The 68904-nt window shown below is 42.7% G+C and overlaps 2 protein-coding genes across 3 annotated transcripts; one reads left to right on the top strand and one right to left on the bottom strand.

Annotated features, from left to right (window-relative positions):
* Positions 1 to 18034: 18034 nt before the first annotated feature.
* Positions 18035 to 42884, top strand: aars2 (alanyl-tRNA synthetase 2, mitochondrial (putative)). 2 transcript variants are annotated; one of them, XM_023807708.2, is made up of 22 exons: positions 18036 to 18311; positions 20662 to 20850; positions 21061 to 21206; positions 24017 to 24208; positions 24576 to 24720; positions 25054 to 25199; positions 25319 to 25427; positions 25893 to 25931; positions 26024 to 26135; positions 26204 to 26331; positions 27485 to 27629; positions 29499 to 29668; positions 33928 to 34041; positions 34547 to 34687; positions 34777 to 34914; positions 35101 to 35204; positions 36979 to 37087; positions 38021 to 38143; positions 39283 to 39393; positions 40429 to 40512; positions 40595 to 40705; positions 42186 to 42884. In XM_023807708.2, exons 1-22 carry the CDS (start codon positions 18075 to 18077, stop codon positions 42351 to 42353), a joined length of 2961 nt encoding a protein of 986 aa, XP_023663476.1. In that variant the 5' UTR covers positions 18036 to 18074; the 3' UTR covers positions 42354 to 42884. The 2 variants fall into 2 exon arrangements, 1 of the variants encoding a protein (XP_023663476.1); XR_011984311.1 differs by lacking the exons at positions 36979 to 37087; positions 40595 to 40705; positions 42186 to 42884 and having other exon boundaries at positions 18035 to 18311; positions 40429 to 40457.
* On the bottom strand, positions 42736 to 63646 carry LOC111841738 (calpain-2 catalytic subunit-like). The gene is made up of 20 exons (XM_023807711.1): positions 63301 to 63646; positions 62576 to 62645; positions 61012 to 61130; positions 60291 to 60424; positions 59876 to 60044; positions 58603 to 58686; positions 58438 to 58523; positions 58015 to 58089; positions 57470 to 57630; positions 56941 to 57110; positions 56182 to 56193; positions 52241 to 52452; positions 51895 to 51931; positions 51173 to 51238; positions 50922 to 50979; positions 50612 to 50676; positions 50112 to 50180; positions 49751 to 49829; positions 43371 to 43487; positions 42736 to 43228 (listed from the first exon to the last, which is right to left on the bottom strand). The coding sequence occupies exons 1-20, from the start codon at positions 63541 to 63543 to the stop codon at positions 43143 to 43145; spliced, it is 2112 nt and encodes a 703-aa protein (XP_023663479.1). The 5' UTR covers positions 63544 to 63646; the 3' UTR covers positions 42736 to 43142.
* Positions 63647 to 68904: the final 5258 nt, after the last annotated feature.

Genomic DNA, 68904 nt, shown 5'->3' with positions numbered 1-68904 from the left:
TCATTGAATTTTGTTGTGAGAGGCACATATTGAGGTGTCCCCCTTTTGTTTTTCTGTTTTTTTTTTACATTTTCTCTTTCTCCTCCACAACTGGCACAGAGTGACATCCGTTCTTTGTACCGAAGAAACCTTCAGGTTAAAAATGACTCCTAGGTATTGATGAAATGGAGAGTGGAAGCACAAATTGAAGTGGATAATTAAAAAAAAACAGAAATTATCACTTGAGATTCAGTTACTTCAAAGGAACTTTACAGTAAGTAATGTGACTTTCACACAGAGTACCCTACTATTGTTGACCTTGTATAACTCTCTCTCTCTCTCTCTTATTGCAGGCAAAATATGAAAGATGTGCTTAATTTCATATAAAACACAAGAAAATAACCATATTTGTGTAGTGTTGTTCTTTTATTCTGTTAATAATTATGTGAAATGGTATTCCACAATTCTGTCCCGTGCAGCTTTGCCACTAGGTTGATCCAAGTGCACTGGCTGGAGGTCATCATCAGGATGCACCTCCACCACAGGGGTCCTCTCCTTTCTGATGGTGGCAATGTTGTGTAAGACAGAACATGCAACAGTAATGTCACAGGCCCTGTCAGGTGCAACCCTCAGACTTTTCAGACACTGAAATCTTCCCTTCAGTTGCCCAAAGGTCATTTCAATGCGTGCCCTTGTCCTAGTTAGAGCTGCATTGTATCGGGCTTGTGGACCTGGGTCTGGGTCTGGGAATGGAGTCATGAAATACTGCCTGCAGGCATAACCCCTGTCTTCAATAAGAACCCCATCGTAATCACCTGTTTTATGGGAAAAGTCAATTATGTTAGGCCCAGCTTACTGTAAGTGTAAGTAAAACATTGAGCTTCACATTTTCTATTTCCCTTACCACGTTCAAATCTTTGGAACAAATGTGACTCTGAAAATTCATGCAAAAGTCATGCACTGAACCAGGCCATTTGGCTTCCACATTCGTAATGTGGCACAAAGAATCACACACCATCTTAGAAATCAGTCAAATGCATATGGAGTCAGTCAAATGCATACTTTTTCATTTCATTACGTTAAAATAGTTCTTATATTAACTTACCTGCACATTAACACTGTGAACACCCTTTCGATTCACAAAATCCCCTTCACTGGGGCCTGATGGGGCCTTCATAGGAATGTGGGTGCAGTCTATGGCACCAATCACATTAGGGAAGCCTGGGGACACACTTCATACTTATTGGAATGATCATAATTGCATTATTTTCATCAACAATATCTATTTTTTTTTTTTTTAATATTCCCTCCTCCACCCCCCTCTGTGGGGGACTACTTTATCTGTATCTATTTATTTATTTATTAATTTATTTTATTTTTATTATTATTATTATTATTTTATTTTATTTTTTTTAATTATTATTTATTAATTTATTTTTTAATTTATTTTATATTTTTATTTACTTCCTCAAAAGAAGGAGAGGGAGGGGGGGGACAAAGGAGAAGGAGGGAAGAGAGAGAGAGGGAGAGAGAGGAATGGAAAGAAAACAGAAAAAAACAAAAGAGAAAAAAAAAAAAAAAAACAAGAAAAAAACAAAACAGATAATCTGCTTCCATGTCTGCTGAAAAGAGAAAGACAACATACGACATCTGTACTAATCACAACGACCATCAAACGTTAAATGTTGTTGAACAGCACACACAACCAGCCTTACAACCCATGCCCAGAAACAACAGCCGATCAAGACAGTGTGTGTCCGTGAGCACCTGTGTGTGTCAGCGCGCTGGTGTTCCTAAGGTTTCTCCATGTAATTGTCTAGTAGTGTGTGTGGGGAGCCACAGCCCCGCCTACCCAGGACATGAAGTAGACACAGAGGAGACCTGGGCCCCAGATATCCAGAGGTCCCCCAGGGCACGGGAACCCCAGGAGAACCACTGCAGGGACAATTGCAGCCCCCACCGAGAAAAGCGGAGCGCTCCGGAGGGGGGCCATCCGGCAGCCACATCGCAGGAGCCCCAGGGGGCCGTGGCAGCGAGCACGCAGGCCCCGCCAGCGGCCGGCCACACCAGGGCAGACCGGACCCCGGGCCCAGAGATCCAAGGGCCCCCCACCCCCCAGCCAGGGCCCCGACAGAGCCGGAAGGGCCAGGCCCCGGCAGGCAACCGCCGAGAGTGAGCCAGCACACACCAACAATATCTATACCATACCTGCAATGGCAAAAAACTTCTGTTTTACAGCCTGGGGTCTTAAGTGGCTTGGAAATAACACAAATACCCTCAAAAACTGTTTGAGTGCCAAGTAAACTTTGCGAATGGCACGGCAGACAACACTTTTACATAAGAACTATACAAATGAGAGGAGGCCATTCGGCCCATCGAGCTCGCTTGGGGAGAACTGAACTAATAGCTCATAGTTGTTAAAATCTTATCTAGCTCTGATTTAAAGGAACCAAAGGATTCAGCTTGCACTACGTTATCAGGAAGACTATTCCATACTCTGACTACACGCTGTGTAAAGAAGTGCTTCCTTAAATCCAGTTTGAAATGTTCTCCCGCTAATTTCCACCTATGGCCATGAGTTCTTGTATTTGAACTAATGCTGAAGTAACTATTTGGTTGAACAGCATCCAAACCTGTTAGAATTTTATAGACCTGGATCATGTCCCCCCTCAGTCTCCTTTGCTTGAGGCTGAACAGATTTAGCTCAACTAACCTTTCCTCATATGACATTCCTCTAAGACCAGGAATCATTCTTGTGGCCCTATGCTGCACCTTTTCTAAGGCCGCAATGTCCTTTTTAAGATATGGTGACCAAACCTGCACACAATATTCTAGGTGAGGTCTCACCAAGGAATTGTATAATCTTAGCATTACCTCCCTTGACTTAAACTCCACACACCTGGAGATATACCCCAACATCCTATTGGCCTTTTTTATTGCTTCCCCGCACTGGCGAGAATGAGACATGGAAGCATCAACATACACACCAAGGTCTTTCTCATAATCAGCTACCTTTATTTCAGTAGGTCCCATAAAATACCTGTACTTTATATTTCTGCTCCCTACATGGAGTACCTTACATTTGTCTATGTTAAATTTCATCTGCCAGGTGTCGGCCCAGTCACTAATTAAATGAAGATCCCGCTGTAGCTGCTGAGCCGCTATTTCAGTATCTGCTACACCACCCACCTTGGCTACACCACCGCCACGTTCTCTGCGTCTCCAACGGTGTAAAGGAAAGTGCCACTTGCAAAGAACCTCAGGGCAATACACACAGTTTGTGCGGTTGTTAACGCTCAACTCCGGTGAGTTGAACATTTCACATGGGGGTTTAACAAAGAAATTATAAAAATGATACCCTCATGAGAAAAGCGGTATCTCTCATTAAGTATATTGTCATGCTGCGGCAAAGGATCCTGTCTATCACGCAATACACAAGGAATTTGAAAAACTCTGCTCATAATCCTCGCACCTTCGGTAACCGGTTGCTCTCTCATAAATGGACAAGACATGGCTGCGACAGATTTGAGAAAATTACCTCCACCTATATAGATGCAATCGGGGGATAGAATGTAACATATTATTAGACACACACGGCGACTAACACACGAATGATGACCACAGCCACACACACATGTATACATATACTGTATGTATGTTTAAATACATCCATCGATATATATATGCAAGTATTCTTTTATATATATGCAACTTTTCTTTTACCACGTGAGTCAGTCCACGTCAGTCGTGCTCTTTAACCAATCAGATGTGACCTCGCCATTTCAACCAATCATAACCCGCCAGGACGCAGCCTAAATCTTGTTTACATGAAATAAACCTGCTCCCGAGCAGTGGCCTGTACTACGAAGCGGGGTTACTGGCTTATCGGGGTAACTTGTCGGATTTAAGGTACCACAGTTTAAATGGACTTCATATGCGTTCACTTACATTTTTGCCCAGACTACCTTAAATCCGACAAGTTACCCCGATAAGCCAGTAACCCCGCTTCGTAGTACAGGCAACAAGTTTAAGCTTGCGGACCTGTTGCTATGACAGCAAGTCCGAGATGCGCATCGAAGAACGAAACAATCCAAGATCAGGGGGGTATTCCAGAAAGCAGGTTATGTGACATACCCGGGTAAGTTTAAGGGTAAGTTAGTGGATAACCTCAACTTTCGGTTCCAAAAACGGAGGTTAACTTTCTGGGTATGTACGTAACCATAGCAGCTTACTCTCTGAAGATAACCTGCTACTGAGCAGGTTATGTTCCAGGGTAAGTTTGTTGCAGAAGGTTACTGAGCATGGCGTGCCCTTTTGATGACGATCCTGTGAACGTGGAGGCATAAATTATACAAGGTTTTTTTCGCCGGGAGAGAGTTATAAGACCGCGTATTGATGTCTTGTCATTTCCTAATGATTATTTGAAAAAGCGTTATCAGTTTTCAAAAGAATCGTTCATTTACTTAACATCTCTTGAAACCGCATATTGCAAATGTCACAAACCCAAACCGCGCGTCTGCGCTTAGAACAGAAAACATTCTGTGCATAGCACTTCGGTGTTTTGCGTCAGGGCATTTTTTGTACAATATGGGCGACGCAGAGCATATAGGAAAGGCAACTGTGTGTAGAGCCGTTCGCACAGTATGTCTGGTACTTAACGCTTCTTACACACGTTTATACAGTTCCCTGTCCATAAAGCTCTGCGTGTTATTAAAGAGGAATTCCACAGAGTGGTAGGTTTGTCCTTTGTAGTAAAATATATGATGCATATTTAATATATAGTCATACTATTTATATCTATAGTCTACATGTATTCATCCTGCACACACACACACTTGATACTTCCCTATATGACTTTCTATTTCAGGGTTTCCAAATGTAATTTGGAATACATGTAACACATGTATAGTGACTAGGGGTGGAGCCGAACCCGAATACGGTATTCGGAAAGGCACAAATAATGTGTTTTTTACGAATACTTATTTCGAACAAATACTTAAAAAAATATTTGTATTCGGGAACAAGAAAAACTTTGTATCAAAAAGCTGCGTTTCCTCTTGAGACCGCAGTGCATGCCCAGATGAGTGAGTGAGTTCAGGAGTCGGGGGGGGGGGGGGGTTGTAAAAGAGGTGACTGACACAGGCTGCTCCACACAGTAACAGAGAAGGCTCGGCTGAGCGAAAAAAGACTTAACTGTATCACTATTTTTGTTGAATAGATTTTTGTACCTTAACTGGGTTCCGGAGGCAGTTTATAACTTTCGGGAAGCAGAGTTTGATCGGGAGATTATTCCATTACGCTGCATTATTGACGTCTGCAATCAGGTGCTCTCATGTTCGCTCTGTTTACGTAGCTCTGTTAGCTCGCTAATTTAGACAATAGGCTGTTGACAGAGTAACGTTAACGTTTGGTTAAAAAGGTTAAAACAATGCTTGTGTAGTTGTGTCGAATTGTATGCACTTGTAGGAGTTATATGGTACGTTTAAGTTACTCTGTCTACTGCATATCCATAATTATTATAATGGATATAATTAAAGAATACTTACACTATAGCGTAAATTAGAAGTGCAACGCAAAAAAACTGGATTTTTACGCCTATTTTGAATTTTACTCGAATACGAATACAAATACAAATACTTTTCCCCCCTCAACAAATACAAATACAGATACAAATACCGGCTGCTTTGCACACCCCTAATAGTGACAATAAAATGCATTCATTCATTCATTCATAATTGGGTGCATTGATGGCACCTACATTCCTATTAAAGCTCCTTCAATAAATGAGGGAGACTATGTTAATAGATAGATAGATAGATAGATAGATAGATAGATAGATAGATAGATAGATAGATAGATGTATGTCTTTATTGTCACTATACAAGTACAGCGAGATAGCGGAGGAAATCTATTCATAGTATCAATGTGCAGGTAACTTGATTTTGTATCCTTAATTTTTTGCCTTGTTAAAATCATCAAACTCATTACTTTTTTCCACTAACTATAGGTAATCATTACAGGACAGTACAATGCTGGTTACCACTGGTTGCCCTCAGATGGGGTGAGGGGAGGTGGTGGTGGGCTCCCGCCAGTTAGACGGGCTTCAGCCTTTTTTCTATTAGCTACATGACAGAAAGAATATACTAAATCGTGTTTAATAAATAGTTAAGTGATCGTGTAATCAATTACCTTTTTGCAGAATGTTTTTGTTTTTCATTTTGACTTGGCTCAAAGTTTTTCTGGCTCCAGAAGGATTACACCTTATTAAATAAGAAACCATATATTCCTAGTCGATACACATTGTTATTTTAACCTAAAGAAATGAATGGCAGGAAAAGTAAATGCTTTCATAGTGATTTAACAGTAAAAAGGATGCGGAAGGGTTATGTGTTTAATTATTTTGCATTATAATAAAAGGGGAGGCGATGTCAAATTTGCAATTTAATACACACGCATTTACTCTGTCCGTTATTTTTTGCCAAGCCAACTCTCTTTCTTTAGCCGATGCAGCCGTATTGCTTTTTTTCATTATTATTGGCTTGAATTCTTCATATGCGTGCATTAAAACTTCCAACTCCGCCTCTGTGAAGTATGCCGCTCTCTTTTTTTCACTTTGATTTTCCATTCTGACTCGTGAAATCGGCGATCAATTGAAAACGTCTTTATGTATGCACGGTGCACCCGCATTAACTCTGGGTAAGCAATAGAAGGTTGATTGAACTTACTCTTCTCAGGTGTTTTGGAACCGACATACTCATGGTATGCGGGTTTGGGGTATATCAACCCAGAGGTTAAGATTTACCAAATGGTAAGTTAACCAAGCTTTCTGGAATACCCCCCTGTTCTTGAGTGTTTCGTTGATTGTGTTTGATGATTGTGATGGTGATCACAATCTTGTGAGGTTAGAGCTGTATACTGCTGTATACCCAGTTTTTGTTATTTGTAGTCTTTGTTTATCCCCTTTTAGTTTTTGATCCCTCGTGGTTTGATCCCTTTGTTTTGTTAGTCCTTTCTTGTGTTTTTTTTAGTTCAGTTAAATAAACCCTGTTTGTTTTCTGGAGCCGCCAGTGGGTTGTCCACCTTTTTATGCCCTGGTCATGCCACGTTCACGCACCCGAGCTGTCCGGACCCATGACACACTGCTCCTCCTGAATCCGAGGTTCGACAATTCGACGGACCCTCCTCTCCAGGACCCCCGAATAGACCTTACCAGGGAGGCTGAGGAGTGTGATCCCCCTATAGTTGGAGCACACCCTCCAGTCCCCCTTCTTAAAGAGGGGGAACACCACCCCGGTCTGCTAGTCCAGAGGCACTGCCCTCAATGTCCACGTGATGCTGCAGATGCGTATCAACCAGGACAGCCCTGCAGCATCCAGAGACTTAAGGAACTCTGGGTGGATCTCATACACCACCCGGGGCCTGGCCACTGAGGATGTTTTTAACCACCTCAGTGACCTCCACCCCAGAGATAAGGGATTCCACTCCCAAGTCCCCAGACTCTGCTTCCTCATTGGAGGCATGTCGGTGGGATTAAGGAGGTCTTCAAAGTATTCCCTCCACTGACCCAAAACGTTAGAGATGGCAATTTCGAATCATCAAAACAATTTCGAAACATTCGAGACAAACAATGTTCCAAAACGGTTCGAAAAGTTTCGAAACACTAGCTGTGCACAGTCTGCTGGCAAAAACCGGAACTGCAGCTATACCAAATACAGCAATACCTATTGCAGCAAGTTTCGAATGTCCCGAAGCTCGAACTGTCAAAAGTGTGCATAATACTACGGTGGCCGAATATAGGGCAAATCAAATTAACATTGCATTAAACAAATTATATCATAAAACAAATCAGCATATCATAAAACAATATTGCAAAAATAAACACAAATTTACAATATGCAAAGCACTTTTACCAGTCCCAAAACCAATTTGCAAAAATGAAAACATATTTACAACACGCGAAACATTTTTACCAATTTACAATCGGAGGATCACAGGGAAAGGGTAGGTACGATACAGAGGAAGTTTGTGCAGTGTCACCCCTGATTTACACTGGATGCGTATCCGCTGCGGTACGTTTCCGACACGGCATCCGCAGGCAATCGCCGCCAATAAAGTCAATGCATCAGTTTACACCAGATCCGCTGCGTTGCGTCTCCGCTACGTCTCTGTTCCGTCACGCGTCCGGCATTCCGTCGAGATGCGCATCAAGTCTATTTTTGACGGATACGGATCAAGAACGCAACACAGAGCGCATGCGCCAATTTTCGATTTGATATCGAAATTACCCGCCTTAGTCGCACAGAAACTGCGATGCATCCTGAACAGGCTGTGCGCGCTCCCGCGGATCGTAATCAGTTTCTAGCAGACAGTCACTTTTTGGCACAACACCTGTTCCGGTGGTAACGTGAGTTAACACACGTTTGGAAGGGTTGGTTTGCTACGGGGAGATAGCGGGGCCGAACCCTTTGTGAACCCAGACCCGACAGGTCGCTGTATGAATTGTACTGAATAAAATTATCTTTGTAATTGTAGTAGAAGTCTTGTGGTGGTCTATTCTTCCCTTACAGCCTCCAACGCTATTGTAGGTTTATTACACTATGCACACTCAATACTCGGATGGTATGTAAATACAGAAATTATGCTTTGACAATACACAACCATGGGAACAAATAATCTCTATAAATTATATGACCCAATTTAGGTTTTGATTGACTGCAATAGTAAAACTATGGTTACTGCATAAAAACCATAAGAAACCATAGTGAATTTTCATAAGGGAAAGGGGTGTGCAACAATCGTTTTGAGCCCAAAATGCTAAACCACCATGTCATTACAGCTGAAAGGACCTATTATAGGCTATCAACACGATTTTGCACAAATCACGAAATGGTTTGAAGCGCAAAAAAATCGGTGTGCATCGTTGTCTGTGTACTGGACATTACAATTCTGTCATTACAAACGCCCCACCTTCCGTTAAAAGTTATTAAAGCCAGAAAATTGAATATCGAATATGAGGCTAAGTTAACCGCAGTGACGTTTCCTACAGGAAACACAAAAGCGAGCCAGTTCGCTGTAATAATTCCCATAAAACGGAGAAAACATCACGTCTCACGCTCCGTTTACTTCACCCGGCGAAACTGTTTGACTGACCCCTGATTTACACTGGATGCGTATCCGCTGCGGTGCGAATGCGCTGCGTTCCCATTCCGTCCGAGGCCGTCCGCCAATTCACACTGGATGCGTTTGTAGTCCGTATCTGATCCGGCGCGCCGCTGGTTTGCGAGATCACATGACCACGGGAGAATAACATTTAACATAACATGTATCTATGTTTCTATGGATAAAATAATGTGTCACTCCCATATAGGTTACTGAACACTTTATTAGGAGTTTACAAGTACTTCACAGTACAGGTTACTTTCATTAAAAATCAAGTATATACATAGTTAATTGGAAGATTCAACTTATCGTCAAATCCCAAAACTTCTGAAGTTTCACTCCACGCCTTCTCCTTTCTACTATTATCCTTGTAAAAAGGATGTCTGGGGTCCTACACAATTCCGTGTTTCTCCACCTCCAAAATTAATTTTTCCTCGTCCATGATGTGAAGTGTAAAAAATTTTAAATCAGACAGAAAGAGCCATTCAGTAAAGAGATATTGAGTGTAATCACTTTTTGGCAATGGGTGAACTACATTATACTGGTCCTATAGAGGTGTTTTAAGTCATAAAAATGGGTTAGATGTTTACTAATCATGTACATACAACCCAGAAGAGTGTAAAGAAATTAAAATTAGGCAGAAAGAGCCATTCAGTAAAGAGATATTGAGTGTAATCACTTTTTGGCAATGGGTGAACTGCATTGTACACTGGTCATATTGAGATGTTTAAAGTGGTAAAAATGGGTTAGTTGTTTACTAATCATGTACATACAACCCAGAAGAGTGTAAAACAATTAAAGTCAGGCAGAAAGAACCATTCAGTAAAAAGGTTTTGACTTTAATCACTTTTTGGCAATGGGTAAACTACATTGTACTGGTTATACTGCTCCTATACAAGTGTTTGAAGTGGTAAAAAGGACTGGATAGCTGATACTGCAGTACAGAGCAGGAAAAATCCACTGACTCTTTAATATGACTGCAAGATGAAGAATTGTCTTTATCTAATAAGTAATCCGCATCGGTTGTGTAGTGAAACTCATTTAGACGTAGGGACATTTATAAACATACATCTACATTAATGTGTCGCATTTGAACTTCCATGGTTTCATGACGTAAGGTTACAGTTTTACAACGCAGTTACGACCGAGGACTGCTTTAGTTTAAAGCGTTTTACATGACAATGGCTTCCTTTGACTCTTATTGCAATTATTTATTTAAAAATTCACCAAACCCTTAAATCTGACAAAGACATACCTGCGCTGTTATCTCGGGGATACATGTACTGTATACCTTTTGCATTTTAAGACGATTTGATATCGAAATTACCCGCCTTAGTCGCACAGAAACTGCGATGCATCCTGAACAGGCTGTGCGCGCTCCCGCGGATCGTAATCAGTTTCTGGCAGACAGTCACTTTTTGGCACAACACCTGTTCTACGCTGGGGCAAGAGGGGGCAACGCCCCCTTAAACAAACGTCCTGCCCCCTTAAATCAAACTTTTAGAAGTTGAGGAAGAAAATAATAGATTACCCACAAACTGAATATAGACAAGATTTACTACAGTAGCTGAAAAAATCCACTGAAAAAGGCACAAACGAGATGATAAGTTTCACTTCTTGTTCGTTCATTCCCTCCGCGTTCTGTTTGTGCGCGGGCTCACACAGCACTCGCCAGAGATCCCCCACTCACCCTCCCCCCAGCTAAACATCCAATCACTGTTAGTATGCAAATGAGCCAGTTTCAGTAGGCAGGGCAGAGCGAAATGAGCTGCGCGATTGCGGGAGGTTTAGAGGAAGCAGCAATCTCTCTCGTCAAAATCATAACGACTGGTGAGATCATGGTTCGAATTACGGGGGGTACTGGGGGGTACAGTACCCCCCGATCAAGACCAAGACCCCCCCAAATAGACAAAAATAGCAGTTTTTTTTGGGGGGGGGGGGTTTCCCCTACAGATCTGGTATTTGGTACAGAAGTAATGCGTAATGTTTTATGCATGTAAACTAATGTAACCCTGGTTTCTTGAGTGGGTAGCGTGTGCCAGTCTCCCTCTCGGGCTGTGGGTAGTAAGCGGGCTACAGTTTCTGTAACGATTGCGTTTAATAATCACCAACACGGCAAAACAGTACCTTCCAACTTCTTTTTCCAGCCGCTCTTCACCGTTCCCCTCTAAACCCGTCCCCCTGTGTACCAGGGCAGATAGGAACTAATAAAACGGTTAACCAAGGGAACATACTGAACCTAAATGTAACACATGTAAATATAACCGAAATAATAAAGTGCTGTAACTGATTATAAATAAAATAAAATAAATTAATATTAAATCTGATCATTCAACATAACATTGTAATGTAAAATAAATATACATTAACCTCAATAAAATTACTGCAAAGCATAATAATAATATAACATAAATCAGTGACATACACTTAATTAAAATAATCCAAAAATAATGTGCACAGTAAATACGGTTACAGTCTTCCCCTGCTGTGGTGGAAATGTCCTCATTTCAACAAATCATGTACGAACCAAAAAAAATGGAAATGAAAACCCTGTATACGGCCAGTAACGACCAACCATCCAGTACCCAACAACTCAACGTATGTACATTTCGTCAACTGTCATTAAAGTTGGTCTTGGTTGTCTTAGCACAACACGACGTGAACCTGGCGTCCATAGCGGGACGTGACCTGCAGGGGCACCTGGGGCAATGAATTGAGCCTACTAACATCCATCGGGGCAACAGATGATGAGGGAAAGGGGAAAGAGGGGCAAGGACTGGGAGGCTGCGAACAGGGGGGGGACATTGTTCTGAGGAGCAGCCCTGGGTGGATTGGACACCGGCTGCATTCCAGCCGTGGCGGAAACATGTGGGGGAACAGGAGGGCGAAAAGGCAGGGCACCCGACAAGGCAGTAATGGTGCGTTCGTTTTTCTCTCGGAACTCGGAAATTCCGAGTTGAGTGACATCACGTCCGACAATCTCCCGTTCGAGCTACCCACATCTCGGAACAAACATGGCTGCCTCCATGAACACGTTGCTGTGTGTTGTTGCTTTATATTTTAGCAGATTTGGAGTTTTCCAAATGAAGAAAATGGAGAAATTTAGATTTTTCCGAGAGACAAACAAGAAACACGAACTAGTCAAACCACATTAAAAGCTTTATAAAATATTTTAGTACATTCATAGCGATATTCTTTTTTCGAACAGTAAATAAACTACAAACAAACCAAGTCGCCATGTTGAAATTACGTCACAAGGGCAACTCGGGCAACAAAATCTTATCCGACTTCAACGTCATAAAAGGGGCGTGTTTCCGACGGGAAGTGATGTTTTTCGTGACGTATCGTGACGTTTTCATCCGAGTTCCGACTTGGAGAGAAATAATCGAACGCACCATAAGAGAAGGGGTTGAGGTCACTGCCCCACCCCCATCAGTTGGCACGGAGGGTGCCTGATTGTTGGCAGGAGGGGTTAGCAAAGTCCCTTTGTAGGTTTTTAGTCGATTATGGTGAACAATTCATGTCCATGAGTGAGCGTTCCTAGGGTTGGTGATCTCATAAGTAACGCCAGGGTGTCCGTCTCTGCTCAACCGATGCTGGACCACAAATGGCCCCTTCCACCTGGGAGCAAGCTTGTTCATCTTTTGTGCTGGGTCATCCAGGAGAACAAGGTCACTCGGTTGGTGAGGGTGAAACACCACTTTCCTGTCATACTGAGCCTTTTGGTGCTGTTTGTTTGCACCACTGTTCAGGGCTGCATCCTTGAAAGCATGTGACAACCGAACAGCAATCAGCTTGGCATATTCTGCTGGTGAACCAGGTGTGGGGGAAGTCACAGTTGGACTACAGTTCAACACAATATCGAGCGGCAAGTTTGGTTCTCTGCCATGAACCAGAAAGAAGGGGGAAAATCCAGTGCTCGTATGAACACTTGAGTTGTAGGCGAGTTCAACTTGTGGCAAGTACTGATCCCACTCACCTCCAAAATGCGATATATACTTTGCAAGCTGATTTTTCAGCGTCCTGTTCAGCCTCTCTACCATACCATCGGACTGCGCATGATATGGAGATGTGCGTGTTTTGGCAATACCCAATAAGGCACAGAGATGCTTAATGAGGTCTGATTCAAACTGCCGTCCTTGGTCTGTGTGAATTGACTGCGGCAAGCCATGTTGTCTTATATAGTCTTCAAAAATGCACTTTGCCACAGTAGTGGCATGCTGATCCTTCAATGGAAAGAGGTTAACATACCGTGTGAAATAGTCCATTACTGCCGGAACATACCTGTTACCTTGTGTGGTGACAGGCAGCTCAGTGATGTCTGCAGCAATCTTTTGGAAAGGTCTCTCTACTTGAACGGGCTGTAGCGGGGCTCTTTCATGTGGAGTGGGAGATCCTCATGTTTGGCATGGCAAGCATTCTGTACAAAACTTGTGAATGTCACGGGACAGTATGGCCAGTAGCAGATGCGTCTGGCCCTCAGCAGTGCCTTGGTGACCACTAAATGGGTTACCATGCAGTGTTGCAAGAGCTGTGGGGATGAGAATTGCGGAAAGAACAACTTGGAAGGAAGCAGGTGCACATGGGCCTGCTTTGATCTTCCTGCACAGGATCCCATGCCGAAGTACCAATCTGGGGAACTCATGCCAAAGTTTCCGCCAAGGTGGAAGAGGAGTGTTTCAAGTGGCCTATCGGTGGTTTGGACGCACTGCCCTCTAGCCATGCGATGACTTCACTGAGACATCCATCCTCCCTCTGCTGGTCCCGCAACTTTACCAAGTCCACTGACAAAGTGTGACGGACTTCAGAGAAAACTGGGGCAGTGTTGTCATTCCTGTCACTGTCAACAGGGGCAATCCTGTCTCTGGAGGTGATAGTAGAGATAACACACTGAACAGCTTTGCTTCGAGTGTCAGTGTTGGGGCGACAGGACATGGCATCTGCATTGGCGTGTTGTTTACCTTCCCGGTGTACGATGTTGTAGTCATATACATCCAGCTCGAGTATCCATCGACTGCGTCTGCCAGTCGGATCATTATCCACTGAGGATTTCTTCAGACTCAGGAGGGGCTTATGATCTGTGACCACTGTAAAAGAGCTACCGGACAAGAAGTGTTTAAAGTGCCTCACAGACCAAACAACTGCCCAAAGTTCCCGGTCAAAAGTAGACCATCTTCTTTCAGAAGAGCTGAGTGTGTGACTTGCATAGGCTATGACAGAGCTGTTGCCCATGAAATGAATGTTCATTTTTCTACCATAAGCCGTCTCCAAAAGCGTTTCAGAGAATTTGGCAGTACATCCAACCAGCCTCACAACCGCAGACCACGTGTAACCACACCAGCCCAGGACCTTCACATCCAGCATGTTCACCTCCAGGATCGCCTGAGACCAGCCACCCGGACAGCTGCAGCAACAATCGGTTTGCATAACCAAAGAATTTCTGCACAAACTGTCAGAAACCGTCTCAGGGAAGCTCATCTGCATGCTCGTCATCCTCATCGGGGTCTGGACCTGACTGCAGTTCGTTGTCGTAACCGACTTTAGTGGGCAAACACTCACATTCGATTGTGTTTGGCACGTTGGAGAGGCGTTCTGTTAACAGATGAGTCCCGGTTTTCACTGTTTAGGGCAGATGGCAGACAGCGTGTGTGGCGTCGTGTGGGTGAGCGGTTTGCTGATGTCAATGTTGTGGATTGAGTGGCCCATGGTGGCGGTGGGGTTCTGGTATGGGCAGGCGTATGTTATGGACAACGAACACAGATGCATTTTATTGATGGCATTTTGAATGCACAGAGGTACCGTGACGAGATCCTGAGGCCCAATTTTGGACAACAGTACATGCACATCTTTGCCTGGCCAAGCATCATGGAGATCTGCAAAAAGTTTACGTTTGAGTTTTAAATTATTATAAAATTATGTAATGCGCAAATGAAATGCAAAGTGATTGTTTAGCAAAATGTTCTATTGTAACTGTAAATTTATCAAGGAACATCCTTCACAGTTCTACTCTAAACAAATTCAAATACATGTGTATAAGATACTTGTAATACATACATGTTTCTAATTGGGCCTTTGTGACTGGGGATGCTGTTGGTGCTAGAGAGACTGCTGGTGCTGGGGAGACTGTTGGTGCTGACCAGGCTGCTGCTGGAGAGACTGCTGGTTCTGGGGAGACTGGTGCTGGAGAGACTGCTGGTTCTGAGGTGACTGGTGCTGGAGAGACTGCTGGTTCTGGGGAGACTGGTTCTGGAGAGACTGTTGGTGCTGACCAGGCTGCTGCTGGAGAGACTGCTGGTTCTGGGGAGACTGGTGCTGGAGAGACTGCTGGTTCTGGGGAGACTGCTGGTTCTGAGGAGACTGATGCTGGAGAGACTGCTGGTTCTGGGGAGACTGGTGCTGGAGAGACTGCTGGTTCTGGGGAGACTGGTTCTGGAGAGACTGTTGGTGCTGACCAGGCTGCTGCTGGAGAGACTGCTGGTTCTGAGGAGACTGATGCTGGAGAGACTGCTGGTTCTGGAGAGACTGCTGGTTCTGAGGAGACTGATGCTGGAGAGACTGCTGGTTCTAAGGAGACTGGTGCTGGGGAGGCTGCTGCTGGAGAGGCTATTGGTGCTGGGAAGGTTGCTGGTTCTGGGGAGATTGTTGGTGCTGGGGTGACTGGTACTGAAAGTTTATGTGGAACACGAGGGACCTTCTCTTGTACTATTTTTAAATGGTCCACACTAACTTTATTAAAAACAGCACCATTCTCTCCCAAAAGGTCAGCACTCTTGCCCTCAATTTGGGTGATTAGAAAGGGGCCAAGAAAGTTGGGCTCTAGCTTCCCTCCCTTTCTCTGCTGGCTCCTCACATTCTGCCTCCACACCTTATCCCCTACTTTAAAGTCAGGCTTTGGAATTCCTGACTTCAGCCTTATTTTTGAACCTTCCTGCACCTTCCTAACATTCTCCTGGATTATGTGTTTAAGTTCATCCAGCCGTTTGATGTCCTCTGACACCATCTCCTCTCCAACAACCTCCTCAACACTGTTGTCTACCTGTAAGCAAATAATTTCTATCGTCACCTCCTATTAAGTCATTTTATTGACTATTTTGACAATTTCACAATTAAAGATATTATCATACATCCTTAAACAAAGCACTTAACTGTGAATTGCCACCTTGTAAGGAAATAATTCTGTGATCAGAGTTGAGCCATTAAAATGTATTAGAATTGGTCACTCAGTACTCCTGGATTTCTACTATACTGCAGTATTTCAGCTTTATTGCACACATAAACAAGGTGTGATTACAAGGAAAATATCAGTAAAATAAAGACCAGTGATTGTTGTTTATTTTTTTTACTTATCCAAGCACTAACAAAATTGATATGAGTGTGAAACATTCTGACGTACCTGGTAGTGCTCTGGGACCTCAGAGGGGTACCGGGCCTCCCTTCCAAACATGAGGTAAAATGGGGAGTATTTGGTTGTCAGTTGTTTTTTGGTACGCAGGCCAAACATTACTGCATCTAAGTATTGGTCCCAGGTGTCCGGCTTTTGTCCCACCAGTCTACTCAGAGCTCTGAAATCAGGAAACAGGTGACCCATAAATATTTAATGGTTCAAGAAAACATAAGAACATAAGAAATTTACAAACGAGAGGAGGCCATTCGGCCCATCAAGCTCGTTTGGGGAGAACTTAGCTAATAGCTCAGAGTTGTTAAAATCTTATCTAGCTCTGATTTAAAGGAACCCATGGTTTTAGCTTCCACTACAATAGCAGGAAGACTATTCCATACTCTGACTACACACTGTGTAAAGAAGTGCTTCCTCAAATTTGTTTTAAAATGGTCTCCCGCTAATTTCCACTTACGGCCACGAGTTCTAGTATTTAGACTAATATTGAAATAGTCATTTGGCTGAACAGCATCCAGACCCGTTAGAATCTTATAGACCTGAATCATATCCCCCCTTAGTCTCCTTTGCTCAAGGCTAAACAGATTCAGTTCCGCTAACCTCTCCTCATAAAACATTCCTCTAAGACCAGGAATCATTCTCATAGCTCTTCGTTGCACCTTTTCTAAGGCAGCAATATCCTTCTTGAGGTATGGTGACCAAACCTGCACACAGTATTCTAGGTGGGGTCTTACCAAGGAATTATATAAGTGTAACATCACCTCCCCTTGACTTAAACTCCACACACCTAGAGATATAACCCAACATTCTGTTCGCCTTTTTTATTGCTTCCCCACACTGGTGAGAGTGGGACATGGAAGCATCAACATACATACCGAGATCTTTCTCGTAATCAGCTACCTTTATTTCAGTGGAACCCATAAAATATCTGTACTTTATATTTCTGCTCCCTGCATGGATTACCTTACATTTATCTGTGTTAAATTTCATCTGCCAAGTATCAACCGAACCCGACAACCCGATTTTGTCAACCTAGCCTTCGCAAATTAACTCCGGGTTAAATCTGATTTGGTTAAACCCCCTTCGTAGTACAGGCCACTGCAATTTGATGGAGCTCTCCTTTAATTATCCTCCGAAGTTTATGTCCGGGGAGAACACCAAAAATATTCAGCAGCATTTTGAATTCTAAGCATACTTTACAGACAGACCGATATATACTGTTGCTTTGCCAATGTGTTCGGCATACCCTGTATTATATAAATAGCAAAAAAAAAAGTATATCCGGCATATCCCAAACCCGTTTTAGTTCCACGTACACTCCCGCCATGATTCAAACGCGACACGTGCCTTTTGTTTTGTTATCTTACGCTTCTTCTTTTGGGGCACGTTATTGGTCAGAACGCCACTCCGTCCATTAGGGCGGGTATTATTTACAGATATATCCAATCAGAACACGACGATCTTTAACATTTAAGCTTGATTGGATGCAGGAAAATCTCAACTTTCACCCCTTACCAGCTCCTGCCCTTCTACTGTAAATATGGCCGCTGTCGTGCCTTTAAGAATCTCACGTAAATGTATCTCTACGATAACATGTACGAACGGATATAGATTATTTTCAACCACACAGAAGAACAGTGTACTTACATCGAAGGATGTGCGGCGTATGTTTATAGATTTCTTTAAGGATCGACATCAGCACAGGGTCGTTTCGTCCTCCCCCGTGCGCCCGCGGGGAGACCCAAGCCTGCTGTTCGTCAATGCCGGCATGAACCAGGTTGGTCTCGGCTCTCTGCTTATGTGGCCGGGAGTTGTCCTGCAGTTTTGTTGTCGGAGTCGGACTGTTTTGTGTTAGCGGTATTGGAGTTGCTAAACTGTACGCCTGGAGCATGTTAGAAAGGCATATCAAGACTGATCTCTTTGGCATTGTCAGAAAGCATGTCAACTGTTTCGCAAGTCAAACAAAATGGGGAATTAAGGAGTGTTGTTTAAAATCACGTCGAAGCTCTAAGCATTCGATTTGATCCCCTGTTAAAGTGTTTGCTTCGCTCTAACGTTGCAGTCTAAATTTCTCATGTTTTTGTTATGTTTTATCTTTATTTTCTGGCATTTTAAAAGTTTTTTTTTTTAATCATTCACAAAAGTCGTTCATAAAGAAATGAAAGCAGTACACACATTCAGCTTGCTTAATTATTTCATGTAACGGTCATTTCCTATATTTACTCAGTTTAAAACACTGTATCACTGTTATACTGTATATCCTGTGTGTGCTTAATAGGGGTGTAAAAAGTCAAGTTAAAGTATCTTATTATCCGCTTCAGAAACATGATTTGTGGAGTCATACACTGAGTTGAATATAAATACTGGGACATATAATCTAAACATGACATTTTCAGAGATGGACATTAAGACAAAGAGGTACCGTTAACTACCTGATTGGTGGGGAACGATTGTACAAGTTTTGTAGGAAGTTTGGCATGGAGCAGAATGTAAAAGAAATAGATTTAGATTCAGAGTTATAATTCCAGTGTTCTCAGTCCCTTTAACAGACCCAGTCATAGGCTGGGAGTAGCCAGACTGCTCAGCAGTCCAATAGTCTGAGGAAGAAAATGTTTTTTAAGCTTCACTGTCCTGGCTTTTAGGCTGTAAAAACTCCTCCCAGAAGCAGTCAAAGTCAACTTTATTGTCATCTCAGCTGTATACATGTATGAGGCAAGATGACATGGCTGCAGTTTATACAGTTTCAAATAATAAAAAAAGGCACAGAGAAATAGTAAGAAATGTGTAAATAATTGTAATAAATACTCTCCACAAGAATTTAAGAAAAATGTACAATTAAGTACTGAGGTTATTTTAACATTCAGGAGTTGTGCAAATGTTGCATTCAACGGCTAGAGTGAAGGGCAAATACAAGCATAATACGATGTAATTATGTGTGCATTTTGTGTGTGTACGGTCAGTATCATTTCACTATAGTATACAGTACCTGTAACATTGGTGTGCTTTGTGCATGTAGCACTGTAGCAGCATATAGACTGATGTGCAAAGTGCATAGATGAGGTCAGTTGACGGTTCAGGTATGTTCAATAGTGCAGCAAATAGCCTGTGAGAGGGATGCAGCAGAAACTTGAAGCGTCCAGCAGAAAGGCAAGAGTGGGCCTCTGTCACCAGTCTGTCATGCTTTTTACATATAAATATTGATGTAATGTATAATATTACAAATTTGAACAAATATTTAGGAAAAAAAAGCTTTTTAAAGTTTTTTCTTAAATGTAAAAAAATTAGAAATGTGCTTTGTTGGCTTAAATATGTGGTACATTAATTGTTTTATTAGTTATTTAACTATTAACGGGAAATGAAAATGAAATTATGCTTTATTTACCATTTGTTCAAGTATAAGTACAGGTATTTTGGAATTATCTAGTTTCTGCATATCCCATCTTGTTCTCCTTTTTAAGACAAACACACATACAGGTGAGAGAGCAAAGCCTGTGCTATGGTGCACAATCAGGCCATTTACCCAGGACCACTGGAGCATTCTTCGAGGTTAATGACCATGTTCATGAGCCAAATAGAGATGCAGCTACTATTACAACCATACAGGGTATGTTTCCCAAAAGTTACCCTTAATGACTTAGATGGTTGGAATCTTTCCCGGCCAACGCAGGCTGTTTTATGAGCAGTGGTGGCTTGATGGTTAGGGTAGCGCACTTGTAATTGAAAGATTGCAGGTTCGAATCCCCCACCAGCAAGTCACCACTGAGGTACCCTGAGCAAGGTACCGTCCCCAAGCACTGCTCCCCGGGCGCTGAATTAGCTGCCCCCTGCTATGTCATGAAAGTCACATATGGGTCAAATGCAGAGGTCACATTTCGTTGTTGCGCACTGTGTGCTGTGGTGTGTTGACAATGACCACTGATCACTTAATTCTAAATTCTAATTCAGTCGCATGAGAAAGGTACCTCATGGGATTCAAACCGGCAATCTTCTGATCACAAGCACAGAGGCCTAATCGTCTGAGGTGAATACTGATGCCCCATTGGGGTTTTAGCTCAGGGCAGCATTTGGTGAGGCCTGTTCAGCAAGTGGCAGCGGGTGGCTTGATCCTGTGACCCCCCCCTTTCCAGTTCAAGCCCATCTTCCTGGGCTCGGTGGATCCCCACACTGAGATGGCGCGGTACCGGCGAGTAGTGAACAGCCAGAAGTGTGTCCGTGCCGGAGGCAAACACAACGACCTGGACGACGTCGGCCGGGATGTCTACCACCACACCTTCTTTGAGATGCTGGGAAACTGGTCCTTCGGCGACTACTTTAAGGTTAGGCAGTCTGACATGCTGTGGTCGCCATAGTAATGCGACAAATCAGCTGTAGAGAAGTGGCCAAAAGGGCATGGAGGAGACTACCGTGTAGGACTGCAGTGTTCTTTGGACTCCCCCTTGTAAATATTCAGCCATTCTGTCAAATCGTAGAGCTTTTTCATCTGTTCGTGGTGAGACTACAGAGCGCCCTGTTGTGTGAACCTCCAGGAAGACTCCTGCGCCATGGCTTGGCAGCTTCTGACCGAGGTTTACGGCATCCCACCAGACCGGCTCTACGTGTCCTATTTCGGTGGTGACGAGAGGCTGTGTCTTAAGCCTGACAGAGATACACGGGAGATTTGGCTAAGCATGGGGTATGTGTCACATGATCTCATCACATGATCTCATCACATGATCTCATCACATGATCTCATCACATGATCTCATCACATGATCTCATCACATGATCTTATCACATGATCTCATCACATGATCTTACCCTTTCACATGTTCCTTTTGTGTGGTTCTGTACTGAGGAGTTTCCTCAGGTGTGTGTTTTTTTTTGTTTGTTTTGTTTGATGTCATGCAGTACTTAAGCAGAATAATTGGTATGTTTAGGGTAATTGTGGCTCTATCATAGGGAGCTTTTCCACCACACCATGTACAGTACTTGCAGTATGGTACTTTCGGTACTTTTGCTTTTCCATTGACTTCCAGTCAAGTGTTAGTACAAAATGTTCCAGTACAAAAAGTGCCAAACCAGCTGGGGTACTTCTTTGGTACTTCGGTACTTTGGGGAGGGACTTGAAATGTTTTCTTTGTTGATTGGTTATGCAAATAGCCTGCCGCTGAAACGCAATACAAACGCTGTTGCAAACTCAGAAAATAATGATAAACAAAGACAAAAAAAATCAATTTGGTCATAAGAACAGATACAACAAAAAGACCCGGATGGCATGACAAGAAATTAAAAAGTATTTTGTTGAATATACTAATACAGCAGGCATATAGCGTATAGCGTGCTGTCCTAGGGATGTTATTTTGTTATTAATATCAATGTGATTTTGTTGTAATAAATATTGGGGTATTTATAAAACAAAAAAGGTTCATAAATTTCTCAAAAACCCGTCTTTGAGTGATTTAAATGGCAATGATGAAAATGAGGGCAACATGGTGGCGCAGTGGTTAGTTCTGTTGCCTCCTGGGTTTAATACCCGGGTCAGGGTATTACTTTTCTGTGTGGAGTTCGGATGTTCTTCCTGTGTTCACGTGGGTTTCTGCCAGGGGCATCGAATTAATAATTAAAATAGGAAAGCTTGCCAAATTATTTTTTTCCCCTATGATCAGAAGATATTACGTGTGACGTTATTATTATAATAATAATAATAATAATAATAATAATTATTAAAAAAACGCACCCAAGACTGCCATTAAAGATGCCATTAACATGAAGAAACCAATTGGATCCCAAAGTTACATCGTCATCACATACCGATTTACTTCACCTAGGCCTAGGTCACTAACACTGGTTTCACTCCCCCAAATACATACAAAATCAGCAGAATACAATTATTCCCCACTGGATAGCTGGCATGAACGAATGCAGTGTCTTACTGTCCTTTTAGGCAGCATGGTTGACACATGGCGCTCGCGAATGTTCTCAGCATCACGCAAACCGTTCATCTGCCGGTGCGCCTTTTGGAAAATCCACATGTCCACATTAACACTCCAATTTCCATCCGTGGAATAAATCCTCCAAGAATCCCGTGGAGAAAAACAAGCAACCAAAAAAAAATTTATTGTATCCAAGGGGAATCCAGATTCTGCGCTGCAAAAGTTATCCATACGTGCCTCACACGTGCCTGGCGTGCCTTGTTCTCCAGTTCATGTGACCACCGCCTTACTAAGGAGCCGCTCACAATGTTTCGCCTGCCTCTTCGGGAAGGGGGGGGGGGGGGGGTAACTGAGTGTTCGGGACTCTGCACTCGTTGGTAATCCTCTTTTGTTTTACATAAATAACTTGTACCTCCGCTGCACACCTTTTACCGGCATCCCATATTATAAATTATAAATGCAGGCTTCTGGCACATCCAAATCCATTGTAAAACAATTAATATCTACATTTCCCAGCTGCATACAACGCCATCAAAATGAAAGTGTCCACAAAATAAACACAGGTTATAACTATGTCAAAAAAAAAAATCCATGCTTGTCCATCACACAGAGTAAAAATATTTTTGCAAAACTTTAACCCCCTGTGCATGTCCATAAAGAATTGAAAATAAGAAAAAGCCTTATTTTAATATAGCTGACTAACGGTGTAAGAATTGGATGTGTATATCATGCGATGTTGGTATTAATATCGCACATCACCCAGCCCTATAATACACTACAGCCATTTTTTGATTTTAGTACAAAATACCCGTGTTGTGATGTCATTCGGTGCCAGTGGAAAACCAACCGCCCATAGATTAATGTTCATGCAGTCGTATTTCTAAAACATGCATAATCTCTTTAAAGACTAAAGAGTTTAAAGACTAAACTGTTTTATGTTAAGAAGTTACAATTAGGGCTAAGCAGTGTGGTATATGGTGGTATGTGCCCTCGCATCACTGTGGTTGTGGGTTTGATTTCTGATTCTGCTCTGTGTGTGGAGTATATCTTATTTCTTTGTTTGTCTGTGGGTTTTTTTTCCCATAGTCCAAAAGCACATGGTTTATGGTAACTGGTGTCTCTAAATGATCTACAGTGTTATAGTGTGTGAGTCTTTGCCCTGTGATGGACTGGTATCCCACCCTGGGTGACCCCTGCCTTATTCCCTCGCCATTCTGGGATAGGCTCCACACTCACTGTCACTCTGTACTGGAAGGATGGAGCTACACCTGAATTGCACTACTCCACCTAAACTAATTTGTAGTTAAAAGGCTGTGATTTGCCTTATTAATTATATAGATTTATTTATGTGTTTAGTGTTTATTTGGCAAGCAGTTATGTAGAATGATAAGCTTTACAGATAATGCAGGAAGTACTAATAGATATAGCCTGGGATGGGGTCCCCCCCCCCCCCCCCCCCGTGACACTGTACCAGATAAGTGGTTGGAACTTGGATGCAAGTGTCACTAATTTGTGTTGCTGACCTTGACCCTCTGGTTTATCTTTCCCCTTGTTCTCCCCTCACCTGTAGGGTGCATTCTAATCGAATTTTGCCCTTTGGGATGAAGGATAATTTTTGGGAGATGGGGGAGACGGGACCCTGTGGCCCTTGTACGGAGATTCATTACGATCACGTCGGGGGGAGAGACGCAGCCTGCCTGGTCAATGGGGACAGTGCAGATGTGGTGGAGATCTGGAACTTGGTCTTCATGCAGTACAACAGGTAGGAGAGCGGTGACCCCGCCCTGCTTCTGGCATCCGTTGACACGTGTCTTTACTGGATGATGCTCTTAAAGCACCATGTGGGCTAATCCCTACAGTGAATCAGGATGGAGTCTGGGTGGCGTCATCATCCTGTCACACTAGAGGCCAATTGGCACCAAGGACAGCTGCTCCGCTTCGATTTGGCGTTTAGGTGAATGTTTCTGCATCAGAGAAAATGTGCTGATCGGTAGCAAATTCCACTCTGGTCGGGACAGAGCTGGGGTAGGCGGAGCTGGTATGAGAGCTGCCAGGTCTGCTTGCTGTCTGGAAGGGCACCTGTGTTTAGGCAGCTCACCTCGTGCTGCTGGATGTTGTTTGCCTTGCAGGGAGGCCGATGGGAGCCTGTGTGCACTGCCCCAGCTCAGTGTGGACACTGGCATGGGCCTGGAGCGGCTGCTGGCCGTCCTGCAGGACCACCGCTCCAACTACGACACTGACCTCTTCACACCCCTGCTGGCCTCCATCCACCAGGTGTTAGCACTCAATTATGCTGCATGCACCACACTTTCATCTAAATCTGCCTTTATATCCAGACTAACAACAACCATCTGAAATGGAGTTTGTATGTTCCTTCCTGTTTGTGCTGGTGTTTTTCCATGTACTCCTTGTCCGGATACGTTGGGTTAGCCGAGCTACTTGAGTCTGTAGTCCCATGCCTGTGTATATGGCATTGCTGCAGTGGGTGTGTTGAATCATGGGAAATGTAGTTTATTTGCATGTTAACTAGACTGCATGAGCCTTGTCAGCTGTCATTCTCCTGTAAGATCACAGTTCAGATTGTTCTTCCTGTCGCTTTCACCTCAGTGCTCCAAATGCCCAGAATACCGTGGCCAGACTGGGGAGTCAGACGTGTCAGGGGTGGACATGGCGTACCGTGTTATCGCCGACCACATCCGCGCTCTGACAGTTTGCATTGCTGATGGAGTATATCCAGGGATGTCAGGAGCTGAGTGAGTATATCTGTCATTTTAGCTTTGAGGCTGTGCCTCCGGGTGTTTGCTGAGGAGATAAATCTATCTTTGTGTGTGTGTGTGTGTGTGCGCGCGTGCCCGCCGCACATGGTTAACAGACTGGTCCTGCGGCGGATTTTGCGCCGGGCTGTACGGTTCTCCATCGAGGTGCTCCAGTCTCCCCCGGGGTCTCTGGCTAGACTTGTGCCCACAGTGGCCCACATCCTTGTAAGTGTGACCTTTAACACCACTTAATATCATTTCAAACCAGTTTTGTAAAGAAGATTCTATAGCAGTGAACCGCTAAATGGGAGTTACTAAGATCTTCAGGTACCTGAATGGGGGATGGTGGTAATGAGCAGTGCTGATCGTTTTTAGTCTCTGTGGGAATCGATTAATCGGCGAGCAGGATTTCATTATGATTTACAGACATGTCATGGACTGTAAAACCATCTAAAGTCGTGCTTCACAAACTTACAGTAAACCCTAGCTGCCTGCCACGATAATGACTAATATTTTGCGTACATTGATACCTTTGCGTACCATACAAAGAGTCAGTTATTGATATTATCGTCATAGCACCCAACCCTTCATGTATTCATTTTTGCGAATTTGATTGACTAGTCAATTTATCGATTGTTATGTAATCGGGTGTCTAATGCCCTGTTATTGTGACTGTTTCTTCACCGAAAGGGTGATGCTTATCCTGAAGTGGCCAAAGAGACAGAGACGGTAAGGTGATGCAGACAGAGAAGATGATGCTGTACTGTAACTGGGCGTCTCATGATCACAAAAACTCGTATCGAAACATTGTTTGTTCCCAGATCATGGACGTCATCAATGAGAATGAGGCCCAGTTTCTGTCCTCGCTGAGCCAGGGCCGGCGTGTCATCGACAGAACCCTGTGGAGGATGGACGGGGCTCGGCTGTTCCCAGGTTAATCTCGGCCTTCGACGCGCTCTTCCCGCTGTGCACTGCATTACTCTAACCCCAGCTTCCCTCAGGATCCATCGCCTGGTCCCTGCATCGCAACCTGGGTTTTCCCCTCGACCTCATCAGCCTGATGGTGGAGGAAAAAGGCGTTGCCATGGACACAGAAACCCTGCATAGGTTAGCAATGGAGGAAGAGAAGGTATCTCTCAGTTTGGTCTCTCGTCCATCACAGGCCTTATTTGGTGTCTTAGTTCATCAAGCTGAAACTTAACTCTCTGGGGTCGAGTATGTCGTCGGCGACATCGCGTACTTTTCGCGTCTATTTCAGTTTATATCTTGCTGAAATCTTAATATAGAATCATGAAAAAAACGCTGGCTAAATCCGTAATCTGTCTTCTTTTCAAAACGTCCATTGTCGGAAGTATTAAAGTTTTTTTAATTAGGTTAATTCGGCAAAAAAGTAAACCATGTCATCTTACTTTGTTTTACCTGCATCGGGGGCGTGTAGTACCGCTCTCACCCGAAGATTGCTATTCACATTCTAAATAGCCGCATTAGCGCGTATTCAAATCGCTTTCGCATGGTAATTTGATTAACAGATACATCCCCATCAGCGCCATAAAAGGGGGGGAGGGACGTGGCCAGGTGACAATGGCTCATTCATACACATGAAAGTTGCTACATATTCAATGAAAGGAGCCAGAAATAGTGACATGAGTTAGGTTTTTCTTATTTATTTATCCAAATGAATGTTGCATCTACACCATTTAGTCATCTTCATGTAGCCAAGCCATTTGGTGATCAGATATCTGGGATCAAAACAAACTGCCAGCATTGCTTACTATGTACTTTTATAATGTTTCTGCAAGTGTTCCAAACTGCATTTTGCAATGTCTATACTTTGATGTCAAATTTCAAACTTAACAAAAATCTGACATATTTACAATATATATTAAAATAAAGATGAGTGTAATGGCAAAACAAATATATAAGAAATAATTTATTTGCCATGAATTAAGTTTATGATATTTGAAGAAATGTGTGATCATGCCCCAGTCAGTGAAAGTGTTTCTTACCCCTAGGCCCCAGAGGGTTAAAGATCTACAGGCTACTATAAAAGAAAGTTCCATTTCTAGAAAGTTTCATGCTGTTTGTTAACAACTTCTGTCCTTCAGATCCCATAGCGTTAGTTAGCATTAGCATGGTCTCTGCCTTTTTATTGGTTATCATCAATGACATTTTCATCCCCCTCCCCCATTCAGGAATGTGGATCCTGAATTTGAACCCCACAACTTTTATAACCACTTTAAGTGAACCGGAGGTGACTGAGGTTGTCGTTTTGTTCCCACCAGTTGAAGACCGAGGCCCAGGCGTCTGACATGCAGAGCTGCGCAGAGCTGGATGTCCTCACCCTCACTGAACTGCAGAACAAGGGCGTTCCCTTCACAGAGGACTCGCCAAAGTACCACTACAGTCTGGGGCAGGATGGGAAGTATGGTAATCAATCATTTCAGCTCTTACATGGATATGGGCCATGCTTTGGACCTCTGCTGAATAGCATTGTATTGTTTACTGTGTGTGCGTGTGCATGTGCGTGTGTGTGTGTGTCCTGTGTGCTAAACCTCCATAATGTATGATGTTAACATCGGCGTCACATGTTATGCACATGCTATTGACGCATCGCAAGTATTGAGATAATCAGCAGAGTTGTTTTTCAGTTTGGGTAGTATCTAATCATACCTTCCAGACATTGTACAGCAGTGTTTTCAAAAGCAAATCATCAGTAAGTTAGAAAACATTTTTTTTTACTTTGTTATAGGAAATGGCATTGCAAAGCTTTGCAGTTTTAATGATTCTTGCTTTTCAAGATTATCTAGTAGATGTTAAAAATCAGTGTAAAGTTTACCATCCCAGCTCTGCATGCGCTCTCCGAGCCAGTTATAATCACTCATCCATGCTGCCTGACTAAATGCGTGGTGCAATTGTGAGATATTTAACAAAACAAGTGTGGAGGAGAAATTGAACAAGAACTGGTCAGAAAAAGACATTCAGCTTCCACTGCATGGAATATTTTGGTTTCCAAAGAGGCGATTTTGGAAAAAAGCAAGTGATTTGTCACCACAGCTTTGTACTTGTTGCAATGATTCCTGGCAACACCAACTTATTTGACAGACTGTATTGGTAGATAATAACAAGTTAGCTATAATTTATTTAGAGTACATTTTTGACTCCTTTTTTGCTTTATAAATATAGTAATATTTATAGCAAAACATCCATACTTCAATATTTGAAATGTTTTGATATCATGCAGTCCTGCTGCAGGCCTCCATGACTGTGGTGTGGATCAGTGCTTATGAACGATGTACAGCTCAGGAAAAAATTAAGACCACAGCAAATTTTTGTATGTGGAGTTTAAGTCAAGGGAGGTGATGTTACACTTATATAATTCCTTGGTAAGACCCCACCTAGAATACTGTGTGCAGGTTTGGTCACCATACCTCAAGAAGGACATTGCTGCCTTAGAAAAGGTGCAACGAAGAGCTACGAGAATGATTCCTGGTCTTAGAGGAATGTCTTACGAGGAGAGGTTAGCGGAACTGAATCTGTTCAGCCTTGAGCAAAGGAGACTAAGGGGGGATATGATTCAGGTCTATAAGATTCTAACGGGTCTGGATGCCGTTCAGCCAAATGACTATTTCAATATTAGTCTAAATACTAGAACTCGTGGCCATAAGTGGAAATTAGCGGGAGAACATTTTAAAACAAATTTGAGGAAGCACTTCTTTACACAGCGTGTAGTCAGAGTATGGAATAGTCTTCCTGCTATTGTAGTGGAAGCTAAAACCATGGGTTCCTTTTAAATCAGAGCTAGATAAGATTTTAACAACTCTGAGCTATTAGCTAAGTTCTCCCCAAACGAGCTTGATGGGCCGAATGGCCTCCTCTCGTTTGTAAATTTCTTATGTTCTTATGTTCTTATGTTCTTATGTCTGTGTAAAATATAAATTTTTTTGCAAACTGCAGCCTGGTTCTTCTCTGTTTCTCATTAATGAAGGGCTTCTTCTTTGCTTTGTGGGACTTCAGTCCTGCTTCACCATGTTCTTGTGTACTGCTGTCTTGGAGACTTTGAGCCTGGAAGCAGCCTGCCTCACAGTGTAGCCTTCTACCTGCAGAACTAAGTTTAAACCAGGATTTGAAAAAAAATGCAAATTTTTTCAAAATTTTAGTGGGCTCAATTTTTTTTCTAGAGCTGTATGTATGAATATTTAGGAACGTTCTCATCATGCACACATACCATCGCTATTAGTAGAGGGTAGTAACGCCTAGCTGTTAATGCCTGTATACCCTGGCTGACCCTTTCCTCAGCGTTCCTGCCCTGTCAGGCCACCATCCAGGCACTCTACTGTGGACAGGCCTTGGTGCAGGAAGTGCATGAGGGCCAGAGGTGTGGCATCATTCTGGACCAGACCTGCTTCTATGCAGTGCAGGGAGGACAGAGCCATGACCAGGGATACTTTACCCAAGACAGCCAGCCGGTAAGGCTCCTCACGGCGACACGTCTGTGTTGCAGAGCATTTGTAGGCAAATCTAGCTTACAGGCACCTATAAGACAGTTTACTCATGCTTAATGTGTGTAGGTACACAGCACTGTGCAAAAGTCAATGAAATGTTTAAAGGTGTCTATCTGGGTAGTAAGTGTATATTTGGTCAGAAAAAAAACTGTTTATCCTTGGAATATATCAAACTATGACACAATGCAAAAAAATAACCAGTGTTTTTCTGTTCACCAAAAAGTTTTCTGATATCTTGCTGGATGGCTAGAAGCAGACAGCTTCAATTCCCAAAGCTGTCCTCAGTCCGTTCCATGTGTTTGCTAATTGAGCTGGTGGGGAAATTTAAATCAATTAGCTCAATAACATGATGAGGTATCGAATAGGCAAGCAAGATGTGCTAGTTGAACTAGACAATAAATGGATGCGTGTATTGGACAGCTGCTGCAAATACTAGGCGAGGTTTTGAAGTGGTAGATGGTCTTATTAAAAAATTTGGGCACCCCTCGATAAATAACATATTTTGGTCATTTTTTAATTGAAAAGATGTAAACAGTCTCTGTAGGAAATGGAAGAAATGCACAATATTTTCACCAAACATTGATGCATAGTTACTTTTTATGTCATATACAGTCATTGACAAAAGTCTTGTCACATAAGGACATAGTAACTTAAAAAGGCATATAACTTTATTTCTAATCAATCAATTGTTACAATAAATGGATCAATTTAATGCCAAGGACTTTCACGTTAACTGGGTGCAACATGAAACAGTCAAAAAGTGTCCTGATGTTCACAGCATGTTAAAGTCCATAAACACCTGTTTTTGCAAGGACAAAAGTCTTGTCATGTCTTTTAATGATTAAACCAATCACAGATTTGAGGTTCACCTGTGACAAATACTGTAATCAACATAATCCCAGGTGTGTATAAAAAGATCCCCAGCAAACCAGACCTTCACTTGAAGTGCAACCTGACTTCTGACAACATTCCAAAGATTCAACCACAGACCAAGTCTGCTGAGGTGTCAGACGTCGTTAATGTATCCAAACATCAAGTGGAGAGGATTAAAAAAAGATATGAGGAAACTGGTGATGTTCATGACAAGCCCAGGTCAGGCAGATCACGCAAGACAACTCTTCGAGAGGACCATTTGTTGCTTCGAAAGTCCAGGGCCAACCCTTTTTCAACTGCAGCGGAGCTACATCAGAACTGGTCACCAGAAACCACTGTGTCTACAAGAAGAGTTTCTCGAATTCTCGCACACGGTGGTCTCCATGGCCGAATTAGTGCACAGAAACCAATATTAATGAGAACACAACAAAAAAAGCGTGTTGAATTTGCCAAGGCCCACAGCTTGCAGCAAGGATGGACAGTGGCAAAGTGGCAGAAGGTTGATTTTTCTGACGAATCATCCATTGAACTGCATACCAAATGCTGCAAATACTGCAGGAGACCTGTTGGAACCCGCATGGACCCAGGATTCACCCAGAAAACAGTCGTTTGGTGGAGGAAAAATCATGGTTTGGGGTTACATCCAGTATGGGGGTGTTCGAGAGATCTGCAGAATGGATGGCAGTATCAACAGCCTGAAGTATCAAGACATTCTTGCTGCCCATTACATTCCAAACCATAAGAGGGGGCAAATTCTGCAGCAGGATGGCGCTCCTTGTCATACTTCAGCCTCCACATTGAAGTTCCTGAAACTGATGAGGATCAAGGTGCTCCAGGATTGGCCAGCCCAGTCACCAGACATGAACATTATTGAGCATGTCTGGGGTAAGATGAAGGAGGAGGCTTGGAAGACGAAACCAAAGAATCTAGACGAACTCTGGGAGTCCTGCAAGACTGCTTTCTTTGCCATTCCAGATGACTTCATCAACAAGTTATTTCAGTCATTGCCAAGACGTATGGATGCGGTCCTCCAAGCTCATGGAAGTCATACATGTTATTAATTCTTTCTTCCAAGGCACCATGACTTTATGTTCTGATGTTATTGTAGCATGTTTGTGTATTCTAAATAAATTATATGTATAATTTCTACATTATTTTTGCATATGACAAGACTTTTGTCCTGGCAAAAGTTGACCTTTCTGTCCTAATTACACGACAAAACTCAATGAATGATGAAAAACTTTATTTTGGTATAATAAGCATAATCTAGAGGGCTTTGCCTTTCTTATAAGCCATTTCTGATTCCAACTGATTAACTATAGGTCAAGTTCTGTTGTTCCTACAACTGGGTTAAGTGACAAAAGTGACTTTTGTCAGGCACTGTATTGAACAAAGATAAAAAAATAAAAACATGTGGCACTGCAAAAGTTTGGGCACCCTACATAATCAGTACTTAGTAACACCTCTGACAGATATCACAGCTTGTAAATGCTTTTTATAGCCAGCTAAGTCTTTCAGTTCTTGTGCTTGGGATTTTCTCCCATTCTTCCTTGCAAAAGGCTTCTAGTTCTGTAATATTCTTTGGTCGTCTTGCATGCACATCTCTTTAAAGATTTACCCACAAATTTTCAATGATGTTTAAATCAGGGGACTGTGATGGCCATTCCAAAACCTTCAGCTTGCGTCTCTTGAGGTAGTCCATGGTGGATTTCGAGGTACGTTTAGGGTCATTGTCCTGTTGTAGAAGCCATCCTCTTTTCAGCTTCAACTTTTTTACAGATGGTGTGATGTTTGCTTCCAGAATTTGCTGGTATTTAGTGGAATCCATTTTTCCCTCCACCCATGCAATGTTTCCTCTGCCACTGGCTGCAACACAACCCCAAAGCATGATAGATCCACCCCCATGCTTAATAGTTGGCAAGGTGTTATTTTCATGAAATGCTGCTCCTTTTTTTCTCCAAACATGCCTTTGCTGATTGTGGCCAAAGAATTCTATTTTAACTTCATCAGTCCACAGCACTTGTTTCCAAAACGCATCAGGCTTCTGTAGATGTTCTGTTGCATACTTCTGACGTTGGATTTTATGATAGGGACGCAGGTTAGGTTCTTCTGCTGATTCTTCCATGAAGGTCTTGTAGAACGGTGCAGCACCACTCTTGAGTCTGCTAAATGTTCCTGCAGGTTTTTTTGCAGTCAAATGGGGGTTTTGATTTGTCTTTCTGACCAGCATACGAGCAGTTCTCTCCGAGAATTGTCTTGGTCTTCCAGATCTCATCTTGACCTCCACAGTTCCCCTGAACTGCCATCTCTTAATTACACTTCTCACTGTGGAAACTGCAAGCTGACAACACTTTGCTGTCTTCGTGTAGCCTTGTCCTGCATTGTGGGCATCAGTAACTTTCATTTTCAGAGTCTTACACAGCTGCTTACAGGAACCCATGGTTGCTGAGTGTCCACAAGTGTGTGCACAATGTTTGAAGAGTCAGAGTATTTGTAAAGCTTTGAAATTGGCACCAGCTGACATTTACTAATGACAGCTGTTTCCATGCATCAGATCTAACGAGCTAATTAAGGTCTGAAACCTTGTAAAAAGAATCTGAGACTTTGTTAGAGTGCCCAAACTTTTGCAATAATGTTTTTATTTTTTATATTTGTTCAATTTATGACATAAAAAGTAACTATGCATCAATGTTTGGTGAAAATATTTCCTACAGAGACTGTGTTTACATCTTTAAAAAATGACCAAAATATGTTATTTATTGAGGGGTGCCCAAACTTTTGCATAAGTCTAACTTATGATCACTAACAAGATGATCACTTAAGCATGATTTTCTTTGACTGCCTAAGACTTTGGCACAGTATATTTAATATGTGTATGTTCTATGTTTGATTTATTGAAGGGTTATTTGTAGGGTGACCAGATAATCCATGTCAGGGAGGACACTCTGAGCTAGGACAGGAATTGTTAATTACCATTTCAATTAAACAGACCTGGATTTCACTTGAGCACTGAGTTCTTGCTGTGTGCCGATTGGTCAGTCTCCTATAATCATGCATGTGTCACTAATGCTAATATGAAACAGCTGGATGAGTCTTTCAGTCAAGGAAACAAACCAATCAAAGCGCAAGAAGAGCTGATCTACTAAGCCGAGCACAGGAGCCTTTCAGTTTGAAAGTAGTTTGTAAAACCCGAAGTAGCTGCAAGTGTCCTCCCTGACATGGATTATCTGGTCACCCTAGTTATTTGAGAACCACTGATTCAAGTTATTTGACACATGTAACGGTACATCAGCGGGGTCCCTCTTGGATCTCCTTGCTGAGGGCTGACATGCCACTGTGCCTTTGTGCAGGATGTCCTCTTCCCTGTGGAGAAGGTGCAGCTGGTCGGAGGGTACGTGATTCATCAGGTCACTGCCGCTGAGACCCTCCGGAAGGGAGACCAGCTTCAGCTCTTTGTAGACGAGGTAGAGCACCTGCTGGACACTTTCAGCCGCCAGGAAAGTGTCCCCCACCCCCCCCCCCCCCACCCCGTGGTGCTCTGCCTCACCACACTGAGGCAGTGGGGGCTGTGGTTTGCTTTTATTGTCCGCATAATAAAAGATATAATGCCACAGATCCACTGTGATTTGTGAGTGCTTAGAGACATTTTCATACAGTGTTGGCCCTAATGGGTGTATGTGTGGTTGAGTGAGTTAGCTACTTACTGGGATAAGATCTACATCCAACTGGATATAGGTTTGGAGATGGATGGAGTCAGAAGGAGTGATGAAGAGATGGGTGGATGGAGTCATGGAAGGAGTAATGGATGAAGAGATGGTTGAGGGGTCTTATGGTCTTAATTAAGGGTGAGAATTGTGAGAATAAATTGAGATGAGCATCACAGAGACCTGCATGAAGATGCGATGTTCCTGTTGGGTTTCCTTGTTGTATTTACTGAAAGAATGAGACTTGCTCCTATGCTGCTCACAGGCCCAGAGGCTGGCCTGCATGGTGAAACACACAGCCACACACATCCTCAACTTCACCCTCAGGCAGCTGCTGGGAGAGGAGGTGGAGCAGCGGGGCTCTCACATCACGACGGAGCGCCTGCGCTTCGATTTCAGCATCAAGGTGCGTCGGGGTTCAGTGATGCAGTGCGGCAACCCAGTCACAGTGTGGGTAAGACGCCTCAGTGTGGTCTCGTGCTTCCTCCTGTACAGAAACCACTGAGCACCCACCAGCTTCAGGACGTTGAGAAGATGATGCAGGACATTATAAGACGAGACGAGCCTGTTTATGCGGAGGAGTTGCCCTTGCTGGTAGCCAGAGCCATACCGGGACTGCGAACTGTGGATGAGGTGAAAACTTGATGATCCATCAACTTGCATTAGATTCTTTGTAGCCCACTGTTTGTGATATTAAGCCCATTCTTGTGGAGTCCTCTTCAGCAATAGAGGATGTTTTTGTGTCCAAACCGTGGCCTTCAATGTGCTTTAATTGTTCACAAAGCAGTGACGTGACCCAGGGTAATGTCTGCACTGCAGGTCTACCCTGATCCAGTGAGGGTGGTGTCAGTAGGTGTCCCTGCGTCTGACCTGCTCTACAGCTCCAACCCCAGCACAACATCTGTTGAGCTCTGTTGCGGAACGTAAGGCCTAATGCCAATGCTAATTCAACAAGTACGGCAAGCTGTGTAGCCCAAAAAGGAGTTGTTTCACATCTGCTTTTGCTATGTCTACACAGTTCCTGTACATGGTTGTACTCTCACTCTGTACATCAAGAGCAGACTGTGACAAACACAACTTAAAAATAATTGGTGTCACAGTAAATAACAAGGCATGTTGGTAAATTTTGTGAATATCTGTAAGTATTAAATCATCAGGGGGTCCTTAAATTTAGTTTCTTACAAACCATCCTCACAAATTCAAATTCCTCATTTGTCCATTTGAGTGTCAATTGAAATTTCCCAGATTTTATGGATGTTTGACTTTGGTGGTTGTCCCATTCGTGTTCAACACTTTTCAAATGCCGTGACTCAAGAATAGTGTGTCCAGTTTACATGAAAGTGCAAAAAGGTCTCATTGTTCTCAGCTGCTTTCCCAAACACCATCATGGAACACAGCCTTGCCTCTTTCTCTAATTTTAACCCTTTAAACCAGGGGCGGCCAATCTTATCCGCAAAGGGCCGGTGTGTATGCAGGTTTTTGGGATAACCTGTAGGTCAGCTGTTCAAACCCAGGTGTGAGAACTCTTCAGCCAATCAGTCCTCTAATTAGTAATCTAATTAGGCAGTTGCAGCGAAAACACGCGTACACACCGGCCCTTTGCGGATAAGATTGGCCACCCCTGCTTTAAACCCTATAATTCTAAACAGGTCGCCTGGACATATTTGGTTGTTTTAGCTGTAAAAGTGTCATAAAACCTGCTGTATGTGCCTTTGTCCCATTTTTTCACCAAAAATGTCAGATAAAATCACTATTCTGCAGAGCTCCGTCTCACTCACTCACTTTCTCCTCCAGCAACCAACATTCAGATTCCCGGGGCTGCAGTGAAGCCGTGCGGTGGACTACCATAACACTGAAAAGCGCAGCTTCTCTGCTTTCAGAAACCGTTGGAATTTTTTCTATTGTGCAAACGGTTCAAGAGTTATGGTATTTCAAAAATAACATTGAAAAAACCTGTCGGAGGCGACAGCTTCGGTTTGAAAGGGTTAAATTATTCCACATCTGATTCTAGCTGTTTAGTTGTAGGTCTTCACCCCAACACTGTACGGGGGGGGAGAGACAAACACTGGCTGCCCCTCACAGGCTGATGGCTTAATTCACAGGTGCAATGTAAACCACAGGGGTGAATAAAATAACAGAAGCAGCACATGGAAAAGGGCATGATGCTGAAGCGACAAAATCACAATTACAAACGCATCTACAAATGTCAGTCATTAAGAGGCCTGACAGTCGGCACTTTGATACAATAGTTTTCCATATGGAACAACAAAGAAGTCTTGGAACTGTTGATGCCCAAATTGCTGGGGCATTTGCAACAAAATCTGCTAAATTATGTAACATGTCAAGAGAACAGCCTGAAAAATCATGACTGCACATGACGAACATGGACAAATTGCATCTGTAAAGAGGAACAATGACTGCAAGTCCAAGCTCATCTGCAGGGATAGATGGACACTCAGTACCTCCCAAACTGGACATCCTGAGCTTAGGACAGCTGGCACTTATGACTGGGGTTGTGTTCGGAAAGCTGGTATCCAATCAGTGGTCCCATTTGCCGTTACATACAGGTCAAACACACAGTTGGGAATATGCTGTGGTCACCTTAGCATGTCTCTGGGCTCGTGTTAGCCGCCAGCACACAGGCATCGCTCTGCTCAATGACCAGGCTGGATTCCCTGCCCTCCCTTACACTTTCAGGCACCTCCTGAGGACAGGATACATCCGGGACTTCGTCATTGTGTCTGAGAGGCAGATGGTGAAGGGAATCAGTCGCGTTGTAGCCGTCACAGGAGAGGAAGCAAATCAGGTGCAGATGCTAGCATCACATTCCACTTAGGAATTCTATGAATGAGATCTTACTAAGCCATAGCATAAGGTTCGCTTTGCTTTAATGTGCTTTCCATCACCGTTCCGGAGCTCTGCATGTGCACATTAATCTGAGTATTTGTGGGTTTCTGTTAATAGTAAAGGCCATAAACGTGTAATGCTTGCTGTGGACTGCATGTGTTTCATTAGCATGTAACTGTGAGTGTCGTTTAAATCAGTGGTTCTCCAACCTTTTTTGCGCTGCAACCCAATTTTTATCATGATAGTGCAGTCGCGACCCTATATCGAGTATAGATCTAAATTTACGCTATGATCAAGCATGCAGGCACTCTGCAATTTACACCAATCAGTGCCTATCGCACAAATCTTATTGGACATGCCAGTGAATTTTATATTAAGCTTCTATGGATTGGCTTCTTGGATTGAGTCAGTGTTCACTAGGTTTGTGCTAAACAGCTGCAGACTCAAGACCCATTTGTATAGGTTAATTCTAGGACTGGGGCTGGTAAATCTGATCATGGATCAGGAAAGGAGCTTGCGGGTTTTAAAATGCTTACATTTCCAACTCTGCCTTGCAACCCTTTCAGAACTTTGGTCGCGACCCACGGGTTGAGAGACTGATGTAAATTGTTTGTTTCCCTGTCTGTGCCACTTCTAGTATTAAAATAACCGCAGCTGTTAATAGAGAGCAACTTGCATTTTAAAAGAGCTGTTATCTTTATCAAAATGACACACGCGCTCTTCTGCCTCTAATTTTGTGGCATGACATAGAAGGAACAAGGTGGCAGTGTGACAGATTGTTCTCCCCGATGTGTTCGATGTGGTTTTGTCCAGATGTCGTTTGAAGTATACAGCCAACAAAAGGCCACGTGCTGACGTGTGTTCTCCGCCGCGCCTCCTCTCTGTCACGCAGGCTCGCGAGGCCGGCCACGCCCTGGCCCAGGTGGTGGAGTCCCTGTCTGCACGGGTGCCAGCAGCGCCCCCCTGCCTGTCCTCTGCACATGGCCTGTCTAAAGAAGCGGGTTTGCTGATTGATGTGTGTGTCACTTACATAGCAGGGTGTTACACGTAGGAGCTTCTCATTTATGAATCGCTTCATTAGCGCCATAACTTTGATACTTACAAAACAAGTTTTATTAAATAATTACAGTAAATTTGCCTGCTGGTTGAGCTGAGCTTGACTCTGCTTTGCTCTGTATTCTTGACACACAGATATTTGGCTGAGGGTAGTGTGTGGGTCAGCAGGTGACTGACCAGAAGGTTACCAGTTGAAATCCCATAGGCTGTACAGTAATTTTCATTGTGTCCCACAGACAATGGAGGAACCTGTTTTTCAATTTGACTTTAGTTTGCCCAGCATGCATGTGGTAACTGCTCATTGAATTTAAACTTATTCCGTTGGAAAAAAAAAATGTGTGGGGGAGAGGCTGTGAGCACGAGTCGATCAGCTTTAATGCCAGTACCTGGCTGCTTGGGTTAATCATTGTTTGGGATGTTGGTCGGAGAGGAGGCTTGAAAAATTCTATTAAACAGTGTAATACTTAAGGAAAACCATCTTCACCATAAGCTTTCAACAGGCACTCTCCATGTTACGAACAAGATCCATTTTCTAAGTCTAACTTTAAGTCAAATTTGTAGGTAAATCGAAAAAATGAAAATACAGTACAGCATCAGAAATGATTATACAGTAATAATAAAAGTAAGTACATACAGTACTGTCCTGTACTGAGCCAACAAACCACTGAAGCCGTACAATGTTTTCACAAGCATAACAAAGTAGTGCGTGCTTTCGTTATTACGAATCATTTTATTTAACCCAAATTTTTAGTGTAATAGGCTTTATGGCCTTCCACTCATACAGTAAGTATAAGTTGTAGTTGGATGTTCTAAGCCTGGGGACTGCCTGTGTAGCCCTAGACTTGTGACAGATGTGTAAAGGTGTGAAAGTGGAGTAACAGAGAAATGATAAATATTCATTTTAATGATCCTCTGTTATGCACTGTATGTGACTGTAATATGTAATGTACTGCAAGGCAATGAGTGGCGCATAAGGTTCATTAATGCCCATTATAATTATTGAAAGTAAGTTGTGTGTTTGCTGAATGTGTTCATTTTTTATGGCTTTTCGCCACTTCTAATTGGCGGTTGGGTCACAGTGAGTGTGCTCTGCCCCAGGCCGTGGAGAACACAGCCATCCCCCAGTGGCAGAGGAGGGAGCTTCAGAGCCAGCTGCGAGCTCTGCAGAGGGTCGCCAACACCATGGTCAGGAAGCTGGAGATCGCTGAGGTACTTGGCACAGCCAGCCGGAGGAGCCGCACTCTTTTATTAGGGTGCTGGAACCTTTGGACATCTGTGATTTGTCTTGATTCAAGATGCAAGAGATTTATTTGTCACATACAGTACAACATGCAGTGAAATGTATCTGTATCACCCTTATTTGGCTGTGCAAAAATAGAAGAAAAAAGGTAAGAAGTAAAGTAGGAGTAAAAAAAGAAAAATTACAATATATAAATACAATCTATGGAACCAAGTATATAATCTAAAATATATAATCCAAATGTACAATCTAAAATATAGTGCAATGGTGAGTGTAATGGCGAGGATGTACAGACTAAAGTTAGTACAATAAAGTGAACATGTGCAGTATATGTGCATTCCAGTACAAACGAACGTAGTGTACAGAAGGACCAGAGTTTGAGTTGAGAAGCCTTATGGCCTGGGGGGAAAAAAACTCTTCCTGAGTCTCTCTGTCCTGGACATTAAGCAACGGAACCGTCTGCCTGAGTTCAGCCTGCGGAACAGACAGTTTGTGGGGTGTGAGGAGTCCTTAATTATCTTAGTAAAGAAAAGACCAGAAAAAGATAAATGGCAAGAAAAAAATACAGCCCAGCACAGAAAAGCGTCTGGCAGCAGCCACGCTATCTTGATCTTATGAGTCATTGATAGTTTAAACCAATGTTTCCCAGTCCAGTCCTTGAGGACGCACAACCGGTCCACGTTTTTGCTGTCTCCCAGCTCCATGCCAGTCAATCCACATTTTTGCTCCATCCCAGTAAGTGGACCGTCTGTGGGTTTCCGAGAACTGGATTGGGAAACACTGGCTTAAAGTGTCTCATTGTCCAGAATTAAAATATACGGGGTCCTAGGGAGCTCTATTCACGTTTCTTTATATTGCATGAAAAAGCATGTTTGTCTGCATCACACACTAACTCGCCTCCTCCTTTATGCGGTTTGTTGGTTTGATTGCAGGGCCTGATTTAGGGTCCAGTGAACCGTAGACTTGGGTCTTGAGACTCACGCTATTTTATCGTCAATCCTCAGGCAGCCAGCAAAGTTCAGGCGTTGCTGATGAAACACAGGGAAGAAAAGCTGGTCGTGGACACCGTGGACACAGACTCAATATCGGTATGCTCTTTTTTGGACATCTGCTTGTGAAAAAGTGACATTGTGCCCAGATGTGCTACTTTCTCCTTGCTCGACACTGCAGGTGCTGATGAAGGCAGTGAATCAGTACAGTAACCAAGCCCCTGGGACCCTGGTCATGTTACTGTCACACCAGCAGTCTGGAAAGGTCCTCTGCGCCTGTCAGGTGCCCAAGGTAAAATATCACAGGACCAGCTTGCTCTGAGTGCTTCTTGTCTCTGAAGGTACTGATGGTGTTACCTTTCGCATGAGCTGGGAAGTTGCTCTGAGGTGTGTGTATGGGTTAGAGCTTAGATCGGGCCCAAAAAATTAAACCCGACCCTACCCGAGCCCGTGCACCTTGTGTCCGAGCCCGACCCGGTCCGACACATTAACTGTAATTATGAGCCCGAGCCCGATTTAAACCCGACTATTTTTTAATACGTGAGCCGTTGTAACAGACGTTCTCAACTACAATTCTAAGTTGTTTGAACTACAGAAATTAGTTTAGATTTATCTTAATGAAAAATGCAACAAGGACGAAGCATGTAAACTGCATTGTTTGTTTATTCAGAATGGATTTTTGAGACACGTTTAGAAGAAAAGCACGTTTTCACTTATCCAGTTCGCTTGCTGCTGGAACCAGTTTGTGTGCTCGGCATCGAACTTTTTAAGTAAAGGGTTAAGAAAAAGGTTAAATCCTTCCGTAAGCAGCCAACGAGGTATGTGTTAATTAAGTTTTAGTTAAGTTTGTTGTATTTAGCCATGTAAATGTAAATGCTAACTGAGGTTCGTGTTAACTGTATATGAATTCTCTAAGCTGTCTTTATTGTTATTTATGTTTATATTTCATTTGAATTTCAATGTTTGTTAGCTAATATTGTAAGTAAATGTGCTTGATTTTGTGTTTCCGTATCTGTATTTAGTTCTCACGTCTGCCATGATGGTGATAATAACGAAGCCACTGTCTTTCGAATAAACCGTCGGCTCAGTTAAATGCAAAGGACTCTTGTGCTCGTGTCTTACGGGAGGGAGCTACATTTATAATTATGGCATAGCTCTCCACCCAATTAGGCTAATTAAGTAATGATTAAAAAAAAAAAAACCACACACAAATGCTTGATCATGGCCCCACCCAGCCCGGCCCGGCCCGGCCCGAAGATAGTGGCAGGAAATATCGGCCCGACCCGGCCCACGGGTCGGGTCGGGTCGGGTCGGGTCTGGGCTCGGGCTCGGGCAGAGAATCTAAACTCTAGTATGGGTTGGTGGGTGGGTGGGTGGGGGCGGGGGTGAGGTTAATATTTTGCCATTTTATTTAGTCATTCTTGCATTCATTCCTAGGAAATTGAGTTTCAACATCTAAGAACATTTAGAAATATGTAGCCGTTTGCCATTGATAATACAAATCCACAAACATACAGTTACACGCTACATGCACTTTAGGGATGCAAGGCTGGAGTATCCAGGGAATACCATGTGAGACAAGGAGAACGTGCAAATACTGGACAGACACACGCACACACCCGAGGGTTTGCAAGCCCCAAACCCAGGTCCTAATAGGTAGCAAAAACGTGGACCATCTGGGGGTCCCTGAGGACCGGGTTGAGAAACATTACTATAAACCTTCCTCTGTCACAGAAGTGCTGCGTCACAAATGTCCCCTGTGTACCCCCTAGGGCTGTGGCCCTCTGTCTGCCAGCGACTGGGCCCTGGCCGTATGCACCTCTGTTGGGGGAAACGCCGGCGGCTCCACCACCGTGGCCAAGGGGACAGGATACACCACAAATATTACAGAGGCCGTCCACTGGGCGAAGGAGTTCGCAAAGGGCAATTGGAGGAGCTGAGCGCACTGGGACATCACCTGCTGTCTGTTTCTCATAGAGAACTACCTTGTTATTAAGGGACTGTAAATAATTGTTCTTGTATAATTGTTGTATAACATTCATGGAGGAAATTGAATATTATGTGGAAGATCAGCAATGTGAAATCCCCTTCATAATATCCAAGTGTGGTTGGGGTTGGTCTCGCTGTTATTTTATTATTGTTTATATTGGTGTTCACATCTGAGTGGAAGATGGTTGAACGCGAGGCATTGAGGACCTTAGCATGGAGGACCGTGACTCTATGATACTGCCAAACGTTAAATCTCCAGCTTCTGGCGAGGACGACCTCTGCTGCCTGCAGCAGACTAACTGGAAACAGTTACTCACATATCACTTACAAAAATCATTTTCATAACTGAAGTTTTATTGCCTCCTTTTACGGCACAACATTTTATAGTCTTCTTTTAATTGGGCTAAATATTATTTTAATGATAATTACAATGATAAAATCCCAAAACACATGTACGCTAAATAAAACCATTATATAACTGGTATTGTTTCAAATGCTATATTACTATTGCATTCCTGCATAATTATTCTTAATATACTGCAGGTGGAGACTGTGAAGACTTCCATCTTTGAAGCTTTAGAGTAGAGTGAAAGTCAGCCACTAGAGGGAGACAAAAGCAACACTCATAAACCAGAAATATCTATCAGACAATGCAGCCACAAACATTATTTGCAAGATTTCAGTTTTGAAGCTGCTTCACTTGCTATTTATCAACAGTTTTTGTGCTACGCTGCCCAGTACTAGCAGGCCAACTTCGGATGACTTACCTCTGCAAAGTTAAAGCTCACCATTCCAGAATTGTCTGTGTCCAGGCTTTTAAATATTTCTGTTAAAACATGTTTATTGCATGTTACAATTGAATTGAAGCATCAAAATACATATGAAACAATATTAAACAGTGAGATTACTATGAAGCTTAAAAACAATAGGATTTATGTACACAGCAATATGTTCATGTTACTACTCACTAAACATGGCCTCAAGGCGGATCAGGCACCCCACAAAATTATCAAAATCGATGGTCAGGTCAGCCTCACTGTATCTGGCCACCACGATCTGGTGCAGAGGGTTGTTCAGCAAGAAACCTGAAGACAGAAGAAGGTCTCAGTGGGACTCCTTCACATGCAGGCAGAACTTTTTAAATACAATAAGTACTGCAAATTATTGCATTGATTTCAATTGCACATGACTGTTTCACTCTTCATTCTCTAGAGTGAGTATATAAATAACTCAGACCACTACCATGATGTTTGTAACTCTCTGTTTACTGAACAGCCATTTTTACTTCCTTAACAGTGCCACATACTACAAAGTCTGTGCTACAACATGACTCAAATAATCACATTGTTACAATGACCAGTGAAGTGAGGTAGTGTAGGGTCATTATTTTACATGTTCATTTGTGGGGGCGGCATGGTGGTGCGGTGGTTGGCACTGTTGCCTCACACCTCTGGGACCTGGGTTTGAGTGTTTTGCGAGTGTGCCCTGCGATGGGCTGGCCCCCCGTCTAGGGTTGTTCCCTGCCTCGTGCCCTTTGCTTCCGGGATAGGCTCCGGACCCCCCGCAACCCAGTAGGATGAGCGGGTTGGACAATGGATGGATGGATGTTCATTTGTTTTGTTTTGCCATCAGTCTGACTGTGGCGGGGAAGAAGCTGTTGAAGAACCTTATTCTGTGAGTGATGATGCCGTCCGCTCTGCTGAGTCTCAGATTGTACGTACAGTTTTTGTGTCTGAGCAGAGAGTGAGCCGGATGGAGTGAGTCCCTAATAATTCCCTCTGCTCTTTTCCGACAACGCTGTGCATATATAGAGTCCATGGAAGGGAGTTTTGTCCCTATGATCCTCTCTGCAGTCTTTATGAATCTTTGCAGAGCCTTCCTCTCTGCCTGTGTGGTGTTCCCGTACCAGACAGTGATGCCTGCGGTGAGGATGCTCTCCATCAGTCCTCTGTAGGTCTGAGTGAGAGGGCGATGGTTCAGGCCGGCTTTTCTGAGCAGCCTAATGAAATAATGCTGTATTCCATTTGTCCTCGGAACTTGGATTCCGAGTTGGATTCTGAGTTTTGAAGAATTGACGATATGTGCGCTCCTGTTTCTCGGAGATCCGAGAAATATCTTGGACAGCACAGAGGATCCCGAGTTCAGAATCCAAGATGGCTGCGCCCTTTATCAACAGAAGGGAAAGTTGTAGTTTTATCCTGTTTAATCACTACTTCTCATTTGTGGCTCATTAAATCGGTTGCACACACTATACTGTCCAACTTATCTGTGGACGTGTTGCTACAGAGTTTTATACGTGAAGCACCACGCGTAATGTGTTATCAAGTGATATTGCTAACAATGGCTACCAATTAACTGGCTAGAATTGGATTTCATGATTAGTCGGATTATTTTTCGGATATAAGGTAGTTTGGGCTAATTGTAAGTGAACGAATATAAAAACCATTTAAACTGAGGTACCTTAAAACCTTAAAAGTTGTCCGGCTAAGCAAATAATCTTGGTTTTTCATATGGGTCCATGGTATCGCTACTTCTGTTGCAAATGGAACGCATCCGACTCAGTTTTCCCGAGTTTTTAGTGGATGTGACGTAATCTCGGAATCCGAAAATCGGATCCCGAGGTAAATGGAACGCAGCATAAAGCCTTTGCTGGGCTTTTTTCACTGTGGCTGTGGTGTTAAGAGTCCAGCTCAGGTCTGATGTAACTTGCAGTCCCAGGAATCTGTGGCTATCGGCACTCTCCACCTCAGTCCCTTTGATAAGCAGTGTTGGGGGTAACGCGTTACAAGTAACGTGCGTTACGTAATAATATTACTTTTCTTAAGTAAAGAGTAATATAACGCATTACTTTATAAATTTACACATTAATATTTGAGTTACTTTTTTAAAAAAGTAGCGCGAGTTACTTTTCTATTTTAATTAGGGGTGTAACGATACACCAAAGGCACGATTCGGTTCGGTTCACGGTTTTGGAGCCTCGGTTCGGTTCGGTTCACGGTTTTGGAGCCTCGGTTCGGTTCGGTTCGGTTTCTGTTTGCTGTGGGTTTAGGGTTGATGTCATCTTAACAGCAATGCTAAGGAACAATAGATTCACTTAATAACAAGAACAACTAAACTTTTTCTTTATTAACTTTGCCATCACATTTTTAGTACAGTCGGGATACCTGGGTAAACAACAAAAATTAAATAAATACCTCCAATATAGACTAGTCAGAAAAAAACAATTCTAATACTAACTTTAGAATATAATATTTAGAACAAAATTTAGAACAAAAGCTCATCATTACTAATACAATTTAATCAAATGTGATAAAATAAAGATGTGTTTAAATTGGTTAAATTAGTTAGAGTCAAGTGACGTCAACCTCAACAATGGGCAGCAGGGGGCGTGAGAGTACCGCGGTACGCCACGAGAGTTTCGCGATACGTATCGTGGTTCGTGTATCGCGATATTTCGGTTCGGTTTGTAATATCGTTACACCCCTAATTTTAATTAATTTGCTTAAAAAAATATTTAATTAAAACGAACGTAGTCACGTAGAATTGAATCACGCACTCAGTGCTGCTTTGAAAATGCATTCCGAGCTGACCACGCCCACCCTACGGCAATCATTGCGTCAAGGCGGGTTACGTTTAGATGTTTGAAACATGGCGGCTGGAGATCTGATAAGATCGTTGAATTCATTGGCAGATGAAGTGGAGCGTGAACAGAGAAATAATGTTTTTGAAGCATCATAGAAACACATAGGCTGACTTGAATAATCTGATAAAAACTGAACTAAGGAATTCAGATCACTTGAGTAAATAAGAAATTTCACAGAGGCATGATTGCCGTAGGGTGGGCGTGGTCAGCTCGGAATGCATTTTCAAAGCCACTTAGTAGAAGACTCAAGAGTTTTGGTCTATTGCAATCAGCTTATACATTTTTTAGGCTATGTCAAGCAATTTTTCAAATTATAGCTGAAAGATTTATGTTTAATTGGGGATGTTGTGTACAATTTCATTGTTCTCTAAAAAGTTATTAAACATTTTAAATGTTTAAGATCTGTCTTGTGCCCTAATATAACTTATTTCACAATGGCAATTATCTAGCCTATATTGCACTCTTTATTATCTCATTGGACAGTGAATTTACTTTATGTAGGCCATAGCCTACCAAAACAAAAATAAAAACTTAACAAACACATTAATTTTCAACTTTCAATAATTAATGTTAAGAGTTTTTTTTTAAATGGCATGCATAGCTCTGAAAGTTCTGAGAATATTATATATAATTATATAATTATATATTATTATTCTATATATGTGTTTTTAAAAGAAAATGAAATAATAATAATAATACTCTTTGTAGTGGCACCCAGGGAGCTGGGGGTTGAGGGTTTTGCTTAAGGACCTGCAGATGTGCTGAGGCTGGGCTTTAACCGGTGACCTTGTGATTACAGGCACACGGCTTAGCCCACTGAGCCACACGCTGCCCCATAAGGTGAGGTTATAAAGGCTGTTGTTGAATGCTGAATTTCTTAGTCAAAAAAACACGTCTAAGGCCTGAACAACATAAAGCTTTAGCCAGGTAAGAAATAAGTAACGCAAAAGTAACTCAAAAGTAATATAACGCATTACTTTCCATAAAAAGTAACTAAGTAATGCAATTAGTTACTTTTTGGGGGGAGTAACTCAGTATTGTAATATATTACATTTAAAAGTAACTTTCCCCAACACTGTTGATAAGAGGCTGTTGAGGGGGAGGATTCTTCCTGAAGTCCAGTATTATTTCCTTGGTGTTGTCTATATTGAGGATGAGGTCATTCTCCTCTCCATAGACAAGAATGTTATTTACCAAGGTCCTGTACCCCGACTCACCCCCCCCTTGATGAGCCCCAGGATGGTGGTGTTGTCAGCGTATTTAATGATGATGGAGTTGTCCTGGGTGGAGACACAGTCATAAGTGTACAGGGTGAAGAGTTTTGGGCTGAGGCAGCACCCCTGTAGGGATCCAGTGCTGACTGTAAGCTCAGGAGACACGTGTCCTCCCATTCTCACCACCTGTGGTCTATCTGTCAGGAAGTCCAGAATCTAATTACAGGTTGGAGTTGGGACGCCGAGGTCTGTCAGCTTCTTGATCAGCTTGCCCGGGCGGATGGTGTTGAAAGCAGAGCTGTAGTCCAGGAAGAGCATCCTGACATACATTCTGCTATACATTCCAGGTGTTGCAGAGTGTGGTGTAGGGCTATTGCTATTGCGTCATCCACTGATCGATTAGGGCAGTAGGCAAACTGGAGCGGGTCGATGGCGTTTGGGACCATGTGGTTGATGTGGGTGAGAACCAGTTTTTCTAAGCACCTCATGACAACTGGTGTGAGTGCCACTGGTCTGAAGTCATTTAGAGTGGATATGTCCGGTCTTTTGGGGACTGGTACGATGGTGGAGGATTTAAAAATACGGGGGACTACTGCCTGGGATAGTGATATGTTGAAGATATCAGCATACACACCAGCTAGTTGTTCCCCACAGGCCTTCAGAACTCTGGGAAAGATTCCATCGGGTCCCACGGCCTTGTGGGGCTTCACTTTTTTCAGTGCTTTCAGGACCTGTGTGTGTGTCACCTGGAGGACAGTGTCAGTGGGGTAACGGGGGGCCTTTGAGGGTGTGTCTGTGTTCAACCTGTCGAATCTGGCGTAAAAGGTGTTAAGGCTGTCTGGAAGGGTGGTGTCTCGGGGGTCTGTGATTGTTGTGGTTCTCCTGTAGTTCATGACAGATTGGATTCCCTGCCACATGCTGCGCGTGTTATGATTGAGGTAGTAGCCTTCAAGTTTTTGTGAGTGAGACCGTTTCACTGGTCTGATGGATTTCTGCAGCTCGTAGCGGGCTCTCTTATACCGTACTTGATCTCCTGACTTGATGGCCTCCCACCGCTTTTTTATTTTCTGTTTTATGTGGGGACATAAAACAGAAAATCAAAAAGGGTTTTTGGTTGGGTAACATGCGCACAGTCCTGGGAGGGGCACATATGGAAGTGCACCAGCTTATGTACTCACTCACAGTCTCTGTGTATTCATGGATGTCATTAGTGGCCTCTTTGAAAGTGCTCCAGTGTGTAGCCTCTAAGCAGCCCTGCAGGCTAGCTTTTGCATCATCAGTCCAGGTGTTAACGGTCCTGACTGTCACTGGCTTTGTCTTGAGCCTTTTGTTGTAAATGGGTTTAAGCCGGATTGCCAGGTGATCAGACTTTCCAAAGTGGGGTTTTGGTTCAGCTGAAAAGGCGTTTCTGATGTTACTGTAACAGTGATCCAGTATTTTATTTCCCCTGGTGGGGAAGGTCACAAACTGGTGCAGTTTAGGCATGTTTTTTCCGGAGATTGCAATGGTTAAAATCTCCCAGGATAATAAAAGCAGCATCAGGATACGTATTTTCATGCTGGTTGATCATATCGTGTAGCTCCTTCAGTGCAGCCTCCTCCTTAGCGGAGGGAGGGATATACACAACACTCACAATGATACATTGCAGTTCTCATTGCAGTTTTCTATGACTATATCTAATTGCGCTCCCATTCCTCAAAATGTCCAGGGGAGAAGACAAGCTGAGCCAGGCCACTGGCATCTTCCATTGCTATAGGTTGTTGGTTCAAATGAGCAGTGTGCTCAGAGGCCATTGGATGACTCTGCCTACGACAGGTAGGTGCCCAATCGGCATCAGACGCTGCTGTACAGCTGGTGTAGAGAGAGACATCCAGCCAGGATGAGCCTATTTGCATTCTCAGAACCTCTAAGACAGAGACCACTAAAGTGACACAATAACACTAATAGTTCGCAGGATGCAACTCAAAGGATCCATCCCATAGATGCAGTTTCATCAGGCATTACAGCATCCAGCATAAGTGATGGAAGTTGCTACCTAAAAGGCTTGATGGATTCAACTGGGACTAAAATGCCATTTCACTGAAACTTAGTCCCTCCAGTAACTTATCAGACGATCCTCTGCAGAATCAAGCTTGTAGTATAATTTTTACCAACCTTTAACTGTGCGTTTCTAAACCCAATCCTTGGGGACCCCGAAACGGGACACATTTTTGTTCTCTCTCAGGTCTGCTGGGATCTAGAAGGGTTCAAAATTTGGACTGTCTGGAAGTTCTCAAGGACTGGGTTGAAAAACAAGAGTTGAAGCAAACCATAGCTTGTAAAAAAAATCATGCTGAAAAGTATTTCAAATATTTACAGGGTTAGAATTCTTGTGCAGAATTCTTTTTGTAAAGGTTCTAATCTGTCTGAGTGTCTCTGAGTGCAGAGTGGCAGTGACCTGGTAGTTCAGGCAGTGAGTCAGTCGTGTCGTTTAAGTCCACTCTCATCCTACCTGCTTCCTCCACCGCCAAACGCATTTCTGTGGAGCTTGTGGTGCCTGAATGGTCAGTATCCTTCTGACAGTAGATTGCCTGAAACACCACAATTGTAATACCACATGTCAGGGTGCGTTACATTACATTAAAGTTTGCATAACATTACGATGACAGCCACAGTGCAGTTAGCTCCAATAAAGTATCATGAGCCTTGTAAGCAACAAACTGAATTGTCACATTTTGCGATGGGTTGGCGCCCCCTCCTGGGTTATTCCCTGCATTACACCTGTAGCTTTTGGGATAGGCTCCAAACCCCCACAGCCCTGAATATGACAAGCAAGTACAGAAAATAGATGTATGGATAATTGCAGCACAAACCATGTATTTTTCAATTTTGCTCCACAAAATCTTGAATTCCAAAAAGCCCAGCTTTCCACTTCCATCTTTCTGTAAAAATGTCTAAGGAACATCAACACGAGTGCAGTTCACTGGAGAGGCCTATCATCACCATATTCAGCATACACAATAAGGACGTCACCACTGTCACATGACTTATGGCTATATGAACATAAGAAAGGGACCCTGGTAATATCCAGTTTACAGACCACACTTGAGGGATCTAGAGGCCATAATTTTATTATAGTTATACATAATACAGTATAGGGATGTATGAGGATGGTATTAAGAGAGGCTGCTTATGGTATCAGAAGGGCGAAATGCCACAACAACCCCGGGTTTAATCAATATTAATTTTCCTGAGATACTAAAAAGAACTGTGCTGTGAAAAACAACATAACCTCTAGTGACGTCCCCCATCTTTTAAATTGCCGACAAGAGTTAGATACTGCAGCAATATGTTGGAAAAAAGAAAAGGATACATCCAAAAGATTGACCATGTTGCGGCACGTTTCAAGGCTAAACCCGTCTGTCCGGACTTCCTTCCCTAGAGTAGATATATGCTTAATGTTAGGAGGAAACAAAAATATCAGTCACTGTACACATGTAGTCTATGGCCACAATAGTTTTTGGAATGTTCTTGGTAATCCGATGCAATATTGCTATTACTAAACAAGAGCATTTGACTGTTCATAGTTCACACTCCTGAAGACTATCTGTTCTAAGAAAAGGGATTTAAAGTGGGAGAGTCACATGAATGTGGCACTTTGAGGAATACAGACGGCTACTCACGATTGGACACCACTCTATTCAAAATTCTCCTTAGTTCAAAGGCAGAGATTTCACAGTCCTGTAACATAAGGGAACAGCATGAATATTAAAGTCCTTATGAACAAAATTACTACATTAAGCTCCTCAAGCTTAAGCTACTAGATTCATTGAAATACTGATATAATCCATCTTAAACTATCACAAAAGGTCCTTATTTTAGCATCTCTCAACATTTTTTCCGAATATATGACTATTAAAATTAAGGTACTCACAGATCCAGCCAATTTCCCAAATAGATTTTTAAATGTACTATCAATCTTCTCTTCAGTTATTTCCATCTGTAACCACAATGAAGGAAGTCACATTGAACTCACTGAAGGCTGTTGGTAATTACAGGACTCCACTGAGAAGACAGACATGATGTAGTTCTGTATGCTCTATAAAAGTAATTTGTATAAACAGTGGTGGTTTTAGCTTGTATAGCTCCCTGGGCAACCCCCCTTCGCCCCCCCATGCCAAAAAAAAAAAACACCTGTAATTTTTATGAAGATATTTGGAACGATACAGATAAATCATTTTAAAGTTAAATCTAATTTCACCAGTTGCATCAGTACTGTACAAAGAGGTGCTATTTGATAGATTTGCCCAACCACCCTACCTCAGGCTTTCGATGGGGTGACTTAAGGTCAGCCCAGCCTGGCCCCCTCCCCGTCTGGTACTTCCGAGTGGTGGCCTGCCCGGCTCTCAGACTAGAACTAGGGCACCCACTCCGACAAGGTTTACTAACCCATACGGTGACATGATGTCATTGATGTGTGCAAATAAGCAATAGAAAACCGATCGCACAAATGTCACAACCAATTCCTTTTTTGTGTGGCTGCCTATGGCACCCACATTTAAATCCAGTGGCTATAAAAGTACTACAAAGAATAATCAGAAAACAGCAGAACTGAAAATACTTTTGCAACATGAGCTGCAAGCACGTTGTCTTTACCTCTCCCACGTTTGACTCAACGGGATTGTCCATTTCTCTGAAACAGAAAGGGCACACAGGCTCTTAAAGGAGCCCAGCACTTCATCTGCCGGTTGATCACACCCCTTTCTTTCCTTATCGTCCTTCAAAACTGATGATGCAAAGACTCAAATATGACTTATAGACAAAGGTTCAAAAGCTATAGCTATTGTGTCCAGAACATGTTACGGTTTGCACTGGTGTAACAAGCTGCTCTCTGAAAATAATAATTCTTAGCGTATAACATCTACTTCACGTAGCTCAGTGACAATACAGTTAGATTCTTTCCTGTGTCTTTAAAAGTCTATCTTTGAACAGGGTCCCTTACTGAAACTCAGTCTGCTTCTCGGAGAAGATGCGCAGGCAGAAGTCCCCGTTCAGGTGGGGCTCGAAGGTGGAGGGTACAATAAGATACTCCCCAGGGGGCAGACAGAAGCGACTGCACACCTCCCGCAGATTGATGAAAGTTTCAGAGCGAGCCTTGGACTCATGCTGCATGAAGAAGTTCCGGTTCAGGGGCACTTTCCTTTGGCCCACAAACTGGAAAGGGGAACCAGAGTGTGTCAGAAAGGACATGTCTTTACACCCACATTAGACTATAACTTGCCTAGAGAGACCAGGACTGGTATGCATAAAACTTCTCAGAGTAAAATTTCACTCTTAAATGCGTCACAATTCTAAGAGTGATGCGATTTTGCTCCTACTCCCAGACTTAAGAATAAGTGGCATGCATAAACATTCTTAAGTGTTAAGACTTGGTCTCAGCTCCTAAATTTTTTAAGAGAGCTGGAGAGGACTCCTAAGCCAGTTAGGAGTTGAATGACGGCAGCTGCACTACGCGCACCCAGACAGAGACCGCGCACTTTCCGTCGAAGAAAGGACGTCCGGTAGACGTACGACAATAATGAATTGATAAAAAGGTACAGGCTTAATCATGAGGGCATTCTTTTTGTTACCAACCTAATTAGGAACCAGATACAATCTCCTACGTCACCTAAAATGCACCTACATTTGAACTGAAGGTGATAATGATGCTATGTTTTTGGCAACTGGAAAAATATAATAATAATTATTATTATTATCATCATCATCTATTATAGCGAGGGTCATAAGAGCAATTTAAGTAATGACACAAACCTGTAGCAATATAAGTAATGACACCTTTATAAACTGTGATTTCCTTTCGCGAGGTCGATAAAACATTATATCACCTTTTTTTCACATTCCTCTGTTGAACGCCTTGTCCTAGGTGATGCAGCATTTACGGAGCTTGCAATAGCCTCCTAAGCTTTTTTGTCTGTGCTTGTAACAGCTGGGCCAAACTTTCCTAGCACTACCTCCTTCCATTAAAGCACCAACTGTGCAAAAAGAACCATTTTGTTTGTCGTCCAGTTTGGTTTTCTTTTAGAATCCAATGTCTTGCTATGAGTTTTGCGTTTGACACATAATTTATACAACATGTGCATCTTTTAGTGGAAATTGATTGGTGATGTGCTAGGTAGATTTTCGTACAACCAATTAAAGGTATGATCACAGAAAGGTATGTTGTATAAAGCTCTACATTAATGGTTTAATGTCACTAATAGGAATTGGGCTTAGACTTTGCTAAAAGTTACTTTTACCAGCTTTATACAATGCTCTTAGGTCCTACTTTTTGCTAAGATTTTTTTTTCAAGTGTACGACCATTCTCCATTCACCAATATTTTCTTAAGAATTCTCTTAAATATGTTCCTACAAAATTTGTTAAGAACAACCTATGTCGGATTCATGATGTGTTCTTAAGTAGCAGAATTGTTTGCACCTTTGTTCTTAAGAATGGTGAATCCCACGTCTTCGTAACTGAAAGCGCGTGCCACTTTTAGCCATAGTTTTGTTCGGTTATAACAGACATGCAGCTCCGCCGACAAGGCCCATGGCATGCCAGTGATATCCAGCGCAGATACGGAGTCGGGATTATTAATAGTCACGCATATGATCAGGTAAAGTTGGATTACTACATGTACAATATAATAATCTATACCACAAGTGTGTCTGCTGGGGTGTGGCATGAGTAAATGGTGTCCTGTAGTTGTGTTCTGGGCATACAGCAACTCTGGATATAATGGACTTTGGATATAATGGACTGTTTTGCCAGGTCCCCAGAAATCCGTTATGACTGGATTATACTGTACAGGAGGTAAATGCAAATAGACACGTTATTTAGTAGCGTAAAAAGTGGATATAAAGCCCCCAAGAAAGCTGACGCATGGAAAGATATCACCTTCTCTGTGAACGCTGTGTGCCAAATACATCTAAATAACTTGCGTTCCCTTCTCAGAGCACGATTGGCAAGCTCTTCAAGAAGTAACAGAAATGCCATTTTGATGGCAAGGCCAATGCGCAGAAACAGACCTATTTAAAATTTGCATGATCGCGGTTACTACCATGAAAATAATTTTTACACTTTAAAATTATTTTTTACATTTTACTTTTATAAATTATTCAAATACTATCATTTTATCAACTGTAGAATGAACAAAACTGCTATAACCGATTATTTTGAACAAACTATCATTACTGAAATGTGCGTACGAATGGTCTTGAGTGTGCGTAGATTCTGTTCTTAGCTAAGAACAAATTCAGATAAGAAAACATTGGTGAATGTCAGAATCCTTGTAAAAAAAAGTGCGTACGTGGGGTTTAAGAACAAATTTGTTCGTAAGAACGGTTGGTGAATGAGGCCCATTATTAGGAAGTTTTATGCATACCGGCCCAGATCATCCATGTTAGGGAGGTAAATTAAAAGGACCTGGGTTTCATTTAAGCACTGAGATCTTGCTGTTTGCTGATTTTTCAGTCTCCTGATTCACATCTCTCTATTGTTAATGTGAAAGAGCTGGATAAGTCTTTCAAGCAAGGAAACCAGTCAAAGCACTAAAGTACAGGTATTTTATGGGACCTACTGAAATAAAGGTAATAAAGCTGTTTGCCATAAAGGAAATAAAGGTAGCTGATTATGAGAAAGACCTTGGTGTGTATGTTGATGCTTCCATGTCTCATTCTCGCCAGTGCGGGGAAGCAATAAAAAAGGCCAATAGGATGTTGGGGTATATCTCCAGGTGTGTGGAGTTTAAGTCAAGGGAGGTAATGCTAAGATTATACAATTCCTTGGTGAGACCTCACCTAGAATATTGTGTGCAGGTTTGGTCACCATATCTTAAAAAGGACATTGCGGCCTTAGAAGGGTGCAGCGTAGGGCCACAAGAATGATTCCGGGTCTTAGAGGAATGTCAAACGAGGAAAGGTTAGTTGAGCTAAATCTGTTCATCCTCAGGCAAAGGAGACTGAGGGGGGACATGATCCAGGTCTATAAGATTCTAACAGGTTTGGATGCTGTTCAACCGAATAGTTACTTCAGCATTAGTTCAAATACAAGAACTCGTGGCCATAGGTGGAAATTAGTGGGAGAACATTTCAAACTGGATTTAAGGAAGCACTTCTTTACACAGCGTGTAGTCAGAGTATGGAATAGTCTTCCTGACAACGTACTGCAAGCTGAATCCTTGGGTTCATTTAAATCAGAGCTAGATAAGATTTTAACAACTCTGAGCTATTAGTTAAGTTCTCCCCAAGCGAGCTCGATGGGCCGAATGGCCTCCTCTCGTTTGTATAGTTCTTATGTTCTTAACTGAACTATTTAGCCAAGGACAGGAGTCTTTCAGTTTTAAAGTAGTTTGTAAAACCTGAAATAGCTCAAAGTGTCCACCCTGAAATGGATTATCAAGTCACCCTAAACCTACCCTGCAATACTGATTATCATAAATGTTTAATGATTTCTTTCCAGATATCGGTAAGGATACTAATTGCTTTAATCCAGGTAATTAACAAATTGCCTTCCCTGTTCTGGTGCAACAAGCTTCCCAAATCTTTAGTATTTCTGGTTTTAGGGGTGGCCAATCTTATCCAAAAGGCCGGTGTGTGTGCAAGTTTTCACTGCAACTCCCTAATTATATTACTAATTAGAGGATTGATTGGCTGAAAATTCCTCACACCTGGGTGTGAACAGCTGACCTAAAGGTTATTCCAAAAACCTGCATACACTGTGGATAAGACATGCGCTTTATCGATAAGATTGGCCACCCCTGCAATATTTGATCTCTGCTAATTTCTGATCACATGGGGCAGTGATGGATTATGAGACAGTCAAAATTAATGAAGACACCCAGACATTAACAACACAAACACAAAGTTCTGTACATAACCATAATTCCACTCCTTCTGACACATACCTCCAGAGGGACCTGTAGATGACAGAAAACAAGGAAGCATGTTGAGTTCAACACCATCACTAAAAATTTTGGGAAGGTAACACTACATCAGTGTTTCTCAACCCAGTCCTCAGCGAACCCCAGCCAGTCCACGTTTTTGCTTCCTCTCAGCTCCCAGCGAGCCTGTACCAGCTATTCGGTGTTCCTGATTGGCTGGGAGCTGGGAGGGAGCAAAAACGTGGACTGGCTGGGGTTTGCTGAGGACTGGGTTGAGAAACACTGCACTACATGATATAGAAGATTCAGCCACACCTTTTAACTGTAATAAAGAGACCAGCCCTCTGACCTGCTCTATCTTCACCTGTGATCCGTTGGCTGGTCTCTTGATTATCTTTGATACTCCAATGTGCTCTTGTCTTTCATTTGAATGACTCTCCTTTTAGGTTTTTGCTACATTGTACAGCTTTTGCTCCAGCTTGCACTTGTTACTGGTTGTTCACTGGAAGGTCAGTCTAGCTAGTTGGCTCCTTGACAGCTCTATGCTTATAGTGTGCTGTCTGGCTCACTTGCATGTCACTTTAAACAAAAGCATTTGCTAACTAAATAAACAAACTTTTTTATGTTGTCTTTTGGTCCAAACCTCCTGGCATCAGCCACATAACTGGTAACCCTGTGTCTGTCTCCAAAGGCACTAACAGTACTTAAAACACAGCCATAAACCTACAACACATCTACTAGAAAACATGCCTGTTGGCTTCATGGGAACCCCTCCTTGCTCACCTCGTAGATGGCGAAGCCGATGGTGAGCGTGTCCTCCCCCATCCTTCTCAGGCGGCGTCGGTTCTTCTGCATCAGGCCCACCACAAAGCTGCAGCCGACCTCCTCATCGTCAGGGTCATCGTCCTCTTCTTCCAGCTTAATCTTAAACTGTGGGTTTGTCCAGAAGGTGTCTGCAAAGAAGAGTAATGGTGCATTTTTTCTAAATACTTCTGGGATGTCAAGGTTCGTCCAAACAAGCAAAAAAAAATTGGCAAACAGCTTTTGCTCTTATGCAAGAATGCTGTAGGGTATGGATATGCTGGCAAATTTGGGGGGGGGGGGGTCCTTGAATACATTCAATTATCAATTTTATTCAGCGGGAGGCCCCAAGGTCACATTTTGTCTGGGGTTCCAGAATTTCCAGCTACACCCCGGCTCCTGTGAATAAATGCCAACCTTCCACAAACACTGTCATCATTTTAAAGTGCTTTTGCTTGGTTAATGACATAGAATCATTGAGTCTGGTTTTTGGGTTGGGTTGGGTTGGTACTTGGATAATTTCTGCACCCCCCAGCGGTGGAGCCTCTCCGCCAGGTCCCGTCAAATTTGGACAGGCTCCATTTCTTGGTGTCCTCCTCAGAAAGAGCATCAGGGGTGAGGTTGCAGATCTCTACCCGGGAGAAGTGTTGCAGGAAGTCGGAGAAGGACATCCTGAAGGGTAAACGGGAAAAAAACAAAAAGTAGATCCCAGTAGGGTGAGAGAAACAGAGAGGCTAGGTAATCACTTATCTGCGCTAACTGACTATTCCCCTTTTAGAACATTTTACCTTAAATTCTAATCTTAAATGATGACACAAATTGCACTGTCAGAAAAAAAATACCAGTAAGGGTACAATTACTCATCACTGTGGCTGTACATTCAAGCCAATTGTACCCTAGATATAGGTAAATCTTCCTTCTAAGGTACAAAAATGGACAATGAACATTTTTGTACCATTGGGGGTACATTAATGTAGTTTGTACCTTGGGGAACAAAACAGTACCAGGACAGTACTCTATGTCCCAGAAGAGGGGACGAACAAGGATTCGATTTACCAGAACTCTCCATCCTCAGATCGGTTGGTCAACCTCACTCTGTCCTCATCGCTGATTTGACTCCACTGAGCGGAGCTGTAAGAAAAAAGATCAACTGTGAACATAAACAGCCACCAAGCTAAACAAAATGAACCTCCCTATTCTACTGTGCATAAAAAGCAAATAAATGCTTACATTTCAGTTTCTGAAAAGTAGAAAATAGAATGAGTGGACAGTTCATGATTTAATGTAACCTGAGTGGTTCTTAATATAGTGATGCCATCAATCCATGTTTAACACAGCAACTCAGCTTAAGCATTAAGCCAACAGGTGTGCCGCTCTTGCTGTTTAAGACTCATCCCTTTCCTGGAAATTTGCCAAATATCGTCAGCGGCAATGACATCCCATCCCTCTGGCAAGCAGTGTCAAACAGCAGGGCTGTACCTGTCGTTCCAGTCGCCTGTCCACTCAACCTGTCCCCAGGGGTTCCTGATACGGATCAGCTTCGCCGTAGCTCTTTGGTAGCTCACCTTTACAGTGACAGCACACAGCAACCTGAGCTCCTCTTCCTCAGTGATACCACACCCAGGCGTGAAACAGGCAGCTCACCTCCTCTGCGCCGGTCACAGAGTACGCATGGCCCTTCACCAGCTTTTGGGTCGTGATGGCCTCCGAATCCGCTGAGCTTGTGATCTGAACCAAGAGCCCATTTCCTGCGATTATCCTTCTCAGTTCTTAAACAGGTAATTTCACTGTGTTTCCACTATAAGTGTTACATCATTACTTCATTCTCATAACGCCACCCAACTGCACCTCTACAAACAACTCAGACATAAAACCTAATTGATTCTGTTGAACTGAGGCCTGCGTATATTAGTGTACATCACTACCCACAAGCCTCTACTCCACATTAGATGACAACAAAAATCTTGACAACAGAAATCTAAGGATGTTCATTAAATAGCTAATCTAGCTGCTAGAATGGATTATGAGAATATCATTTAATCACTGAAAAATGTTCACCATACCCAAGACCATACACACTGTGTTTACTATATATTAAAAAATATATTAAAGCAGCGTTTCCCAACCCGGTCCTCTGGGACCCCCAGAGTCCCTTAGAATAGGTGCAACGGAGGGCTACGAGAATGATTCCTGGTCTTAGAGGAATGTCTTATGAGGAGAGGTTAGCTGAGTTGAATCTGTTTAGCCTTGAGCAAAGGAGACTAAGGGGGACATGATCCAGGTCTATAAGATTCTAACGGGTCTGGATGCTGTTCAGCCAAATGACTATTTCAATATTAGTTTAAATACTAGAACTCGTGGCCATAAGTGGAAATTAGCGGGAGAACATTTTAAAACAAATCTGAGGAAGCACTTCTTTACACAGCGCATAGTTAGAGTATGGAATAGTCTTCCTGCTAGTGTAGTGGAAGCTAAAACCCTGAGTTCCTTTAAATCAGAGCTAGATAAGATTTTAACAACTGTGAGCTATTAGTTAAGTTCTCCCCAAACGAGCTTGATGGGCCGAATGGTCCCCTCTCGTTTGTAAATTTCTTATGTTCTTATTTCTTATGAGTCCACGTAGGGCAGGGGTGGCAAATCTTATCCGCAAAGGGCCGTTGGCTCTTCAGCCAATCAATCCTCTAATTAGTAATCTAATTACAGAGTTGCAGCGAAAACCCGCATACACACCGGCCCTTTGCGGATAAGATTGGCCACCCCTGACGTAGGGAGCTGGGAGGGAACAAGAATGGGCACCGTCTGGTGGTCCCCAGTTGAGAAACAGTGCATTAAAGGAGAAAGAGAACCTGAACTGCTGATGGATAGTGACTGGCTAACTAGACAGAGGCTGTGTCAGTGTGCGGATGTGTTGACGCACGTCGATGGAGCAGCCCAGGAGGGACCCCCTGCGCAGGGCTTTCTGGATAATTTTGAAGAGGTTGGGGTTTGGCTTCATTAGCTCGTGCATTTCAGTGACGCCCCCAGTGAAGTCCTCAAATCCTTCCGTCGTGCTCCCCCCTGACAGAGCCTCATAACTGCCGTTCAGCCTACAGCAAGCAGGTGACATTGCTCAGTGTAAGTAAATGTGGGTAAGGATACGAACGCATGAGGCTGGATGATGGCGATGTGACTTTCTCTAATTACAGCTTTTCAGGTAGGTATAGTTTTTAATACAGTTTTACAGTTACGGTATTTTTTAAATAAGTTTAAGCTGCATACAGCTGAAAAGCAGGAAACAGGAAAAACAGATGAGTAGACAGTTTACATACTATCGGCAGGCATGGCTCACTCACTTGGCGTAGGCCTTCTCCAGCAGGGCGCTCCAGAACTCAGATCCTTCTACTGAGTGGACAAACAGCAGCTCCCCGTATCTGGTGGGAAGCCGGTCATCGATCACCATGTCCACCCACTCGCCAAACTGCCAGAACTGTGGCAACACAATGGTTAATATTTTTGGATAATATACATTTTAAAAACTCATAACCGACACCCCACCCAGGGCAGAGCCAAACCTTATGGCCTTTGCTGCCAGGGTTATTCTCCAGACACCCCCATGACCTCTCCTGGCAGGGGCAAATTAATGCATAGCCTATCCTGGACTATAGCCCCTGTCCCCCTCACCAACTTGGCTAGTTTTACTGCCAACACCCTGCACGCTGATTAGCGGATTACTGATGTAACATTGCTTGTTATTCTCTCTTGTTTCTCTTTCAGCTCCATAACAGCTTCATTGGCCCACTTGGGACTACACTTTCTAGCCAGTAGCCTCCAGGTTATTTTAGTTAGAGACCCCTGGGTTAGTTAAATCGGCTGATGTCAGCCTTGGGCATCCAGGTAAGTTAATCTGCCCCTGCGTGCTGGGTTTGTGGTTACCACATGGATGGATGAATGAAAAAACGTCGTCACAGATGAAGTCATTCAAGGTGACTTTTTATACTTATGACAGAATTTTTCTGAAGAACAGTGTTTCCCAAATGCAGAAAAGTTGGATTCTCAGACTAGTCCTTAATTTACCTGGAAGTGGAAGATTCCAGCATAGTTCTCCTGGAAGCTCTGGTCATGTGGAACAACGCGAGCCAGCACTTGCTCATTCAGAGTCAAAGAGGCGATAGCGGCGAGAAGCCAGCAGTCCCCTGAGAAAAGCCAGTGTCAATGCTGTACTCCAGTTATTAAAGGAAACACATAGATTTATGTTGTTTTATTCTGTTTATGTGTGTTTGTGTATGTATGTCTGTCCTTGTGTTTGTCTGTCTGTCTGTGTTTGTCTGTCTGTGTGTGTCTGTGTCTGTTTGTGTGTGTGTGTGTGTGTGTGTGTGTGTGTCTGCCTGACTGTCTGGTCACCCTCACATTAACCAGCATGTCAGAGTAAACCTAAGAGCCACAGCCACCAAATGGAGAAATAACGGATGGATGAATGGGTGAATGAGTAGATGGATGAATGTATACATTACTGAATGGATTATCTGTACTCCCACCCATTTTTAGACTGATTATAAGGGTTAAAATAATAATACATATTAGAATATAAACCATAAAGGCTGGAAGGAAGGTGGAAGCTTTGCTTAAATCCTGGATCTACTGAGTTTGGAAAGACTTTTTATGTTAGACCATGGGAGGGAGACTAACAGCACATCTGGGGTGGTTGCGTCGGCCCATTAAAAACAAGTATTAGTGATTCCCTGAGTCTTCTGCTCAGCTTCCATCAGCAGTTTTCTGCTCCAATATGATCCATTAGCAAAGGGACACATCCCTTCTGCTCACTCTGCCCCAGCCTCTCGAACCGGAACATTTATTTACAGCAACAGCTTTCTAAGGGTGGCTCTGTGGGCACCACTACTGCCAGGGCTTAAGAGGTGCCATAATTCATAGAGAGGGGCCAACCTTATTGTTAGCCAGTTATACATTTTGAATCTGTGAGTGACAAAGGAGAGGGCACTCTGGGGGCCAATCATCATTCTGCAGACACAGATCTCATTGTGCTTCACCCCGATGGTTCCAAAGATCTTCAACCTAGGATTAAAGCTATTTCAACTAAGTAATGATATTAATTAAGCAGCTCTCAACCTGAAGTCTTACCACAGCAGTAATGTTGAACAATTCAGAGCTGATCAGCGTATTAGCTTCCCAGTGTTTATCTGTGATGACCTGAGTCCAGGGGGTACAACACTTTATAAATGCAGAGCTTATCTGACACTGGGAGAACACGATGATCAGCCTAACATACAGTACATCAGGCTCCTTTTCAGTGCCAGTAATGCAGAACACTGAACTTATGCTGCCTAAAACCTGTGTTTACAGTCCTGAGGCTCGGACACTGCAGCCCTTGTACTGGAGTTTAGTAGTTAGAAAATACTTCCTGGTGGGGAATCTGATCCAAGTGCAGCCACAAGACTGCAATTCAGCACGACCAACCCAGAACGGGAGCCGCACACCCTTTCTCTCCAGCACTGCATTTTAAAAACATTTATTATGAGCCACAGCCCATTTCATAAACAAGAGAAGGGGCATCATTTAACTGCAGGAGTGAAGTTTAGCTCAGCAAAGACGAAGAAGTGAGCGAATAGCAGTGATGACCAACCCAGCTCGCCCTGGCAGATATCTGTCCTGATGGCACCGCCAACGATGAACTGTGGACTGGGACATAATTCCTTACAAAGAAAAAAGGCAATAAAATATGTATAAGCATAATTGTCAATTAGTCTTTTTTGGATTTCTTTTCACATTTATACATATAAAGGTGTCCTGAGAAGGTTCAGTAAAAGAAACATTTTTTTCACCGATTGGATTTGATTTATTACAAAACGTAGACGTCTGTAATGAGGCTATTCCCTGTGCAACCAGAAAACTAGCTGTAACTTTACTTTCTTAGTGTGGCACAATATTGTGTTGTTCAGGTTTGCAATCCTAAAAATAGCGCTAAGCATGAGTAACACGCAATATAAAAATTTAATGGTAGGTAATTATTTTTATATATGAAGTTACCTTTGAGTATCTTAACATATCCAAGCAAGAAGGGAGAATATAAATGAATATGATGTAATTTAGAAGATGCATTTTCGCCTGGTGTTTTCCTATTCCTAAATCATCCGATTTAACTCTCTGGGATACTGTGTTTGACAACCAAACCATCGAATCGTGTATCTCAAACATTTTATTTGTGTATACATGAAATTTACATGACCAATTCAAGCCATATCTTGATGTTGAATTATTTAAAACATATACGCAAGAATATATTTGAGTAGTTCACAGGTAAGTCTGTACTGCTAAATAATAGTAATAGGTACTGTAATAATAATATACCTTAGGACGTTTCCAGGTGATGCCACGCACCTTCGCGGATTTCGGTCCCAGTTCTTTGTAGCCGAGGGATGCCGGATCCGCCGGGAAAGCATCATCCTCGAACAGCTTTCCACTCTTCAGGCACTCTTGTCTGAGCGCCTTGAAATCTTGCTCCAGGAATTTCACCGCTTTTTCATGGCTGCCGATGCCCTGAGCTCGGTCACGGTTATGCTGCAACTTAGCCGCGATTCCGGAACTTAGCATTTTTGTGAGTTCTGTTCACGACCCTGGGATGCGTATCCTTTGTTGTAAAAAGTAACACGATGAATGACGCTGAAATGAACTGTGTAAGGTATATGGGTGTGTCTCACTGCCTTTGATTAGTGTGTGTGTGTGTGTGTGTGTTTGTTTGTGCGTGTGAGCGCACATACATCACAGAGTGACAAAAACCTGTAACTTTTTACTTTGTGGGGACTATTTTTTTTTGGTCCCCAAAAAGGTAACCTCAATTTTGTAAAAAATCTGTTAATGCAATCAAAAAATAAAATAGCCAAAATTCTTGTATTTTTTTTCTGCCATGTCCGGAAGCCAACGGGCTTAAGGGCAGGTGTCAGGAAAACAAAAAGGGGCTTTATTGAATAGTACAAAAGCAGGGAAATAAAACAAGATAACGAGGGGTCGAAACAGGAAGGCTTGGCACAGGGAAGGACACAGGCAACAGGAGAAGGGACATTAATGACCAGACTGGGGCTGACGAGACAAACAAGTATTTAAATACAAGGACTAACGAGGGGTAACAAGCATCAAGCATGGTTCCTCAGGACCACATTAGGGAGGAGATAAGAGGGTCAGGCATGCAGGACATGATGGTTTGGTTACTTATAGTTAAGGTTAGGGGTTAGGATTCTTATGGGTTATGTGTGTGTGTGTGTGTGTTTAATCACGAATAAAATCATAAATTATAGGTTTTGGGGCAAATATATTTTTTCATACTTATTGTATATTGCATATAAGTTCACATTAGCCCATAAAGTTGTTTAAGTATATGGTAATGAACAGTGTGCACATGCCAATATGCATGTGAGAATGTGCAGTGAAAGACATTCAATGATCAGCATAATACAGTTTAAATTTTATAAAGGAAAGAGAGGTAAGTAGCACATTCTGATACAACACATTGCTACGCCCACCACCTCAGGGACGAGAGCCTGAGTGCAGCAGGTGACATCTCAGCATCACACTAGCGCAAATGGATTGAAGCAGCATGAAGTTTTTCCTGGTGGCTGGAGTGCCCAGCCTACCACCAACCCCAAATTTTCCCTGAAAGTTGGAGGACCTGCTTACAGGGCTGGATGTAGATTAACGTCATACCCAGGATGAAGCAACTACAGGTTAAGGGCCTTGCTCAGGAGCCCAACGGAGTAGAATCACTCCTGGCATTCATGGGATTCAAACGGGCTACTTTCCGATTGCTGGCACAGATCCCTAGCTTCAGGGCCACCACTCGACCAAATATCAGATCTGTAAATAGGACTGAAATATTCTGGCTTTTAGATACCTTTGGGTTACAAACTGGAATGAATATAAGTGGGAAGTAACTTCAGTAAGGACTCTTGCCTTTTCCACAGCTGCTGACAATGTTAGACCTGAATTTTTTATATGTACTGTATGTGATATAAGATTTATTTCTTTTCCACATTGTCAGCTCTTATAGTGTGGGATTTTTTTTCCATTCACATAGAACCTGATTAAATTACACGACAGGATGAACAAGTTGTGAAGTCAGGCCATATACAGATGAGCTTTGATGAGCCAAGGGGTACTTCCTCCTGTGAGTAAAGTGATTGTTCAGCGGTTGGCTCCTAGTGTTGGGAGTCAAAACATAATAGTGGACTTTATCCAGACTATTGTAACGTGAAACATGTAGACAGCAGGCTAATGTAGTCATGTAGTCAGCCAAATGCGTAAGTAGTTATAATGAGAAAGATGTTTAAGGTGCCTGCAATGTAAACTTCAAATATTAATATTGATGTAATTAAGGTTTCTGGAACTAGAGAAAAACATAAGTGTGAGATTTAGAAGTTTCTTTTGAACTGAATTAATGTCAATTTGAAGGCTCTGAATAGCAATCATTGCAATAGCAATGGAATCAACAGAGCAGTACAGAAATGTGTGACAAGCATATTAATATTACAGTCACTTAACATCAAGGCAACATCATGTATGTAAATAGAAAACAAGATGAGTCCTAGAATGGATTCTTGAGGGATACCTTGAGTTATTCTTAAGAACAAATTTCCTAAATTCATAAGCTGATATCTGTAAAATAGCAACCATTTACATGCAGAGGCATCAAAACTAATATTCAGCAGCGAGAGACTGTGGCAATGGCCTTTGATAAGTCAATGAAAAGGACTATGCAATGTTTTATATTATCAAAGGCAGAAATGATACTGTATACAGCCAGGGAGGTGACAGACCATGAATACCCTAACAGCAGACTGGTAATGAACAGGAAAGGAATGTTGTGCTCTACATTTACTCCAAGACTTTGACCAAGCTTGCTGATTTAGAAATAAGATGCTAGCTTAGAATCACCATCTTCAGTACCAATCAATTAATAGTTTTTGCACACCACAGGTTTTGCACAACACTGCAGTTTATTTTATAAACAGCAGATTTTTTATTCTTGTTATGCAACTATAAATGAAAATATAAGTCAAATAATACAAGTTTCTTTTATAACAGGAAAAGGGTATGTAACAGTACATGTCTGACATCCAATTAACCGTTTGCATAATAATGGAGTAGTCTAATTCTAGGCTGCCCTTTAACTTTAAATGCATTAGTTTACTGTTTCACCCCATGAAACAGAGCAGTATTTAATGTCTTGAATGCCTTGACTAATAGTGTGTATGCAGGGATGACACATGAACCATTTTGCTTGAGACAAGAGTCAGGTTAGAGTGGATCTAGAGTATCGTTTGAGAACTGGTTATGCAAGAAATGTCCTGATTATGTCTCTATAAAATTCAAATATGAATCTCAAATAAAGCAGAACCAATGAAACTGTTATTGTCCTAAATATCACCATACATTGTTTCCTGTGGCTGCTCTACCTGCCACCGGCAAAAGTCATGTATTGTTTTTATGTTCAATTAACCAGTGCAATACATTAATGCCCTATGTTGGGAGGGGCACAACAAGCCCAAACTGAATAATCAGATATTCCCAAGATAACATCAAACATACATACAGAATCATACTCACACATCATTCCATATAACTCGAATTTCAGGAAGCATAATTGAATTTTGTGAAACTCTGTTCAGTTCCAGGTTTTGTAAGTTTTCTTAGCATGCACCTCAGGTATATATTTCCATTCCTCAATTTAATTGTTCAAGGTACCTTTCAGGTAGAAGAATGGTTTATGCAAAGTACATTTAATGAAACAAGCGTTTGAAGGAATTTAGGAATGATGAATGAGCAGTATAACTGTAGAACCTGTCCATGATGCCAATTTGACTATATTATTTGTACAAGAAAAGGAACAGAAATACTCTACTACATAAATGCAGAACATGTGTAATGAGTAATTTTATTGATTCAATAACATACTTTTATTGATTTTATTCTTTCATTCATATATTTTCATTATATTTTTATTACATCTGGTCATCTTTCACATCTCTAAGGTTACATTTGTCAGGCCTAAATATCTTGCCAGCATCACTGAAAATACAGGGGTAGGGAAAGCCACAGGGATCTATGGTTTCTGGCGTGAACTTCTCCAGGCTGCTGGTAAGGCTGTCCTCCTGGCATGGCAGGCAATCTTTGCTTCCATTTGGGCGTCAGGCGTCATCCCAACTGACTGGAAAACAGAACTTGTAGTCCCTATCTGGATAGGGAAGGGTGATCGCCTGGATTGTGGCAACTACAGGGGGATAACACTGCCGGGTAAGGTCCTTGCTAGGGTCATGCTTAACAGGATCTGTGATCACTTGTTCACCTACCCGCGACCGGAGCAGTCTGGTTTTACACCTAACAAGTCTACCATCAACCGCATCCTGGCCCTGGGGGGGTCATGAGGTTGCTGGAAAGTGGTGTGTGATGCTCCCGATATCTTTGCAAGAGGACAAAGGTCCAAGTCTTTAAAGTCCTGGTGCTCCCTATCTTGCTGTATGTCTGTGAGACATGGACGCTATCCAGTAAGCTGAAACAGAGAGTGGACTCCTTCGGTACCATGTCTCTTCGGAGCATCCCTGGGTACCGCTGGTTTGACTTTGGGTTGAACGAGTGGTTGTTAGAGGAGTCCTGAATGAGGCACATTACCTGCACTGTAAGAGAGCGTCAGTTACAGCACTACGGCCATGTGGCGTGTTTCCCTGAGGGTGATCCAGCTCGCAGGATCCTCATTGCTGAGGACCTGAGCCTCTGGACTAGGCCAAGGGGACACCCTCCTAACACCTGGCTGCGACAGATGGATGGCCATTTCCGCAGGGTGGGACTGAACCGTGTGTCTGCCTGGGAAGTCACCAGCCAGGACTCTGAGGATTTTCGTTATGTGGTGGGTGTGACAAGATGCTGCAGCAGCGCATGCTTCCCAACCTGACCTGATCACTGAAAATGTGTTCACAGGTGCAGGTGAGGTAGGAATGGCTGGGTATTGAGATGCAAGTGGGGCCAAGTAAGGGAAGCAGCTCTGGTTCTGTTTACAGTACTGGACAGGATCTGACCCCTGGCCATGGGATGGGCATGGCAGGCTCAGATGAACTGGTACCTGTTCTGATGCTAGTGTATAAAATACTGTATAAAAGTTAAGTCAAAGTCAAATTTCCACCTTCTAAACCAGTGTTTCACAACCCAGTCCTTGGGAACCTCCAGAATTTTCACAAAAAATTATAGTAAGTTTCTAAACTTATTGCATAACTTGCAATACACAAATAATGATCAAATGCATTTGTAATGTTTAACTTTTTATAAACTACTTAATATTACACGTATAATAAGTGACCTAGTTAGATGTGGAATTTCTTGCAATTTAGTGGAATTCAAATGTTTCCTGTAATTCAAATTCAATTCCAGTTCTGTTTCCCATGAATCAGAAGCAATTCAATTTCAATTAAAACTCCATGAACTGAATTGGAATTTACCTTGCATTCTTAACTGAATTCATGAATCACCCTGATCTTGCTCTCAATATTGTTTTTGCCAACATGAAGCTGTACATATAGCCAGACTCGGTTATTTGATCGGGGCAATGAAACATACATAACAAGCCTGTCAAGTTGTCTCATGCAACAGTCAGGCCCATTGTCAGAGAATTCAGCACACAAGCAGTGTAACCGACACTTTGTGCTAACATATTAATTGGGTTACACCCTAGTTTAGAGTTGAGTAGCAACAGGGTTTCAGGTGCACTGAGTAACAAACAAAATATGTGGAAAGCATATATGTTTTAAAATGTATATAATTCTTTTCACAATATATTGATTGTATAAAACAATTAGTGATCATGGAAAAAGTAATCATAGACAGAAAATAACACCAAAAATTTACAAGCAAGTAGTGCCAGACATTGTCTAATTAAATATAATTACTTTTGGCTGGAGTGTTTTACTTAAG

This window comes from Paramormyrops kingsleyae, chromosome 20 (genome assembly GCF_048594095.1).
Source record: "Paramormyrops kingsleyae isolate MSU_618 chromosome 20, PKINGS_0.4, whole genome shotgun sequence".
Lineage (NCBI taxonomy): Eukaryota > Metazoa > Chordata > Actinopteri > Osteoglossiformes > Mormyridae > Paramormyrops > Paramormyrops kingsleyae.
The sequence above is the reverse complement of the archived record's forward strand: the minus strand, read 5'-3'. Positions and strand labels throughout refer to the sequence as shown.

What these genes read in the sequence shown, in the direction of transcription:
- LOC111841738 (XM_023807711.1), bottom strand. Translation starts at nt 63,543, where the DNA reads ATGCTAAGTTCCGGAATCGCGGCTAAGTTGCAGCATAACCGTGACCGA. An exon ending in TCACCTGGAAACGTCCTAAG is followed by an intron (nt 62,646 to 63,300) that starts GTATATTATTAT and finishes TTTCTTTGTAAG; the next exon opens with GAATTATGTCCCAGTCCACA. An exon ending in TATCTGCCAGGGCGAGCTGG is followed by an intron (nt 61,131 to 62,575) that starts GTTGGTCATCAC and finishes GGCTTTTCTCAG; the next exon opens with GGGACTGCTGGCTTCTCGCC.
- aars2 (XM_023807708.2), top strand. Translation starts at nt 18,075, where the DNA reads ATGGCCGCTGTCGTGCCTTTAAGAATCTCACGTAAATGTATCTCTACG. An exon ending in CCACAGTGGCCCACATCCTT is followed by an intron (nt 25,428 to 25,892) that starts GTAAGTGTGACC and finishes CTTCACCGAAAG; the next exon opens with GGTGATGCTTATCCTGAAGT. An exon ending in AAGCGGGTTTGCTGATTGAT is followed by an intron (nt 38,144 to 39,282) that starts GTGTGTGTCACT and finishes GCTCTGCCCCAG; the next exon opens with GCCGTGGAGAACACAGCCAT.